General features: G+C 39.6%; 2 protein-coding genes across 3 annotated transcripts; one reads left to right on the top strand and one right to left on the bottom strand.

Moving 5' to 3' along the window:
* Positions 1-24,293: 24,293 nt before the first annotated feature.
* On the top strand, positions 24,294-52,274 carry SLC24A5 (solute carrier family 24 member 5). Of its 2 annotated transcripts, none has more exons than XM_075205208.1 (9): positions 24,294-24,602; positions 31,275-31,454; positions 33,347-33,430; positions 33,772-33,875; positions 37,149-37,249; positions 37,825-38,108; positions 39,703-39,909; positions 45,454-45,555; positions 51,930-52,274. In XM_075205208.1, exons 1-9 carry the CDS (start codon positions 24,392-24,394, stop codon positions 52,250-52,252), a joined length of 1,596 nt encoding a protein of 531 aa, XP_075061309.1. In that variant the 5' UTR covers positions 24,294-24,391; the 3' UTR covers positions 52,253-52,274. The 2 variants fall into 2 exon arrangements, with proteins under 2 accessions (XP_075061309.1, XP_075061310.1); XM_075205209.1 differs by lacking the exon at positions 51,930-52,274 and adding an exon at positions 50,422-50,604.
* A 1,534-nt stretch (positions 52,275-53,808) lies between these two features.
* Positions 53,809-65,944, bottom strand: MYEF2 (myelin expression factor 2). The gene is given in 17 exon segments (XM_075207981.1): positions 53,809-54,350; positions 55,238-55,289; positions 55,384-55,580; positions 55,661-55,729; positions 56,577-56,675; positions 56,758-56,865; positions 57,099-57,170; positions 57,285-57,506; positions 58,471-58,531; positions 58,630-58,679; positions 59,217-59,370; positions 60,083-60,274; positions 60,853-60,946; positions 61,025-61,032; positions 61,835-61,887; positions 62,920-63,125; positions 65,705-65,944. Coding segments are annotated over 17 exon segments (1,929 nt in total). The 5' UTR covers positions 65,833-65,944; the 3' UTR covers positions 53,809-54,186.
* Positions 65,945-72,089: the final 6,145 nt, after the last annotated feature.

Genomic DNA, 72,089 nt, shown 5'->3' with positions numbered 1-72,089 from the left:
TTCAAACCCGCAGTTTAGTAAAGATGCCCCAGAGTTTTAAGGGCCAGGCAAAAGTTGCAGAGATTTAAATTCTGGAGAATGCAGCAGGATTGTTTAACTTCTGCATTAATGAAATAACAGAAATCCAGCATACAGCAGCACCTCTGATTGGAGTACAATATTACACCTACCTGCAACACCACAATCAGCAGGGACTGGAGCTTTTGTTCCCCACATCCAATCTGTCTCAAAATCATATTATCAGTATCTTAGAAATATCTCCAAAATACTAAAAAAAATTAATTTGTGCACTCAAAATCTCTTACATTGTCTAGTGTGATTTCCTTCCTACTGGTCTTTCCCACAAACCATTTTGTATTCATAGCTCACCCTGGTGGCTGGTACTTTACTGAATCCAATATAATATACTTCTACTATCATTAAACACCATTATCAAAACTGTGCCAGCATAAATCTTTCACTTGTCTCAAAATATGTCTATCTGCTCAAGATATGTGCCTCTTATCCTCTCTCATGTGATCACATTCCCACTTACAGGATTATGTCCAGGCTTCACCAACTCTGTGGAATTCCCTCTTTTGTATAATACTTATTCATAACCTCCAAACCTTCAAGAGTTTGTTTCTCAAGTTACCGATCCCCTTTCTTAACCTCCCCATGCTCTTCTGCCAGATTACCGCCCCTCTACACATTTACTCTCTTTCTATACTTAAACAACCTACTGATCTCAAATGAAACTTGCTGTGTGACTAGATACTAAAGAGCCGCTAAACACTATTTTTCCATTGAAATCTGGATGGTCCAATATGCACACTGTGGCATTTAACCTTATGTATCCAAGTCCTATTTACTTTTAGATTTTAAGTTTGTGAGTTGGGCCTCTTTGTCCATTTGTATATACCCAGTATTTTTTCATTACTGTGTTGTTCTCAATTGTAAAGCACTCTGCAAAAAGCTGGAACTATATAAATTAATGTTAATAAATAAATAATAGTAATAATAATAATAATAATAATTAAGATTAGGAAGTTAGTAGTATTGATGAAACAGAAGAGGCCCCATCTGACTCAAACATTTACCCAGGTTCAGAATTAAGGGCCTGATTCATTAAGGATCTTAACCTGAGAAACTTCTTATTTCAGTCTCCCAGACAGAACCAAGTTACAATGCAAGGGGTGCAAATTAGTATTTTGTTTTGCACATAAGTTAAATACTGACTGTTTTTTTCATGTAGCACAAATATCAACTTTAAATTTCAGTGTACAAATAAGCTATTAAGTATTTGTGTGCTACATGAAAAAACAGCCAGTATTTAACTTATGTGCAAAACAGAATACTAATTTGCTCCCCTTGCATTGTAACATGGTTTTGTCCAGTAGACTGAGATAAGAAGTTTCTCAAGTTAAGATCCTTAATGAATCAGGCCATAACTCTCTGAAAATCTGAAGCTATCATCTCTCTAATGGTCGCTATCCATTCAACCTCAGGCATCCAATAGGCAAGTACATACTTCCCTTTGCATTAAATCATAATTGGTGGCTAACTCAGTGACACATGCCAGAATATTGCATACACTGCCTCTCCTAGCACCATTTTCCAGGATTGTATTGCAGTGAACTTTGGCGTTCTCATGTCTGATGATACAATACACAATCCAAACTTCCATTCCAACATTTTAACCTAAGCAGGCTCATATCCTTATCTACTTGATATGGATAAGTGCTGAGGAAGTGTAAGGTTGGGTACACACTACAGTGTTTTCAGCCAATTATCAGGCCAATCACCCGATAAATGACCGTTTAACCCAATATTGCATTAGTGTGTACACTTAGACGATGAACGATAGTCATTCCAAAGCACAGACCATTGTTTGCTTTGATTGTTCAGCAGAACTATAACACTCGTTCATCTATGGAACGACATCCATCCAATCCTGCAGAGAGTATGCACTCACGACCGGTATCTCCATAGTGTTTACAGTGTCATGATCTTTCCAGCCGACGTTATGACAGTTAAAGAGCACAGATCTGAAGGTAAATCTTTTAAAACATGTACTATGTGTACGCATGCCGATTGTGACTTTTTTTTCGAGTCGTTAGTAAGAACGTTATAGATAACACATAGATTGGAAAATTCTGTAGTGTGTACCCAGCCTTACTAGGAGAAGTGTACTTGTAGTATCAAAAGGATCACAATCAGGTCCTCAAGCATCAGTGCTGGGATACATTTGGATGCTAGTCCCAAACCACTCCCAGACCTCTTGCGAAAGTCATTCTGACGAAAAGCGTCAAGGTTATACCTATTGGACTTCTTCTTCCTCACAGCTTATATTGGGACTTTCTTTCTGGCCAGAAGTGTGTCCTATACCTGAACATCGTTGCTGATTGAGGAGTGCAGATAAGCTTCATTTTTATTGTCTTAATGTACGGGCATTTGGAGTTCTGAATTTTTACCATTTAATTATTATTAAAGCTTTTGTTTTAATTTATTGGCAGTCTTATTGACTTAATATAGTATGTCCAATATTCCAATCATATAAAGTCCCAATGTGACAATTCTCCTCCTGGTGTAATAGTAGCTCTTCTTTTAACCTCAATGTGACATGTGAAAAAAACAAAAAGTAAAAGACATCATAGTGCAGTCTGCATGGATACGTTTCTCTTTATCCATGCAGATTGCACTTATTAAACTTAGAAGCTTAGATGAAATACTGTTGAATTATTTCATTTTTGAATGCCACTCTTTATATCAAATACATTTCAATGATTCTACACAAAGATTTGAGTATAATTACTATTGCAATACCATGTCAACAGATTATCATGTGTATTATTGTGAAGACAACTTCTTTCTTAAAATCAAAGGAAAAATCCAGGTGCTCGATCTTAAAAAATATATAAGCAATTGGAACAGAGAAAGTTAAAGTATGTTTCCTTATTTGCCTTTTTGATCTTCAAAATAAAGCTTCCATTATAGATTCAAGGCTTAATAAATTCAAACTGTCTTAAAATATAAAGTCTTAGGGCCTGATTCATTAAGGGAAGTTAAGTAAAAAAAAATTGAGTAAGTAGTCTTCTGGACAAAACCATGTTACAATGCAAGGGGTGCAAACTAGTTTTCTATTTTGCACATAAGTTAAATACTCTTTTTTTTTTCATGTTGCACACACTAATACTTGATAGCTTATTTGTACACTGAAATTTAAAGTTGATATTTGTGTGCTACATGAAAAACAGACAGTATTTAACTTATGTGCAAAATAGAAAACTAATTTACACCCCTTGCATTGTAACATGGTTTTGTCCAGGAGACTACTTACTCAATTTTTTGCTTAACGTTCCTTAATGAATCAGGCCCATAATCTTTATTACCAGACGTAATCTGGATAAAATCACCAAAAAAGACTTGTATCCACTTTAACTTCAAAATATCGACACCTGTGTAGGTGGAGTCTTACCCCAGACAGATGGGATCAACCATATAGGAATAATCAGTTCTCTGCTGATGGATATTGCAAGGTGCGGGCAACAGCTCCACAGACGTCGGGTCCTCAGAGCGCTTTACACTGAATGTCGAGTCCCTACAGCCGACAACGCATTTCGATTAAGGCGTCCTTGGTCATATGGAGATAGGATCATATTGGAAATAAATAGGCAATGGTAAATTATGAAACAGTTGTCTGTCAGAGAACTCATTTTGAAAGACATTATGTATGGTTATCATTGATTGGGAAATAATATGTTATAACTCTTTTGATTAGCATTTTGCTCATGTCAATTAATATGCAGAATTTTAGGCATATTAGTCATGGGTGATACTCCATAACCTCTAATGTATATGTTCCTCCCAAAAAAATGTATGCACGTAGTCAATGTACAGGAAGGGCGTGCCAAGCTTGAGCGCACGCAGCAGCGTTTGATTCAAGCTTTGGGCATCTCAAAGGTAAGTGGTTGGCTGCACGCTATAACATGTGTTTATAATCAGGAGCAACTGTAAAAATGTATTTTATGTACAGTAGACATTAATAATACCCTAATAAATAGATTTTATAGAATAAAACACTTGATAATGTGTTGTCATTAATGACTAAATTATTAACAGGTGACATTAATTGAATAGGGTTTTTTTTCTAAGCATTCTTTTGTAACTTGATATCCCACATATGTATTGGACGTATGCTGTAATATCTTGTCTATTAGAGCAGAGCCGACCTAGACCCGTATTTATCAACAGACCTATCTTCAGATCCGCTCCTTGTTGAATACAGACATGTACATGCATTTTTAAAAAAACAGACATTACTTTCGTTTTGCATTTCTTGATGAATGAGGCCCAATGTTTCCTTTGGAACTCTTTCTCCACCACTATAGTCAATACCCTTAAAAAGAAAAATATCATTCTCCTCTATCCTCTGGTTCTCTAAATACCAGTGCCCCAAGCCACTACCACCTTCTCTCTATCACTCTCAATACATGATTGTTCTAACATTTTTTACTCTACCCACAGCAGTTTTTTTAGCAATATGACAAACCTTTCCCCCCATTCCTGACTTGCAAAAATTTTTTGTCATTTCACCAAATACTTCAACAAATATCTACATTGTTTTCACTCAGAGAAAACCAACATGGCCAATAGACCTCTCGCCACATTTAAAACTTTATGTCTTGGATGTGTCTACTCCAAGGGCCTGACAGTTTATATACAGCATGTTTATCTCCAAGCACTCCTAATTGGAGTCTGACATAGCTGAGACACTGGATTAGGAGAAATGGGCAGATATATGGGACAATATTGCCAGCAGCTTCATCTGTGTAAGAATGAAAGAAAACACATACAAACTTTTATACCACTGATATCATGCTCCATCTAGGTTGCACAAAATGTAACCTATGATCCAAGACGATTCCTGGAGAGGCTCTTTTTGCATATCTAATGGAATGTCCTTGGCTCTCCATGTTTTAGTCAGACCTTGTGCTCTCTATCACCCATATTGACATGCCTTTTTCCCAAAAACATTTCCTTCTGCCTTTCAATGCTCTGTACACTACACCAAAATAAACTTATAAGACACATTGGGGCATATTCAATTGTCGGCGGGTTCCACCGCGGAAAAACGAATACCGTTAATACGTTAATCTCTCGCTGGATTTCAGCTCGCAGCTCCCTGAGCTGCGAGCTGATATCCAGTGAGTAAATTACCGTAATAACGGTAATCGTGCGCAGACCGCGGGATTTGACAGTCAAAGGTACATGTGAGCTCACATTGCCTATTAACCATATACCTTCATTTTAGTAATCAGTTCTATATAACTATGAACACTTCAGATGCTATGTAATAATCTGTCTAACAATCCCTAGTGAGCAAGCCTAGGAAGTCGTAACTGCGGGGAGAACGTACAAACTCAACAGAGATAGGGATTCTCACGGGTCAGAATCAAACCCATGACTCCAGTACTGTGAAGCAGTATACTAACCATTGTGCTGCCCACATGAAGATCACCACTTAGGAGCACTAATTGAGAGAATGTCTACCAATCAATTCATACTACTACAAAGAGAAGAGAATTGATAATCGTACTTATCATTACCTGTTAAGTAATGTTAGCTGCAGTCAGACAAGGCATATGGTCAGCATAATATTCATTGAGGTTTCCCATCTATTTCATAAGTCTTATGTGGTCTCAATACATATCTTCACATACATCTCATTTAACTGCATTATATATCCAGTGTAGCTAGATAAGCTTAGCTATTTGCTTTGGCAACACAGTTGGTTTGCAGCTAAATATCTGTTCTAATACCGATATCCTACTGTATATGCATCAGAGATATATCAGTTTTGGAGGGAGATATGGGTTTCTCAAATATAAAAGTCATGACAAAATTAAACAAAACAGTAAAATGTTTCCATATGTAGTTATTTATAACATATTTAAAATGTGTTGGATTGAGCTGCTCTCCATCTACTTAGCCCTCCTCCTCGAGGGTCCTCCACCCCACGTCCACTCTCGCTCCCTCCTCCCCCCTGGGGATCTCCCTGTCTTCCGCACCCTTCTTCTTGGGCCCCGTCGCTTGCGGATCCTCCCTCCCCCTTCCCTGCCCTCTCTAGCTGTGCATTGAGCTTATTGAGTTACTGTGCTTACTGTTTACTGTACTGTGCTGTCTCCCATTGTATTGTAATTTGTTTGTCCCTGTATGGTGCTACAGGACACCTTGTGGCGCCTTATAAATAAAAATTAATAATAATAATAATAATAATAATAATTGAGATACTCTCTTACTAATGCAAATATGCCAATTTAGAAATTCAACGTTTAAACCGATATTAAAGGATATTTATACTCTTATTATTTATACTCTTTTATACCGAAACACTAATTATCTACAAAATCTAAAAAATATTCTAAACTCTAGTGTACTCTACTGGTTCACTAATGATAGCCGATGTTCTCTCACCATAGCGGCTGGCTTCTTCAAATACAGAACTGTCCCTGGTTGCCAGAGACAATCTTACACCTAGATCCTGGCAGTTTGAACATAATTTGTTATGAGGAAAATATGGAGGAAAGAGCTGTGTACTTCCACTCTCCTCCTCTTAGACATTTTGGGTGGTCGTCTATTGGGGACCGGGCAGAACAAGAACCGGCAGCGCATGGTAATGAGATTAAATATTATAGTGCAGTGTGTGCGTCAATCTCATTGATTGTGATCCGTGTGACCAAATCTTCATCTTTGCTCCATTTCCTGTATATGATAACTACATATTACACGTGATGCTGCTCTGTCCAAAAAGGGAGGACTTTAGATATATGTACATTAACACATAGGGCTCTATGTACAGGGCCGGACTGGGACTAAAAACCTGCTGTGGGGCTCCATGCAAAATATTGTTGCACGATGATGGGCCATTGCTGGTGCAGTGCCACATGAAACATCTCCATACACCATAGACATATGTTTCATGCTTGGCGTTCTGACAAACTAATCATTTCCCTTGTTGTGCAAAGCTCACAAGGATCTGTGTGATGGCACTTGGGGCACCAGGAAAATCCATAATATCATAATATTTATTAAAAAGGATATATGAAGCGAAGCTTACAAAACACTACATGACACTACACATGAAAACTGATATGATTTATTAAAGGACAAACTGATGTTTTTCATGTCTGCAAGTACAGTATGTATAACAACTAAATATTCTAATGTATCTGTAAGGAAATTATTTTTAAGACTAAAATCCCTGATGGCAGAGGCCTCTTTCAACAGGATAATGTGCCCTGCCCCACTGCAAATATTGTTCAGGAATGGTTTGAGGAACCTGACAAACAGGTGCTGGCTGGCAGACTTTAGCCCCGGGGGCAGGCACACAGCACTGACCATAAGTAGTGACCCATCTTTAAAGGCTTTCGCTACAATATATATTTATCGATATAAAAGGAGGTTATTTTAGTGTTGCTTAACCCAGCAATAATTTATTATTATTATAAATGATGAATCTTAAATATTGAAAATAAATAAAGCAATATAAAACAAACCTCACTTTATATTGCATTTTATTTTTTTTATATATTCTCCCTGCAGCACTTTTTTTTTTTACATGCCTGGCTCATTATAAAGGGGTGTATATATAACACTATATAGCTATAAGATCACAACAATAAGAGCAAGAGAATAGGATTTTTGTACTCACTGTAAAATCCCTTTCTCGTAGTCCATTGGGGGAAACTGCTATACATAGGGGACCTAAGGGAGGGACTGCTTTGACACGGCTGCACACAGAACCCTACAGCCAATGCTGCACCCTCTGAAGCAATGTAACCCATAGAATTTCACAAACGAGTGAACAGACGTCCACGTAGCCGTACGGCACAGCTGTTCAACAGAAGCTCCGAGACACGCCACCCAGGAAGCACCCATAGCCTTAGTGAAATGAGCTGACAAACCTCCTGGCAACTGTCTATCTAACCTCAAATAAGCCAGCTTGATGGCGGAGGTAATCCACCGAGCTAAAGAGACCTAAGAAACAGGCCAACCTCTCTTCTTCGCATCATAAAGCACAAAACAATCTGTGGTTTTGAGCAAACTAGCTGTGCGGTACACATAGCACCTAAGAGCACTGACTACATCCAAATACAACAAAGACTGATCCCGTGACTTAGTATTTTGAGGAAAAGGCAGGGACAACAATTTCCTGATTTAAATGAAAATGGGAAACAACCTTAGGGACAAAAGAGGGCTTGGTGCGAAGCACCACCCTTTCTTCATTAAAAATCAAAAAGGGGGGAGAACAAGATAAAGCCCTCAACTCACGAACTCGACATGCTGACGACATGGCCAAAAGAAAAGCCACCTTCCAAGTAAGGAAACGAAGTTCCACAAACTGTAAAGGGTCCTTAATCAAAGCCTGTAGAACCAAATTTAAGTCCCATGGCTCAACAGAATGAACAAATGAAGGCAAAATATGAAGCGTCCCCTGTAAGAAAGTATGAAATTTCGGGAAGGAGGCCAGTTTACGCTGGAAATAAATGGGCAACGCTGAAACCTGCGATTTCAACGAGGCTAAGCGCAACTTCTTGTCCAAACCCACTTGAAGAAAGGCCAGCAACCTAGAGAAGTTGAAACGGGAAGTGTGAAAATTATTTGATTCCATGATCTGTAATAATTAGCAGCTGATGAAGACTTCCTGGCCTTGATGTTAACCATTTTAGTAGAAAAACCCCAGGCCTTCAGAATCATGGTTTCAATAGCCACACCGTTAAAGTCAGCCAACCTAATGAGTGGCACTAAAGGGGACTCTGAGTCTGGCCTGAGAGGCAGTCTGAACGGAGGTTCTACTACCTAGCAAGTCTGAGTACCAGGCTCACCGCAGTCAGTCCAAGCCACTAAGATGGCCTTCACCCATTCCCTCTTCAGTTTCTTGAGAACCTTCAGAATCATAGGAATTGGAGGGAATAGGTAAACTAAGTGAAAATGCCAAGGGATCACTAGAGCATCCACAAATCCCACCACAAGGTCCCTGTTCTTTGAGCAAAAGAGAGGGACCTTGAAGTTCAACTGCGAGGACATCAGATCAATTTCTGGACAACCCCAGCGTTGAACCAGGAGATCAAAAACCTCCGGATGAAGGGACCATTCTCCCAGATGAACTCCGTTTCGGCTGAGATTATCAGCCTGCCAGTTGTCTACATCTGGAACGAATATTGCTGATATAATTGGAATGTGTTTCTCTGCCCACAGCATTATTCTGGACACTTCGCTCATGGCCCTGGCACTGCGCATACCTCCATGATGATTGGGATATGCTACTGCCGTTGCATTGTCTGACTGGACCCTGATTGGCTTTCCACACAGAAACACCTGAGCATGAACCAGCACCCTGTATATAGCTCGTAGTTCCAACACATTTATGGGAAGAGCTGACTTCAGCGGGTCCCACTGACCCTGGAATCTGAGGGTTGCAATGAGACCCCCCAACCAGACAGACTTGTGTCTGTTGTGACAATGGTCCAATTCCGGCAGAATACATAGCGAGTGATGATCACAGCAAATACCACTAAAGAGTGGAACATCTTATGCCGCGTTCAATGAAGCCTGAAGCCTACAGCAGACGATGAGTCACATCTATCAAAACCAGGCTGTGGAAGGAATTAGCAGAGGTCAGAGATGCAGGCAGAGTACATAATGAGAGATGAGCACAGCAGTTACCAGTAACGAGAGGACCAGATAAACAGAGATCAGTGGTATCCAGGTATGCAGCAAACGATGAGCCACAGCTTACCACAGGGATGTGGAACGAATCAGCAGTAGTCAGCGGTGCATGCAGAGTAAGTAACCGGCGTTGATCACAGTGATTACCACGAATGAGTGGAACAGATGAGCAGAGATCAGCGGTATCCAAGTATGCAGCAGATGATGAGCCACAGCTTACCACAGGGATGTGGAATGAATCAGCAGTAGTCAGCAGTGCATGCAGAGTAAGTAACCGGCGTTGATCACAGTGATTACCACGAATGAGTGGAACAGATGAGCAGAGATCAGCGGTATCCAAGTATGCAGCAGAGGATGAGCAACAGCTTACCACAGGGATGTGGAACAGATCAGTAGTAGTCAGCAGTGCGTGCAGAGTAAGTAGCGGACGTTGATCACAGTGATTACCACAAATGAGTGGAAAAGATGAGCAGAGATCAGCGGTATCCAAGTATGCAGCAAACGATGAGCCACAGCTTACCACAGGGATGTGGAATGAATTAGCAGTAGTCAGCGGTGTGTGCAGAGTAAGTAGAGGGCATTGATCACAGTGATTACCACAAATGAGTGGAACAGATGTGTTTAGATCAGCGTTGTCCAGGTATGCAGCAAACGATGAGCCACAGCTTACCACAAGGATGTGGAACGAATTAGTAGTAGTCAGCGGTGTATGCAGCATAGGTAGCGGCATAGATCATAACGGAGAGAGGAGGCTGAAACAGGCCAAGTAACTTGAAGAACCACCAATGAAAAGGTGAAAGGAGGAGCCTTATAAAGGAGGACTGACCAATGGCTCCACAGGCCAAACACAGGTGAAGTAAGCACAGGTGCAAACCATAGCTGACAACCTGCACAATGAAAGAAATTAAAGTGAGAGTCAGTGTCTTGAGGCTCGAGTGGAGATACCCGGAGAGCGGTGTGTGACAGTATGGAGGTCACGTTATGCCGAAGCCAACTCTGTCGGCTTAGGATGTCCCCTACATGAGGGACCTCAGCCCCTGTGGAATCCCCCCCTAGTGAGGGCATTTGACCGCCCCCTAGCAGGGGATCCTCTGGATCTCTGGATGGGCCGAAAGGACAGAACTTAGGCTGTCTAGGCCTGGTCTGAGAGACAGGCAAGAAAGGGCTCTTACCTCCCGTAGCCTCTGAAATGAGCTGGTGTAATCTAGTTCCAAAGAGAGAGGCACCATCAAAAGGAACCGCCTCCAAGGTGTGTTTGGAATCCGCGTCCACAGACCAAGAACGCAACCATAGAGAACGTCTTGCTGCTATAACTAATGCTGACAGCTTAGCAACGAGAGAATTGACATCCGATGAAGCCTGCCCTACAATAGGATCTACTAGGATCAGACAGCACCATTAATTCGTCACTAGGGGCTTCATACCGGAGACCATTTGACAACTGCTCTCCCCATGCTTGGATAACCTTATTGACCCAGGCCGTGGACATGGCCGGGCTAAAAACACTACCAGCTGCTTCATAAGCCCACCTGAGCAAAATAAAAAATCAAATTTTTTGTCTTTGAGGGAAATAACACCCTCAACTGGTAAAATGGTTGTTCTAGTCAACCTGGCTATGGGAGGGTCCACTCTTGGTAGTGCCTCCCATTTGTCACAATCTTCAGGTGGAAGAAGGAAGAGAGTTTTAAACTTCGCTGGCCTGGAAAAACGCCGATCAGGCTTTTTGCAGGCATCTGAAATAATTTCCCAATTGAGCCGAAGGAGGAAAGGAAAAAAGTTTTTTTATCTGTTTTTTAAACAGAGAAAAAACAGCTTCTCGGGATACCTCTGGGTTGGTGAAGCCTAAAGTCTGGCGCACACCCAACACCAGGTCCTCTACATCCTGCACAATGGATGAATCTTCTACACTGGCCAAATCCTCCTCCCCGAATCTCGGTGAACCTCACCTTCTTCCTCTGATGAAACCTCTGAAGTGGTCATAAAATCCCTAGCTTCTTGAGAGGCCTGACGCTTATGAGCCGCAATCAGTAAGCATTCAAGTGAGGAAGTAGCCACAACCAAACCCTGGGCTGAAACCGCAAGGGATTGAGCTAAAGATGATTCTACTTGGGACGCCCCAGAAGAAGACAGTCCTAACTGTGTATCTGACATGTGTGGTACCCCAAAGCCCTGTTGAACAGCACAGAGGAGTGCATAAACGCTTTTAAAACGCAGGGCTACAAGGGGTTAATTGTGCTCCTGAAAACTTGTGCCCAGGAGTGATTGACAGGAGGAGGATGAAGGCCCTGATTGGCTGTGGGAGTAACAGGACGAGGTTGTGCAGGAAGGAGGAGAGAGGGAGAGCATGGTAGAAGGAACAAGGGGGAGGATGTGCAGCCGAGCAGAGAGAAGATAAGCTGCTGCCAGAACTGTGACACTGCCAGCAAAGCGGACGGAGAACAGCTGGGGACACGCAGTAGAGCGCCAAAGACAGTATTCACTAACTACAGAACTCTTTTCAAGGTAAAACCTCAGCCTGCAGTGTACTGCACACACCCCAGTGTCAGAGGGAAGAGTGATGAGAGAATCTATACCAAACTGACATTGCATTCTTGTACAAGGAAGGATTGTGAGAGCTTTTCCCCCAGATCATACCTATACACAGGCTGCAGGGAACAATTAAGACGGTCGTTTCAGCTATATCCTGTGTGTGTGTGTGTGTGTGTGTGTGTGTGTGTGTGTGCTGATATCTGGACATTATACCCTGCTGCAGAGCACATGTGCTGATATTCATTGACTGTTGTGAGAACAGCGCCATCTTGTGGCTGAAATGAGCAACAGCCCTACTTTCTACTATAATACTTAACCCTTGATGGAAACCTCTGCAGGACATTGGAACACTACCCAAATTCCTGTGCACAGGTCAGCCCAGGACTGAGTGGAAAATATGGTAATGTTACCGGGGATAATATTGGTGCACCAAATGTTTTAGATGATGTTAATGTTATGTGATTTACCTAAGAATTGATTTATTAATATTGAAGGTGTGACATTCAGTGTTAGTGGTACCGCTGCAATTCAAGTTAACTCAGCAGTAGATGCTAAAAGTGGGGCGCCTGACCCATAGGGAATAGCACGGTACCCCAAACACCTGAATAAGAAGTAGCCCTCTAGTGGGCGCGGTAGTGACCGTAAGAGTCTTGATGGGTTATTATTGATGGTTATTGCATCATCACCAGTCAGATATTGTTAACGTGAAAGTAGTAACTGTGATTACCAGTGTGCCTTATTAGACAATGTGTATTGAAGATGTTATCGTTATTCTGGCTTATACTCACCAGGTGTATGTTATATGTTAAATGCTATTGTGCTCTATGCTGATCAGACACATTATTTTGTCATTACTATTGAGCTGAAGGGGTCAGTGGCACGGTGGCTTACCAAAACTATCCTTACCGCTTTCTCAATAAAATCAAGTTGTTTGACCAATCTTTGTCCCTTTCATTGAAGTATTTATCTCCTGACCACCGGATCTCCAAAAGAGAAAAGAACCTGACACGTATCTGGGAGACAAGGTGAGGGAAAGATTTCCCATCAGTACTCGACCACCACATAAACTTTGGCGTCAAACCGAACAGGATCCGAGTGCATCAGGAGAGTAATACCCTCAGTGAAAAATGGATCAGCAACCGGCAGGGCCACAAAACCCAGAACAGGCCGCCCCAGCAGCAACACCAAATATGCCCATAACCCTACCGTACTATTTCGGGGCCCCATGGCTTCCGAAGTACAGCGGAGACGACGACAAGCTACAGACGACTTCATTCACAGAATTCAAGAACAAACTGGAATCCATATTCCGGCTATACCCATTGAATGAACAGCAGAAAGTGGAGATCTTAATAGGGCAACTCACAGGGTCGGCGCTCAGAGAAGTAATCTCATGGCTGAGGGATGACAAGAAAGAAGCGGCACAAAATTTCCACATTGTTTGAGACAAGAACTCTTCCGGAGCTGAAGATGAAACTATATGCTCGCAAGCAACAACCAAACGGGACACTGCGGGACTATGCCCTGAGCCTACAAGAGATGCTAAGAGCCATTCAGGCAGTGGACAAAGAGGAAGTACGAAATGCGGACGAAGCCCTGACCGTACAGTTCGTAGAAGGAGTCGCCCAAGAAAGCGTTAAGATTCAGCTACGACTGATGAAGGCACAGATGCCAGGCAAAACCTTCCGAGAGTTTAAAGAGACCGCCATCGCCATTGTCGGTAACCAACGGAGAAGGGAGAAAGAATACCCAGAATTGGTGGGCTTCAGAGAAAGCGCAAGCTCGAGGGGAGCCATGGCAAGCAGCACAGAAAAATCAACACGGGCCCAAGAATCGGTAATACAGAGCGGTCAGTATTCCACCGGAGACCCAATGCAAACGCTCAAAGAGCAAATGGAGGAGCTGGCCGTCGGAATGGCAGAAATTCAGCGAGAGATGCGCCAAATGGCGAGGCCACCGGCACCCACCTACGGGGAACCAGAGTGGAGGCCCGAAAGACAAAGACCAGCCCGAGGCAGGTGGGAACCACCTCGGGAGTATGTACGGCGATCGCCCAACCAATTCGATAGTCAAGGGCGCCCGATATGGTGCCGGTGCCATGGGATAGGACACATAGAACGAAACTGCAACCAAAATGAACATTTAAACTCCGACACTCCGAGATTGAGGGCCGAATCTCGGGGCGAGCCCCGGGAATAGATCCGGATCCAGAAAACTGGAGGCCCCACTTCATCGGACAATGTCCCACGTTACCCGTTACAATTAATGGAGTGGAGACCCTGGCTATGCTTGACACGGGGTCGCAGATTACGACCATATGGCTACCTACATTCCACAAGTATTGGGGCAAAGAGCAGCTGTTATCACCACCCCCAACCTGGCTGCGGCTGACCGCCAGTAACGGCCTCGTGATTGCGTGTGAAGGGTATTGGGAAGCGGACATCCAGATCGGAGCGACCTTGTTGCCAAGACAAGGCTGTCTCGTCACCGCCCCCTGTGAAGGGAACATAGCCCCCATCATCCTGGGGATGAATGTGCTGCAAAGATGCTCGGATGAGCTAGTGGCGACTTTGAAGGGTAAATTAACCCAAGCGGCGTCCCCCGGTCATCAGGCCTTTCAACATACTGTTCGGCTCCTACAAGGTCATCAAAAGTCCGCTGGTCCCCATGTCAAGGTTTTGGGCACTGTCAAGTGGTTTAATGTGCGGAATGGATATGGCTTCATCAACAGAAATGACACCAAAGAAGATGTCTTTGTCCACCAGACAGCAATAAAGCGAAATAACCCACGGAAGTTTCTGCGCAGTGTTGGAGACGGGGAGACTGTGGAATTTGATGTTGTGGAGGGAGAGAAGGGTGCCGAGGCAGCAAACGTGACTGGCCCTGGTGGTGTACCAGTAAAAGGAGGCAGATTTGCACCCTACCAACGAAGGTTCCGCAGACGTTTCTACCGGCCAAGAGGAGAGAATGCTGCAGAATCTGGTGGAGAAGTAAGTGCAGAGCAAGTGAGCGAGGGAGTGAGAGCAGAGGAAGTGTCCCCTCAGCAGAGACCTGTTCAGCGCAGGCGCCCTCCTCCGTTCTTCTACAAACGGCAGAAGAAAGACTACGACCGGGATGCGCAGGCCTGTCGGCTGCCAGAAAGGAGCATCGTCCTCAAGAAGAATAATCGACCCCGGAGTAAACTGGATCCCAAGTGGAAGTTGAACCCGTATGTGATTACGGCCGAACCCATATCAAGCTCCGCCCCAGGCCAGACCAAGGGCCAAAAAAAACATCAAGGCATGACCTCATATTAAAAAAAATACTTGTTTGTTTTGTGTTTCTACTATAAGCATGTTTTAATTCGCACATGAATTCACACATCAATACTATTTTTGTATTTACATGATTGGTGTTTTAATCATACATGAAAACTTTTAAAATTTCACCCCCCACTATAAAATGCTGAAATTCACGGCATTGAATAGCAGGGGCTGGGCTTAATGATGCGATTAAGCCCCGCCCCCACCATTCAATGCCATGAATTTCAGCGAATGCGGGAGGTTTGCCTACTCTTTCGGGAGCCTCTCGAGAATGCCGGAAGAGTAGGCAAGTATGGCTTAGATGTAGTTTCCATGGAGGTAGAATCTATAGCCATATCACCCTGCTTTGTTATTCTAGGGCTTTCTGTTCTAACCATATGATCAGTTCTGGGACATCACTTCACTAACTATCTGGCTGTTTAATAATATGGCATATAGTGACTTACATCTGCGGACTCTCTGTGTTTGATCAGATGAATGACTGCCTGACATTATTGTACTGATTATTTGGTTTTCTAATAACAGCGCACACATTGAGTAATTTATACTGATCTGTGTAGGTATCCACAAGCTGTATTTAAATAAGACTTTCATGTCCAGTTATGTGGACTGTAGGGGGCGAGACTGTGCTTGATGGACAAAGATGACAGACTGCTTAATTCTTTTGCAGACTTTGAGGGGAGTATCAACTGGTTTAAAGTGAGTTATCTTAATTTTTTTCTTTGGAATCCAAACTGCAATTATTGTTGGTTGCCTCGACCTTGGTTTTTTTACATCATTCCTATTGGCCAGGGATAAAATGATGCATTTATAGTGGACCCTACGCCTGGATTACATTATACAGGCGTAGGGTCCTCTATTGCCGCTTTAAATGCATAGTTTTATCCCTGGCCAATAGGAATGACGTAACTCTTCATGTAACCTGCCGGACAGGCAGTGATAAAGAAATACTAAAGTAAAAGGACTTTTTTATTCCTTTTTTTTTTTTTTTTTCAATTTATCTTTTTTTTTTTTGTCAGACCCGGGTCTGCCAGGGTTCAGTGTGAACCCGGTCGACCCGGGATTTTGCCTGTCTGGGAGCCTGTCCCCTGGCAATATCCCGTGTTCATAAATTTATTTATTGCTGGGCCTGCAGTATGAAAGCAGTATAAATGTTCCTGCATGTTTGACTGACCTCTTATTGCCCTTGATATGTGATCTGTTAAAATTTGTGGGCTATTCTAATATTTAACTCTACTATTATACCTTTACATCTAAACACGTAAGATTATATATAACCTGTAGGTACACACATGTACATACACATTTTTTTTGTTTAGGTGTTTTTTTTGTCAGTAGTGCATAGGTGAATTCAATAAGTAACTGTGGCTTTATAAACTGGTCTGTGCTCACTATTTGTATGGCAGCCCTTGAGAAAGGTGCCTCACGAGCACCGAAATGGCCGTTGGGTAGTATATGACACACATTGTTATGAGCTAGGTTTCTGCAGTGCCTTTTCAAGATAAGTGCATTGTATTCTTGCTGCTAATTTGTCTGCTTTGGCTTGCTGCTATGGATGGCACAAAGAAACTGTTTTTCTGTGGATTTTCAATGCAATAAAACAAGCCTGTTCATGGAGTGCTGGTTTTCAGTCTAAGTTATATATATTATTTATATATACACACTGTATGCATGGTACAAATAACATATTATTTACATGACAAAAATAGTCATTTATTGACACGGAAAAATAGTTACAAATATGACAGTTCAAAATGAACATATAATAGCATCCATTATTTAAAGCGTATTATAATGTGGCAACATCACTAAAAAACAAAAAACAAACGTGCCCCCCCCAGAATAGCGTGCATAGCCTGGGTTGGTTGCGGCAATTGTGTGTGTGTGGGGGAAATGGGGGGGTCATAGCATAGGCTCCCACCCACAAAAGCAGCAACCAAGGCATCAGACTATGACAGGCTGTCCTGCTCATGCTATAACATAGGCAGAGCTGAACCCTGTCTGGAAAAAAACAGCCATATGCTGAAAGCACAGGGCATCCCCTAACATCTGGGGGTGTTGGAGTAAAATTATTAAATACTGAAAAAAATAGCAATTTGGTATGTGACACTACTGATCCCAGTGAGCTCTGCAGCCATGAACTGTTTGTGTATGCTGATGCTTAAGAACTACATGTACATGTTGTGCCAGAGTGGAGTGTCTGGATCAAAGCCCTCTCCACCCAAAAGACCATAAACCAAATTCCATACCTTCATTGACTGGAAGATAATAGGAGGATCATTTACAGCCAACCTACCCACCAAAAGTGCCAGCAGTGGAGTAGCCAAAGGCCCAAAAAGATTCTTTATTTAAATAAAGACTTCACCAATCCCTCATATCCCTGGCCTGCACTTCCTTACACCTGGAGAGGCGGAAAACTGGAGGGAAAGGTCTTCCAGACTTTCGCATCAAGACCTGCTCATAACCTTTGTATGTTATAGAGCTTGTACAGCTTCTTTTCATATGGTTTACCATAAGGCTTCAGCTGATTTTCTAAATAACAGACTTGGAGTAAATAAGATGACTGAAATATGCACACATGAGCTATGCAATAACACATTATTACTTGTACCACAATACATGTACATCTCCTATATACACTGAGTACATCTGAATGTGAGCCTCTCGCATTGGTAGACATGGCTACTTTGAGCAGTAAGGTGTTACAACATAGTACATGAGCAGAACTAATAGGAAGAGCAGCTAGTTAATGCACATGATGATGCTCAATACCTTCCAATCTGGGGGTAAATGTATGAAGCTCCGATTTTTTCAAGTCGCCGGAAATCGGCGACTTTACAGCTGAAATTTAAAGCGGCGATGGCTTCAAAGTTGTACAAAATAAAGCAGAATACCATACATTTATAAGACTCTCTGGCACGATTTTAGCCAGTGTAATTGGATCACTGGTGTATTTTAGCGTAGCCACTGGATGTAGAGCAATAAACATTTTTATTTTTTGGCCAGTTGTTCGCACCATACTGCCGCGTGTTAAGGAAACTCTGCCGCCGAGCAGAGCGCCAGGAGGTGCTGCTAATCAGGCGGGCCTGCGGACAGAGCTGGATTAAGGGGGGGCCCTTATGATCTAACACTAAAGGCATAGTGTCATCATTTGAGAAAAACTGTGTTAATGTTACCCTTATCCAAATCTCACCCATTGCCCCTTCTGTGTCTCTGTCATTGCAGCCCCTCCCTATAGTTATCATTACAACCACTTCCATATAGATATCAGTACAGCCCCCACCCTATAGATATCAGTACAGCTCCCACCCTATAGATATCAGTACAACCCTCACCCTATAGATATCAGTACAGCCCCCACCCTATAGATATCAGTACAACCCCCATCCTATAGATATCAGTACAGCCCCCACCCTATAGATATCAGTACAGCCCCCTCCCAATAATTATCATTAGTACACCCCTCTCCCTATAGTTATCATTACAGCCCCGTCCATATAGTTATCATTACTGTCTCTTCCATATAGATATCTGTACAGTCCCGTCCATATAGTTATCATTACAGCCAATTCCATATAGATATCAGTACAGTCCGCTCCATATAGTAATCGTTGCAGCCGCTTCCATATAGATATCAGTAAAGCCCCCTCCATATAGTAATCGTTACAGCCACTTCCATATAGATAGCAGTACAGCCCCCTCCATATAGTAATCGTTACAACCACTTCCATATAGATATCAGTACAGCCCCCACCCTATAGATATCAGTACAGCCCCCACCCTATAGATATCAGTACAACCCCCATCCTATAGATATCAGTACAGCCCCCACCCTATAGATATCAGTACAGCCCCCTCCCAATAATTATCATTAGTACACCCCTCTCCGTATAGTTATCATTACAGCCCCGTCCATATAGTTATCATTACTGTCTCTTCCATATAGATATCTGTACAGTCCCGTCCATATAGTTATCATTACAGCCAATTCCATATAGATATCAGTACAGTCCGCTCCATATAGTAATCGTTGCAGCCACTTCCATATAGATATCAGTACAGTCCGCTCCATATAGTAATCATTGCAGCCGCTTCCATATAGATATCAGTACAGCCCCCTCCATATAGTAATCGTTACAGCCACTTCCATATAGATATCAGTACAGCGCGCTTCATATAGTAATCGTTACAGCCACTTCCATATAGAGAGCAGTACAGCCCCCTCCATATAGTAATCGTTACAGCCACTTCCATATAGATAGCAGTACAGCCCTCTCCATATAGTAATCGTTACAGCCACTTCCATATAGATAGCAGTACAGCCCTCTCTATATAGTAATCGTTACAGCCACTTCCATATAGATAGCAGTACAGCCCCCTCCATATAGTAATCGTTACAGCCACTTCCATATAGATAGCAGTACAGCCCCCTCCATATAGTAATCATTACTGTCACTTCCATATAGATATCAGTACAGCCCCCTCCATATAGTAATCGTTACAGCCACTTCCATATAGATATCAGTACACCCCCCTCCATATAGTAATTGTTACAGCCACTTCCATATAGATAGCAGTACAGCCCCCTCCATATAGTAATCGTTACAGCCACTTCCATATAGATAGCAGTACAGCCCCCTCCATATAGTAATCGTTACAGCCACTTCCATATAGATATCAGTACAGCCCCCTCCATATAGTAATCGTTACAGCCACTTCCATATAGATATCAGTACAGCCCTCTCCATATAGTAATCGTTACAGCCACTTCCATATAGATATCAGTACAGCCCCCTCCATATAGTAATCGTTACAGCCACTTCCATATAGATAGCAGTACAGCCCCCTCTATATAGATGTCTCACATGTTACTTACCTTTAATTGTTGAGACGGCCGCCGCTGTTCTGTAGCTCCGCTCTTACTGCTGCTCAGACAGTAAGTGAATACACTTTCTAAGCACTGTAGTGTGGGACTGCCTAACGTCCCCTCAGAACGCTCACACAGCGCACTGAGACATCTGTGATTAGTTAACAATAACGGTGACTGGAGGCGGGGGCCCCCTGAGAGAGGGGTGCCCAGGGCATGCACCCCCTGTGCCCCCGGAACAGCCCATCTAGCCATAACCCCTTCTGCTATTTGCCAGAAGTGCCAGATGGCCAGTCCGGCCCTTTCTGTGTAGGTAGCTATTTACGATGCTTGAACTGAAGCCTTATCTGCTCTTAAATTGGTACACAAAATTGGTTAAAAAATCCAAAAGTTTGACATAATTTCTGAAAAGTTAATTTGATTAAAAAATTAAGTTAGAAATGTGCTCTTTCTGCCTTTTATTTTTTTTTTTTAAACATATTTTATTTTATTTAGGTTTTTCAAGTTATAACAGAATAAAGATTAGAACATAAATCGCTTTTTTTCTGCCTTTTTATTTAATTTCAATAACTTCTGCACCTAGGGCCTGATTAAGGAATAGATATGGCGAAACATGACGTATTTTGCGTAAAATTTCTCTGCTCATGCCCCGAAACAAACCATATACCAGAGAACGCAGCAACGTCCAATTCATCTTCGAGCACAAAAGACCCTTGCTACAGCCTACTATTTCATGAATGGAATGGTGAGGGTAATGGGTGTATGTGTTTTTCTGTTGTATCACTTGCACCAGCTACAGGTCTGTTGCAAGTGTTGAATGACAGTGATGTAGGATATTATTATTGTCTTCAGTACATAAAAATGCATTTTATGTACAGTAGATATTAACAATTAGCTATTAAATGGATTTGAATAGTTTTTCCATTTTCTTTTGGGATTTTATATTCCACATATACAATGGATATATATACTGCAGTGTATTGTCTGTTAGAGCAGAGTGGACCTAGACCCGTATTCATCAAAAGATGTATCTTTACATATGTTCCTTGTTGAACATGGACATGCATATGCACGATTTACGTGCATTTTTTAGAAAACACAATACGTTCGTTTTGCATGCCTTAATGAATCAGGTCCCTAGTGTGTACTATGCTAGGAATGACTATAAGGAACAGTGGAGGTCCAAATCTACTTCTGCACTGCGCAGAAGACAGTTTGCACTTTGGATAACCACTCTCTTCTCATACAGATGCTACAATCCCTAGGTCTTGAAGACACTGTCCTATCCTGTTTCTCATCCTACCTATCTAATCCCTCTTTCATTGTTAATTTATCTGGATCCACCTCTGCTCCGCTTCCTTTATCAGTTGTAGTACCACAAGGCTCAGTGCTAGGTCCTCTGCTATTCTCTATCTACACCACTTCTTTTGGAAAACTAATAAGCTCCTTTGGATTTCAGTATCATTTCTATGCGGATGATACACAAATTTATCTATCCTCTCCTGATCTCTCACCATTTGTGTTGTCTCGCGTTACTAAATGTCTTTCTGCCATTTCATCTTGGATGTCTTCTCGTCAACTTAAACTCAATGAATTAATAATATTCCAACAATAGAAACTTACTGCCTGACATTTCTATTTCTGTTGACAACATGATCATAAGCAAACCCCTACAATCTATTTTGCATGCAGATGCTTAATTGATTTTCCTTGTAAATCGTTTTTCGGCTGCTGAGTCACTCTGTTGGTCTCTACATTGGTTGCCTGTTTTTCAACGAATCCAATATAAAATACTTTTACTAACATACAAGGCCATCAACAAAATTGCACCGACATACATCTCCTTACTTGTCCCAAAATATCTCCCAACTCGACACCTCCGTTCTGAACAAGATCTGCATCTCTCTTCCACTCTCATCACATCCTCCCATTCTCGGTTACAAGACTTTTTTCAGGCTGCACCCACTTTGTGGAATTCACTCCCTCGCACAATAAGACTTTCGTCTAGTCTTCAAACCTTCAAGCGTTCTCTGAAAACCCACCTCTTCAGGCAAGCTTATAATATTCCTCTACCACCCTCTTAATCTCCCTAGGTTACCCTATTACTACCCTCTACACAGCTAACACATGACAACAACCCTCTGAACAACATTGTTGTGTGACTGAGCATACAGCTCACTGCAGGTTCTATTTAAGAAGCACCACATAATATGAAAGATACTTTTCTATCCTTATCGCATAGATAAGGATTGAAAGATCTTTCATATATATCAAATAACATCCACTAGAACAGCCGTTCCAAAAAACAGCTGTTCCTGTGAAGTGTAATACTTACTTTTCACAGGCTCCTCACTTGCAGTCCTTTTGCAATGTGGATTCCTGGTGCTTTAAATCCCTGTGCGCATGCGCCGAGAGGACAACTCGGGCATGCGCACAGAGAAACCTCCCATAGTGCAGTAAATGAAGTGGATTCATGTGACAGGGAGGGATCACATGATCCCTCCGCACATGCGCTGCCCAGCTCTGCTCTTCGGAGCAGAGCTGACAGCAGTGAAACTTTTAAATTATATTATGTCTGCAGCTGGCGTGCATTAACATGGGAAAAAAGCGATTTACTTTTATTGATAAATAGCGTTACTGAGCACTCCCCATACACTGTTATGGGGAATGCTCAGTAAAACGAAGAGAGATGCAAAGCAGCAGATAGCGATGCAATGATGGTAAATTACATTTTTGCAGTTAATCCCCAAAAAAAATCAGTTTTCCGGGATCTAACAGGGGGGTATTGTTTGATAAATAGGCCCCTAAATACTTGGTAACCTTTGCCTTCTAGCTGGGCAAATATTCAGTATGATGTAGCAGTTACCCTTGTGTATCAAACCATTGTACCATATATTGTAAGCTTGCGATCAGGTTCCCTCTTACCTCTCTGTCTATATGTATTACCCAGTATTGTTTTACTACTGTTTGTTCACAATTGTAAAGCGCTACGGAATCTGCTGGTGCTATATAATTGAATGTTGATGATGATGATGATGGATATTACCCCTAGTGAGTAGTAGGATATGGAACAAACTTTCAATGACACATGGTAGCATGTATTTAGCAAATTCTGGAATGTTTTCTGATAAACATGAGCTGTAATATTTTTGAAGGAAATGGTAGAGGGCAGTGTTCTCAATTGCCCTACAACTTTCAAAAAGATGTTGGGGAGGGGTCGGGTATAAAGCACCGCAAGTGTTTAATATCCCTTTTTTCCATTTGTATTGGAAGGTACAGAATGTTAGCCTGCTGTTTAAATAATTATTGAAAACTTCTCTGCCATTTGAAATGTGTATTTAAATTTCACCTATAAAGTATAATGTATTTTCCTGTACATACTTTACAGTTTATAATTTATTTTTGAGAACATAAACACATTAACCTTTAAAAGATGTCTGTATTGAGAAATATCACTTGTAAAACTAGTGTTTTGCTCATAAGAGGTGTAGATTTGCATTTCCCTCTGATTTATTTTTTTTTACAAAGCCAAAAGAAATATGAAAATCGTGTATTCAATATTAAAGCCTCAAACCTGTTTTGCTTTATAAATATTGCGTGTAAATAAATACAATATTCCCCATTACCCCAATAGTTACTTAGTTGATATTTCATGACATAGCTCATTGCACCGCACTGGGGAAACAATAGTACACATGTGCTTGCAGGACAGATGCATCTTGTCTTTGGTTTCATTCATAAAGCCCCTGGTAAAATATTTTGTGAGTTTAGAAAGTTATACACCCCTCGTGACTGAGCATCATCTGAGTTTAACTGTTGATTACTTTGTTCTCAAGGTTTCCCTCAGGGGTCCATTCGTGTCCAACATTGAGCTGGGTTTGGACTGAGGCTTGAAATATCCCATTGGGAGGGTTAATTGGTTCATGTGGACAGGACACCGTTCCTCACATGATGAGGATTAACGTGACCTCTCACTTAGTACATGGCACCGAGCATTGTGAGAGTGGAGTACTGGGATCAGACCATGGAGACAGCTGCACCTAACGCAGGACGTGTGGGGAGGAAGAGACGGGCGTCTGGGACCGCACTAGCGATCTTCGCCTTCTTCTTGCTGCTGTGGGGAGCGGTACAGCTGGTCTATCAGACAGCGTCTCATGGGGTATCTGTGAAACATCGGCTTCGTAGAGACGTCGGTCAGTGTTTGCTGTGGGCTGTACCTTGTGTAATTAGTTTCCCTATGTGTCACCTAATTGCATTACGTACAGTTTGCACTGGAAAGGAGCTTGTTAATGTATTACACATTCTATAGGGTTTATTCAGTGTATATGACAGACATATGAGTGTGAGTATATACTTTATAAGTGATAGGCGTCTGAAGGCATGGAAGTACTTTTTACTTCTTGCAAATGTGAATTTTGTGGCTTTTTTTTGTGCTCAGGTCCTGATATCAGTCAAATAATATGGCACACCCTGCAGACTGAGGAACATTGGAATCTCCTATCCTATTATATATTATTCAATAGGCTTTTGACATGGCCAACTTTACTGTTTTGTTATTATTAGTTTGCTTCAATGGTATTGTTTTGGGAGATGGACTAATGTGCATTTTGTCATGTAATGGTGACATTAAGTACACTTTATATACAAATTCACATCTTGTTTTAGTTTGATTTGCAGACAATGAAGTGTTTTCTCTAATGGAAAATAACAGTGTAGAAAATTCACATATCTGCATCAGTGGTACTAATGTACAAAGATGGACAATGGAACCTTTTAGTCTTTTCCTAGATATACAGAGAGAGAATACATATATTTGAATAAATGCTGAAACAAACTTTTTTTCTAAAACTGCACCAATGGTGAATACAGCACAAATAGAGCTTGAATATAACTTGCAGTAAGGATACATTATTTCTGTAGACAATGTACACAATATACATTCCTTCTTTTTTTTTTTTTGCTTTCTTTCCATAGTCATACATTCTCTATGACTGTGAATAAGCAGCGATACACAAACAATTATCCCTACAGCAAGTTCTATTGGAGCTCTGTTTATTGCTTGATGAATACAACATAGCACAAATGGGATGCAGTCACTCATATTTATATACTCTAAGGTGGAGATTCAGTTTGGCGCAAGGTATCTCCAAAACATCCACGGAAACACCTCGCACTGATGTTATGGCTGGAATCTCTGCTCATTTTTCCTCACACCAGAAAAATGCACAGAGATCCTTTCTATAATTGCCGGCAACGTGCACAGCCGGACAATTAATGTTTTATTGCCATTAATGGGTTTTGCCTAAAGGCTGTCACAAAGCTGATTTCTTGTCTGACGGCTGTTATGAAGTCCCCCAGCAAGCAGTGCCTAGGGCAGTGAGGGTCTTCATCTGCGGCTTGCAGCTCCTTCCTGCTCTATTGTCAGAGTTCTTTGTTTATAGCTTGTAACACTAGTTTACATTGCATGCTGATATGTTATTATAGATAGGTGTCTCTGATTAAATGCATTCTTTTAACTTAGATTAATGGTAATGTGTGGCCCTTTTGAAGGGCTGAAGTGTGTCTGATTGCCTATCACTGGATAGAAGGATGCTGTGTCTATACACCTGTCACTGATTAAACAGCTACTGAAAACCTGCTTGGATACTAAGTAGAACTTTAAAAGCAGCAATTTTTCATAAGGTGTTTTGTGATCACGCTCCAAGTTGCTTATTATGTCAGTACACCTGCAAGTTCACCAAATCAATGATTCCTTTGACTAATTACTTTGGGGTAATTTAATATCCATGCAAATGATCAGGGGAGGGCTGGCAAAATTTAGCCAGGGGTGGGGGCGAAGCTCGACTCAGCAGCCTATTGGGAACATTTTAAAGGGGGAAAAAATGCAGGTGACCCAGCCCTTGGAAACTCACTAAGGATCCGGGATGGGGGCAGATGCCACCCCAGCCCATCCTGACCCTGCAAATGAGCACCTTCCATTGTGTGCAGCCCAGGGTGATGAATAGAGTTCTATTTAGTGCTGAACTATATTTAAGGCTTATTAATACATGTGTGGGTTTTTTTCAGGAAATAGTTGTGTTCCTTCTGTGCATTGAAATGCTGCCTGTGCAGACATCACATGTGGCAAAGTATAGCGATCAATTAATCAGTAATCTGCTCTATTTTGAAATCTGATTTCTTGAGTGATGTTCCTTTTGAAGTCCATTATGTGTACTAACAAAGAGTTAATGGGTGGATGGGTACTCTTCTTCCCTTTTTGAGCAGAATAACCGTTTCCATGATCTGCCACATGCGTAGTTGTAAGATTTTGCATAATAATATGTAAAACTTTACCTATGCACATGGCAATTTTTATTTATATTTATTTTTATAACGCAGCACTGTGCAGAGACTGATTAATCGTTCACATCTGTCCTTGCCCCATTGGAGCTTACAATCTAAATTCCCTGACCAATTGCACAGGTCACCAAATTGGACTTTGATCTGGGTACTTGTGTCTAGCATGTAGGGCAGCCTGGGTATGGTTACCTTTGCATGTATGCATCTATTTACAATGCTCCAGCATGGAACGTTCAGTCAGCATTGTTCACAGATATGAGGAATTTTTAAAAACATTGCATGATACAAAGTAAAACATCAGGTTAATAACTTTGTCAATTGTCATTGTATAATTTGTAAATTTATATTCAGCAAATTGCATATGGATATTAAATGTTTCATAATAGTACTGATCAAATATATCATAATGTTAGATCCTGAAGTCCACAATATTTTGTTGGTAAGTTTGTTGTGTTTTTGAGCATTGAAAATTGTAGTTGTGATTTCTTTTCAGTTTGTGTTCATTGCAAAACCACTATTCAAAAGCATTAATCCCTTAACATTGTTCTAAAACCAAACCACCCACACACCTATTTAACACATTCTGCAAAATTACAGCATGGTGAGAGATAATACTTTAACTTCTGTATTTAAATATAACTTATGTACAATTACTTTCTCATATTCATTTATCTCATACTCGCCCACTTTTAAAACCACGACCCTGGAGGATGCCTACACTTCCGGGAGGACTCCATGAAATTCTGAGGGAGTAGGCAAGTATGATTTATCCATCTCATACTTGCCAACTCTCCCAGAAAGTCCGGGAGACTACCGAAATTCGGGTCGGTCTCCCGGGAGAACTGGCATTTCTCCCGCATCCCGCAATTCCCTTGCTAAAATGACGCGATTCACGAAGAATCGCATCATTTTAGCCGCACGACAAGTCATTTTACTTGTGGGGGCGGGGCCAAAATGATGCAATTCAAGGCACCTCGCCCCCTCCCACCCTCTAGTCACACCCCTCTCCTGAACGTCGCCTACTGAAAGTAGGCAAGTATGATCTATCTACCGATACATAGACTGGTAAGAATAGCAGTTGTGGAAATTGCACTTTGCTCTGGAAGGAAAGAACTTGTAATGACAATCACATTACAAATTCCTTTATTACAATCTTATTTAGCATGGCCTTACAAATGCAATGGTTATTATATGATATAAAATTGGTAATGCATAGACCGTGCTTGTACAGTGTGGTAAGAATCACTGTGTGGGTTTTTTCCACAGTCACAAATATACAGGTGATGGGATATTGGGGAAATTACAAAAAAAGCTCAGGAGAAAAATGGTAAATGAGATGCTGTGGTGAAAGGGTTAATTTTTACATGTAAAACTGTATATTTCACTGAAGGTGCTCAGAATTTTAGGTATTTTGGATAATAAGTTAAATCTCTGCATATGTAAAAGTTAAATGAATTTCTAGGAAATACACTTGTCTGATATAATGTGTTCATGATAGGAGAAGTGACTATTCTTATGCATATCAGACTTCCTGTCAGAGCACTAAATGGAATTGCAATTAGTCTCTCTCAAAATGACTCATAACAGAGGGCAATAAAACAGGATAGATCGCACATTTACATACATATAGGATATTTTGCATTTTTATCTGTATATTATATAGATATGAATGCATTGAAAGGATCAATAAACCCTTCATAAATAACTTTTATTTTCTTCCATAATATATCTACGTTCTCCCCACTATCCCTGAGAAGCCTGCTGTGGTAGCAACATGAAATCCCAGTGCTGCTCTGTTTGGTATGTTCACCACTTGGCTTTTTATTTCAGAAGTGAACAACAGGGAGTACAATCACTATTTCTCTGAACAAAACATTCAGTTTATCTCCGTACATACTCCTTTTCCTGCCCCCATTGTTACCCTTACTTTATGTGCTCTATTCCCTATTGTTACTGTTTTGTTTGAATCTTTATCATCATTTATTTATGTATATAGCGTCACTAACTCTGCAGCTTTGTACAGGGTATATTTGTTGTTCACACCAGTCCCTGCCCCATTGGAGCTTACGGTCTAAATTCCCTAACACACACACAGACAGACACATTAGGATCAATTTGATAGCAGCCAATTAACCTACTAGTATGTTTTTGGAGTGTGGGAGGAAACCCACACAAACACGGGGAAAACATACAAACTCTACACAGATAAGGCCATGGTCGGGAATCAAACTCATGACTTGAAAGGGAAATCAGACGACCCCCCTTGGGTCTGTGGCAGCATCCGAAAAAACCTTCCCCTATCTAGGGAGTGCTAATCCGGCGCATAACAATTTGGTCTGCTTCTGTTGTTGCTTTGTGATGCTAGACATCTCTGAGAAACACTCAGACAGCCCGTCAATTATGGTTTATTGCCTAGCCCACAGAAAAGATTGGGAAATCCCTTTGACTAAAAAGGACCATATTTGGGGTCACTCCAAGTGCATCATATTTTATTATAGGAAACAATTCATAAAATGTCTATTTTCTATAATCTGTTTGGGAAGACCTCTGTACAGATTGGTTGTCAGGGGAACCAGCCACATGAAATGGGTCACCAATAGATACCAGCACCATAAGCTACCTGTAGTGTGTATCCAGCCTTATTGTGAACACAGTATTAGCCAGAGCCCTGCATTTTGGAGGCCATCAGGACCCAGAGCAGAGGCAGACTTCGTGGAGGGAATGGCAGATAAAGTTTCTTCCTGAGTTATTGGGGAATTAAGAAATCTACTTTAACATCCTGTAAGATTCACAAAATGTCATGAGGCAATTAGTAATCAATCTTACTCTGTCCATCACTGGGAGGAACTACTGGCTTGGGTAAATTATAAAGCGTGCTATAGAAGATCAAATTTTTTTTGCAAAGGCCTAGGAGGTGTGATCACGTTATGTGTTCGCATTGGTTGGCCCTGCAAAAAATACCAAAAGTCCTAAGAGAATTTATAGAGCAACTAACCTGTGCGGAGCCCAGAACCCTTGAATTTGGGACTGGAAAGATTGGATCAGCTCATGTTCCTACTTTCGTTTAGATACTGGAATACTAATTAATTATCTCTAATGGTGGCTTTGTGAGCATCCCAAAAAGTGAAGAGAGATTTTATCAGTTGAGTTATTTGGTAAAATAATCGTTTAAGGATTCTGCAATCTCGGAGCAGATTTCTGGGCTCAGCAGTAGAGTATAATCAAGTCTTTATGAAGAGGGCCTGGGAGGTGAGAAGAAATCATCAAGGAATTTTAGAATAATTGTATATCGGCATTTTTAAATCTGGAAGTTTATTTTGAGTCAACACAAACATAGAGGACTCTATGTGGAGCACAATAAAACTATATTCTCTAGCCCAGAGGTGGGCAAACCAGTCCTCAAGGGCCATCAACAGTTCATGTTTTTAGGATTTCTTTAATCATGCACCGCTGAGTTAATATATTTGGCTGGGTCATTAATTATCCCAGCTGTTTATACAGACAGAAATCCTAAAAACATGAACTGTTGGTAGCTCTTGAGGACTGGTTTGCCCACCTCTGCTCTAGCCTCACCATTGGCAAGCCACCAGGTATTGACTAATGAGTGTCCCTTAAGAACTGAAGCAAATATTCCAAGGTTTAGGGATTGATCAAGAACAGGATCTAAAATTAAATTGAAATTTCTTCCAAGAACCAAATGCCCCATTTCATGAAGATCTATTTGTTTAAACAACAAGGAGAGGAATAAGAGCTAGCTGGTGTTTTGGGTGCAGCTGGAAATTAGAGAAAGTTGAAGATTCAGGAGGAATCCTACCACAATTAAAAATCTTCCGTCAGAGTTAGTGTGAGCAACAGTGAAGGGGACTTTACTCTGTATGAGAATTGCAACCCTTTTGTGCTTAGTGGTGCTAAGGGGAAAAAAAAAAGAATAAGTTTTGAGTATAATGTCATAGTGGCCCTGTTTTAGTGCATCCAACAGGACTAATGATTTTTTGGGGGAATTAAGTCTGTAGACATTTTATAGAAATAGGTTTCAGAGACCTTTAGAAGGAAATGGTTGAAAAGACCTATCTAACATTAGCAGTAGAAACCAGAGCTAGGCTAGAAGGTATGTTGCCCAAGATCAGGGAAGAGACATTAAGCAACATGTATAAGTTAGAAAGAAACAAAATAAAATAACAAACATCTAAAAACACCTGAAATGAAAGGAGGTTGTGGTTCGTGGGGGGATATACATGTTGCAGTTGAGTAAAAAGAAAATAGGGGTTACAGGGATTCAGCCACTGATGTGAGATTCAAAATGAAGTCTATAGCTAACAGGTTACTGGCAGCTATATAAGGAGTATTTAATGTGTTTAAAGTGATCAATGAAAAACACTGGAGGTAAAAAGACTTGTTGAAAACCTTCTTTTTCATTATAAAAATTGCTCTCTAAAGTTATCCTTACTGTATTAAAAGGAGTTTATCTGCAATAAAGCTATGCTGCTGTTAGTAAACTCCAACTAAGCCATGCTTGTCTCTTTCAGACAATGAAACACTCTGCATCTTTCCACCATCATCTGAGTTTCCAAAAGGATTTTTCACAGATCAGGAGAGAAGAGACGGAGTGATCGTCATTCATTTCATTGTCATACTGTACATGTTTCTAGCTGTGGCCATTATCTGTGATGACTATTTCATCCCTTCTCTGGAAGTCATTAGTGAATGTAAGTGCCAGAGACTGCAGTAAGACATTGCCATATAGAGGCAGTCACACCTGGAGAAATACATTCTAGCTGCGGCTTTTCATTACTGAAGGAAATATGTTCATTTGGTATAACTGATGTATAATGAAAGCATTATTAAAGCATTTTCTCCATGCAAAGACAAATGCAGTGTAAATAGTGTCAAAAAATGTTTACTAGTGACTCCTGAATCAAACCCCCAAACTGCCCTGATTTGAGGGCACTCTGGTGCCATCCTATCAGTCAGCACCATGGGGAAGGTGCCATGCTCACAAGAGGCATGTGCCTGTGGTGGTCATAGCAACTGAAGGGTGTTTTTAAGGGAGGGGTGTTGGGAGCAGCCCAGCACTTTGTAAGTGTACACTATGCCCCATTTCATGTCCGCTCCACATCAAAGCTAAATTTGTCCCTTAGGAAAAAGTTTGGGAGGTATGCCTTAAAAATCAAAGCTATTTCACAGCTTAAAGACTAGACCTATACTTGGATGTATATTTCTTTTATATAGGGCTCCAATTTTTTCCCCCAGACAATGGAAAACATCAATGACATTCGGCGGTCACCAGCGCCTGGACTGTGGTCGGAGAAGTGTGTGGGGTATGGGTGGAAAGGGGAGGTTTCAATGGCGGATACTTTATTGATCCCAGTGCATTAATTTGGAGTGAGCAAGACTGTTTATGGGGCAGGCAGTGTATAAAACATTCACCATGCCTGAAATGCTTCAAACAACTGCAAGTATGTATGGGGTCATTGGGTTCCACACCCATTTACATGCTTTTAAAAACACTGGTAATAGCATTTTTTTGCCATTGGGTAAGAGGTTGAACTCGCAATACTTATTTTCCCTTAACTCAGACTCCTGCTGCAGCAGCAGTGTAATTGGGGGTATGTTCCTACAACTGTTGTACATCATTTGGTGTCCCAGATGAAACCATTTTGCACAAAGGAATCCACAGCTTCACTGCTCCTAACATCTTCTACTCTCAACCAGTGTTTATTTATATGTCCTACAGCACGTTACATCACCTGGTTAGTCTACCTACTTTATTATTCAGCAGCTGCTTGAGTTAAGTATGGATCTCTCCTCTGCTGCGTTTACATAGGAATCACAACAAAGTAATCCTTTGCTAATTGAGTCCAGTGGTCCCAATCTCCAAATCCCTGACATGGTGCTATTTCCCTACGTGCACACACCTCTCTCCTGCATATTAGTGGAATATTGTTTTATATTTGACACTTTTTTTTTTTCTTGAGAGTCAAAGGAGACTGAAATGTTAAGCCCTTTTCCGTTTTAGTCTGTATTCTTCTATTGCTTTCATCATACTTATACATTGTAGAGAAATATATTATCTGTTAAGTTTGTGTTACTGTTTATGTTTGTCACATTAAATAATGTAGTAGTGTTTCCTAATAAACCCAAATCCCATAAGCAACCCAGTCCAGTTTTAGTTCGGGTGTTGAGACTTACCTACAATTAGCCGTCACCACCTACTATTATCATTCCAGATGTGTGAAGATGCCTCAGCTCCCCTATAATAAAACCCAAAGCACCATTAGGTACCCTGTGCACCTTCTCATACTTTCTTTTTTTTTTCTCTCTCTTGTACTATGTTCTTGTTTACTTCCACTTAGCAGCTGAACCACCTACACCGATTGTGTGATGATTTGGACTGGGGGTACACCTACCACAAACCCCAGTAAAGCAACCTGGTATTTATTGTAAATGAAGCGTTACATCTACTATCCCCTTTGCATGGTAATATCATGTGGTTTGCAGGGTTTTCACAAGTGCAATACATGGTAGGATATGAATACAACAGTCTGTTATTGCGCATTGAACATGTATCTAATTAGTGTGTGTCTTTTCATATTACAAGGTCTCGGTCTCTCCCAGGATATTGCAGGAGCTACTTTCATGGCAGTAGGGAGTTCAGCACCAGAACTTGTCACCACATTTTTAGGTAAAGTATTAAAAACAAAAAAAAGACAAAACGTAATATTACAACAATAATAATACATATACTGATTTTTGTTATAATAAATATACCTTAAATATGTGCAGTTGCAACTCTGTAGGGTATACACACACTCGCATACAAGTCTTCAAATGCTCCTTTTACCCTGCTGTTATCAGTGTGCTAGATGACCTTAGTATCAATTGATCCCTATTAGAGAGTTAGAATTTTCAGCTGTATTGTTTCAAAACACGTTAGAAGATGTATCCCCTCCATCCTCACCCTTCCTCCACTGGTGAGATGTATTTCAAGACTCCAGTAAATGCCTATTTGACATTGTTTTGCAGGTGTGTTTGTCACCAAGGGGGATATTGGAGTGAGCACTATTGTTGGATCTGCTGTATACAATCTCCTTGGGATATGTGCTGCTTGTTGCCTGTTATCATCCTCGGTATAGTACCCAATACAACTTGCTGCATATTGTATAGATAATGTAATGTATTCATATTGCACACATGTACGTAGTCTGTTATGACCTGAATGTAGAAAATATTCCAGTAAGTTAGTAATAAAACCTTTTAACTGTATGATTGTAAAGTGTGCTTAATTAACATGATTAATTATGAAATGATTTAAATGCATTTTCCTAAAGAACTGTGGAGGCAACAATAGCTATTAATACATAAAGGAGGAAAATCTATCCATGACCATTCCAGCTATTGCCCTATATCTCTCCTCCAACAATGATATTAAATGCTACAATCCTAGCAAATAAATTTAACACAATATTACCATGACTAATCCATTACAGTCAAGTTGCATTTTTTACCTGAACGGCGGGCCTGAGATGTAGGCCACTGCGGGCCAGAGTAGGCCATTGACCTGATTCATGTCGTTATGACAAGAACAGCCCTGCTATAATATTATCTACTGCTGCTGAAAAAAAACCATAGAATTTCCTGCCAATTCATGTTCAAAACTTCAACAGTTTGGCATGTCTGGAGACTTCCTAACAGACATACAAGCCTTATACACACAACCATCTGTTGGGGTCATGGCTAATGACACCCTTTGCTTTTCATTGGAATTGGGACCAGGCAAGGCTGCCCCTTAGTCACCTCTCATATTTGCACTGATTATAGAACCTTTAGCAGCAACTGTTAGAGCCTCTGTGTTATTAACCCTACTACAACCTAGAATATCCAAAAAGTTCTAAAACCATGGAGCATTATTGCACCGTCTCTTGATGTAAATCAATTTCACCAAATTCAGAGGCCATGCTGTTTAATGTAACCCTCAAGGATAAACAAAGCCTTGTTCCAAGTTAGATTTTTTTTTTTCATCTGCTATACATATTTAAGTATATGTATTACAGTATGTTATGATCTGCCTTACCAAGAAAACGTCTATGGCTTTATGACAAAAGTTAACACTGATCTTTGTTCATGGACCCCTTAATATTAGAGCTTGACAAGGCCAGGACTGTTAAGATGACTATTCTCTTACTACTTCCAAACATTACCTGTTAAAATATTCTATTCCGACTTACTAAATTACTTCTAGAATTCAATTATTCAAGTAACTATTCTTAAAAAACAAACAAACACAAAAATGACCACCTTAATGAGATTACACTCCTATTTGCTACCAGACTCTGGCATGGTTGGATGGAACTAAATATCTTAAGTAAATCTACATTCAAATTTTCAGCACAGATATGGAAAATATGTGACCCTAAAAGACCAATCTTATACTCTGATTACCTCAATTTGGCATAACCCTGACTTCCCGACTGGTTTATTTTTCCAGAGATCTCAACCCTGGACTTGAGGAAATACCATGTGCATCAGACATTAAGGATATAGGTTCTTGGCCCAGATATGACTATATTCGTCAGAAATATCCCACATTAAAAAACAGTTGTGGATTTTTTTTTAATTCAAATTAATAATGTCATAAAATCCTACATCTACTGATTCACTTTAAGACCATATGCCTTACAACACCTCTTTGTAAAGAAATGAAATCCTCCATATACAGCATTCTACTAGATTCTGTACGATGTCCTGCAGAAAGGAAATTAAAATAATACAAGTGGGGCCACAATACCAAACAAATGAATACAATATACATGAGACTGTACTTAAAAATGTCCAATCAGAAACAATTTATCTAACCGATTTTTTTTTTTTTTTTTTTTTTTTTTTTTTTTTTTAATAAAAAAAAAAAATTACAAAAAGGAAATTTAGTATGTATGATATATGCCCACATATCTGTCAATCATACAATGTATATATCAAAAATGTAAAAGAAAATATATAGATAATAAAAATTTCTTCAACATTGACAAACACAAAATGTCTTGTAGATTTAGATATCCATAGATTTACCACATAGGAAGTCAAAATGGAAAAAATACTTAAGCCAACCATTATTGGTGAGAAAAGGGGGGGAATAATGGCAAGCAGCTCAACTGTGAATAAAGGGGGCACTCAGCCCAAAATACTACCTTTATGGGAAAGGGCACATACACTGATGAGCTTAGTACTGTGTTCTCTGTACCTTGAGATCCTTGGTTTTATCTCTGGGGCTGTCCAACCCAAAATGTTGAATAATATGTTAAGTGCTATGCCAACATCATTTCACACTTGGTGGCTATCACAGAGCATGGGGGCTAAATCCTGGAAACACCCAACTGTTACCCCTCTCACAATTTTCATATGGTTTGTGGCACACATGGGGAAGATCACATACCTCCTACATAACCAAGAGGATATTATCCCTATAGTCTGGGCCCCATGGATATTTTCAGGAAGAATAAATGTGTAACCAAAACAACTGGAGGTGGGTCTGAGAGGCATAGTATAGCATAATGTTGTGCAAAATAATGTAATGCAACTTATATTCTAGACTATATAGCTAAAATATAGTGCACATAATTTTCACTCAAAATCACAAAACAATGTCAACCATATATTTTCATTTAACATTTCTTTACTGATTTAAACATTGGACAGAAGAGTGAATCGCGTCAAATTGCATCCACCTCTATTATACAGCAATACCCTCCATGATACGCCAAATATATTTCTAATGTCAAGTCTATGCAATTGTGGATGACGGCCAAATCGAACCATAAGTGGCGAAGATCAATATGTGGTGTGCATCAGGCAAACGCTTGGGGGTAGCTCTGTGTTTTTCTAACATAATTCAAATAACTCATGCATGTAATGCATAGCATATTATACCCAGTATACAATGCACAAGCAGTGACCACTATTATGGTCCATTTCTGCTCAGCCAGATGTATCCACAGTAGCCAAATAACTATTCTATTATACTTAACGGTTTGCTGGCTGGCTTTTCTGTCTGATACTCTGCACATAGTGTTAGACTCCTACAGATACTTCTTAAACTTTATGTTTCTGACCAAACAACCTACTGTTGACATACTCCTGGCATTGCATAAAACCCAAGCAATGTTGCTGTTCCTGATGCAATCTAGGGGGTGACGACCACTCACTGTTATCTTGTCTTGCACATTCCCTGTAGTTTGTTGGTGCTTACTTTAAATAGCATTGTGTGTACATATGATCATTTCATAGATTAAGCCATCAATCACATGGGATGGGCAGGTTGGCACTCTGTGTACATGATATCACATTGTGGTTCAAACAAACATTTGACGTTTCATTTACTTTTTCTTTTCTCTTTTTTTGTACAGATACTAAGGCTGTCTTGTTGGCCCTTATTTCGTGATTGTGTTGCTTATACAGTCAGCGTAGGAGCAGTAATTGCCATAACATTTGACAATAGAATTTACTGGTAGGTATCTTTTTATAGGTTTTATAAGATGGAACACAATTATTTCTATCTACCTGTGATTTTTAGTCACTGGGATATGTTAATGATAAGATATGCATATTTTGTGTTTGGGGACAATTTATACTAAAATACCACTTCAGATACAAAGCTGTATCTGTTTTGGAGCATATTCTTGGGGCAGCTACATCAGTCAAAACTAGTGAAGAGATGCTGAAGCAGCTACATCTTCTATTTCAGGCCTGGCCAACCTGTGGCTCTCCAGGTGTTGTGAAACTACAACACCTGGAGAGCCACAGGTTGGCCAGGCCTATTCTATTTAAATTAATTTAAGAGTACTTTTGGTGAAATGTGGTGAATTTGGCTGACAATATTTGTGGCTGATTTGGCCACACATGAGATAGTCAAACTGGTCATATTCAGTGGTTAGACTAAATTTCCAGGGGCCGCCATATAGTCTAGCTGGTTGAAGTTGCCATGAGTTCATTACTGGACCAGAATTTTTCATAAGTAAAATTGATGTTATTTACAGTATATTCTTTCTATTTTATTTGATTTTTTTTATCTCTCTATTGTAGGTATGAATCTGCTTCACTAATCTTGGTATACGGGCTCTACATTGGAATGCTGTGCTTTGACATTAAAATTAATGAGTACATGGTGAGGAAGCTAAGTCCTTGCTGTACATGTCTTGCTGAAGCTTTGGAAGAAAACAGTGAGCAGCAGCTTTTGCTTGGATGGAAAGAAGAGGATATGCGTGTAGTTCGACAGCACTCCCGAGCAGATAGTGGCATTTTTCAGGAAGGCTCTGATTATTCTCAGCTGTCGTTGAGCTTGCATGGGCTAAATGAAATTTCTGAAGGTCTGTAATGGTCCCCAAAGAGTGTGTGTGTGTGTGTGTGTGTGTGTGTGTGTGTGTGTGTGTGTGTGTGTATATATATCTATATCTATATATCTATATCTATATCTGTTTAAGGTTGGCAGTAAAAGGGTCCAGAAGATTAACACACAGGGGATTGCTGGTACTGGAAATACCTGAAGTGTAAAACCAAATCACTAATGTAGAGTTTGCTATGATCAAATTTAACCTGACTCTCCTTAAATCTTGTCATTCCACAATCATTCATGGTGGGGATACATGTCTATATAGACCCAAGTACAAAAAAAGGGCACAGTCTCAAGAAACACAGTACTTAGAAAAATTAGTACTATTTTCTATACAGTGATGGAAAAACTAGAGTAGGAGGGAAGTCCTGGCATATTTTTTTTTTTTTTTTTTTTTTTAATATAGCAATATAAAAAAAAACATCATTCATGTGATTATAGCTATCCCAATGACTGCTTAAGAATATTTGCTCTATTGTGCGTGTGTTCATCTTTACCACACACAGAATTTATAATATTTGTTTTAGAACAGGTAGAGAAGGCTGGCGGAGGAGACGCATGCACTGATGCTTGACCCTGCCAACTTCCTGTTCGTAGTCTCTTTCAAGCTGTTGAGCTGCAATGAGGAGGTTGTTGTAGTACATATAAGAGGCTGACGATTGCTATACAATGACAGCATGGCATAATTCTCTGAAATACACAGAACACAGAAATTTCTTATTATGTACAATGCTGCTAGCAACCTTCAGCAGTTGGCATCTTGACTTTTTGATTGAAATCGGGATTGCTGAAGGCCTAACATATTACAATTGGGATCAGGGTTATAACATCCATGAATAACATAAGCCTGAATGTAAGCCACTATTAATTTAACCAACCTGAACAGAAATATTGAACAAAAATATTGTTCTCTAAAGTGATTTTCTCTGTTAGTTCTCATGAACATCTTAACGGAATTATCATTTTCTGCTAGAGCCATGTCTATAAGCTGCACAATTTTAGTATAATGTCCCTTTTAAATAGTGGTACTGCTGTGTCTCAGAAGTGCACATATGTCTATTTTAATCGGCAGGAAAAGCTATACGTAACCATGTTATCAAAATACTGCAACAGTTACACTAGCCATGTATAGATGATCTTACCATCAAACCACAGTAAACTGGTATTGCTGCCATGTTTTAACAAAATGTGACACTTTTACACTGTATCTTCCAACATATAACAGATTAGCCCAGTGGATCCCAATTTTTCTCAGTTCAAGGCACCCTTGGGGTCTCCATAATTTTTTCAAGGCACCTCTAAGCCAAAATAATTACCAAGTAGTCCCCCGCCTTGCTTACTACCGGCCTTGACCGCAGCACCCCTGTGAGAACGCTGCGGCACCCCAGGGAGCCAGTTTGTGAACCACTGGGTTAGGCACTAAATTTCTGTCCTGTGGAGATACTCTCTTAATTCTGCCAAAAACATTAGAGGACTTTACGTGCTTGTTTTGACAAATGTGGCTTCTAATATATACATTTCAATATTGTCTTTTGTCTTGTTATACATGTTTCTTTTTGGTTTTCTATCAGATCCTCCAAGTGTTTTCACAATGCCGGATAATGATTTGAAACGAATTGTGTGGGTTCTGTCACTGCCAATCATTACGCTGTTCTTCCTGACCGTACCTGACTGCAGAAGAAAATCTTGGAAGAAGTGGTTCGTTTTGACCTTTGTTATGTCAGCCGTATGGATTTCTGGAGTTACGTACATTCTTGTATGGATGGTGACAATAGTGGGTAGGTGAATTTATTTGTGCCAAACACCATTTGTGAGAGATGGACAGGAGTAGGAAGAGTGAACCAGGAATCTGCACACAATCAATGCTCCCTCCTGTAACAGTTTTTTATGATGAGCCTGTTTCTCTCTTTCCCTACTTCCTTCTCAGTTTACCCACCTCCCTCACTATTGGTATTAATATCTAATAATGTGTTATAACAATATCAATTAAATATACCTAATTGAACCCTTCTGCCAGAAAAATATTGAATGTTTTCTAATAATTGTGAATCCCCAGAAAAGTTATAAATAATGCCAGAATTGTCAAAATCATCACATAACTGGAATACTTTATAAAATACCATTAGAGACTCCTTATCCCTGCTTTAGACACATGTTATTTAGTTCAGAAAGTGTTTCAAGATAACACAAATGTATTCATTTGTTAACAGAGGGGAAAAACTTGAGGAAAACATTTCCTAAATGCATGCTGGGATCTGTTTCACGCCTCAAAATCTTTTATTTTATATACAAATGTCTTTCAATTCTGGTGATGGTTAAACTGTACTTGTCACCAGGGGAGGGCAGGCAAATTTTATCTGGGGGTAAGACTCGACTCGGTAGCCTATTAGGAACATTTTAAAGGGAAAAAAAAAATGCAGGTTATCCAGTGACCCAGCCATAGGTAGCCACTATGGCACCAGCTCGGGGGTGGGGCAGATGGAGTATGATCACTGCCCTCACCCTCTGACAGAGGAGCAAAGCCCAAGGGAAAAAGCATGGTACACATAAGGCCACATGTAGTCTTAGAATACCACCCAAGCTCGCTTTTCTGCTTGAGTGAGTGTTTTTGCAGTTTTTTTATTAGTTATTGCATATGCATTAAGTCCAGTTTCTACTAGGGTCTTCACTGATTGCTATTTCTTCAGAAGAAGCAGAGTACAGTTTGTGGCAATGCATGCTGGTCAAAATGTGAAACCGGTGACCATTCACAACCAGCCTACATTTTTGCTATGCGTTTCAGAGCTCTACTGTGTACACCCACTCCATTTGTTTGGAAGTTTTAAGGTGATCAAGGTGAAAGCAGCATGTGGTAGGGTGTTTTGTTTTTTTGTCCCAATTTGGCATTGTAGAAAATCTTAGCGGAAGTAACATATACCACCGCCAGTGTTACTTGTATACTGCTAAAGAGCTCAACAAGAGCCAAGGCATTATGGGACTTGAAGATTTAAAAACTGCACTCTAAGCACTTGATTGCCATAACTGATTTCTCTGTATAGTGCTGCGGAATTAGCGGTGCTATATAAATAGCTGATGATGATGACATTACTGCTTCCATCCCACCTACAAAGTACCATTTGATATCCATTAGGAAACCATTCATTTTTTTCAATTGCTGATATACTTATGTTTCATATTTAATGTTTGTTTTTTTGTTTGTTTGTTTTTGAGTGGACTTGCTATTTTGGCTACTTATGTACTCTTTTTATCTGAGAAATTGCTTACCTAATATAGAAACATACTGGTGTGCGGTTATGCATGTAAAAACTTTGCACAATGTGTGCAGAAAATGTTAAGGCATTCAGATTTACTCCATTACTATTTAGATGCATCAATATTGTATCAGGGGACCAGCCGGACTGCCTTCCTGTGTGTACCATATGACTAGGGTATCTTTAGAAATGCAGCATGTATGTACAGGGGATAAAAAGATGACCTCTACTTCCCAAAGGAAGACTAGGCAGAGAAAGAGCAGAATATATTCTTTTCTGTCAGAATAGATAGTGATTCTTATTTAAGGTTATGATCACAGCAGACATACATCAGAGGATACTGCAGTCTGTTTGATTGCCCTGGTAAGACACACATGGCATATTAATGGTTATGGGGAGGATTGAAACATAAGAGTCTTAATTCAGACGTGTGTCTCATCCTTTTATTGCTTGTACAATAACTGATGGGTTCCCCCCCCCCCCCCCCTTTTGTCCTTTGGTGTAGGCGGGAACCCCCCACCTTTTTATGTGGACAACTATCACAATTAACATTGAACACTGCCAAAAATTACTGAGCAATTCTAATACCCTGTCTTACATTCATGGCCTAGGGATTATGGTCACATGCCCTTACTTTAAGAAGTTAATGATCAAAAGATGGTTGTCACATGACTGCAAACTTGAAATAGCCTGTCAGCCTAGAGCCAGAATATGATGATGATACTCCTCTCACAGCTGATATTCACATGGAAACCTTTTGGTTTTATGATAAAACCTTTTGGCATTGAAACTAAACAAAAGAAGAATAAAGAGGAATGAAAGATGAATGTGGCTTTCCTACCATTGAGAAATTGGTTTATTGATGATGTAATTCTTATTTATCTCTAAGCCCCTTACTCTGGCAATCTGTGGGATTTTTTTATGTGTAATTTGTTTTATTTAAAGAAGAGGTGAATATATACAGCAGATGAGACCTAATGCAAATCGCAGTCCAACAACTAATAGTAAATGAGTCAAATAGGACGTGTCAAAGCCTCTCTGCTCACTTGATGTGACTGTAACACTTTACAAACTATACATTGTTAATAGCAGCTTGAAGCTACAAGGAAGGAATAAAGGAAGATTATAATGTGCCTCTTACAGATAGCCAGTGTTTTATGTAAAAACAAAGTAAAACACCATGGTATTACATCTTTAAATAGTCATTAGGGCCACTGTTACTTTATCATCTGTAGCTGATATTTATTTTTACACCAGCTGAGAGAGCAGTACTGGAACCGTGTAGTGCAATAGGGTACCAGTGCATATATTATAATAAACCACATTTACAGGGCATATTTTTCCTTACATCTGTTATGTCAAAAATTAATGTATAATTTGCAGTTCATATTGCATATCAAGATGTCGAATTAGCATTCCCTGGCCTGTTGAGATCCAGGCTTAATAAACAGGCTTTATACATTCTATTATGAAACTGTTTAGTTATCCATTTAGTAATTGAAAACAGCTCCCTTAAACATAGCTGCTGATAGATTCATACACCTCTGTGTATGAATCTATCAATCCAGGGCTGTTAGTCATTCCGTGTCTGCTCTGTTATAAAAGCACATTCCTCATTATTATTTATTATTATTATTATTATTACCATTTATTTATATAGCGCCACTAATTCCGCAGCGCTGTACAGAGACCTCGCTCACATCAGTCCCTGCCCCATTGGGGCATAGTCTAAATTGCCTGACACACAGCCACACACAGACACGGGTCAATTTGTTAGCAGGCAATTTACCTACCAGTATGTTTTTTTTGGAGTGTGGGAGGAAACCGGAGGACTCGGAGGAAACCCACGCAAACACTGGGAGAACATACAAACTCCACACAGATAAGGCCATGGTCGGGAATTGAACTCATGACCCCAGTGCTGTAAAGCAGAAGTGCTAACCACTTAGCCATCGTACTTCCCACAGTGCTGCCCTCTTAGCACTGTAAACTGTTGCAGATGAGGGGGGGAAACATGGTTTATTCTTCAGCTTGATAATACACAGCTTTTTAATTAATATCAAATAGTGCTTCATTTGTACTTAATTTGTACTTTTTAACCTCTGCCTTTATATAGAGATGAATGATCCCCATATGCCAAGCTTCATTTTTAATCCCGGTGTTGTTTGAGCCAAAGTCCTGATGTTCATGTGCTTTAGGGTGCTTACTTATAGGCGTTAGATAAACTCGTCCTACGTTGTCATGTGCTATGTTTACATAAATGAACGCAGCGTGAATGTTCCTCATAATAATGGGTGTGCCAAAAATTCAGCAATCTGCATTCAGGATCCATCAAGAGTTTGATATCTGTACAGTTAGTATTAACCGTGTAGTCCTCATTGTGATCTACTGGTTACTTCTTTGAGGACTGTCAATGCTAGCAGTACAAAATGGCATGGGTATGGATATACAACTGCCCAATAATATGATTATCTCTTAGGCGATTTATACAAAGGTGGTGAACTTGGTAATGGCGCAGTTATGTATGTAAAAATAATAGTTTTTATTTCTGGTCTCCATTGTGCAATACTACATTAAACCTAAAAGAAAAATAAATGGAATGTTCACCTAGTACCGTGAAGGTATTGTTCAGCTATGAATCTAAAAGACTCTCCTGTAAAAAAAAAACAAAAAAACAAAACCATAAATATAAACCACAATATATGAAACTAATGATTTACAACACAAACGGCTTCTAATAAGTTATGTCCATAATATTCACTATATACAGAAATACCAAATAACAATGTCTATTCGAGAGACTTTTCTGATGACCAGCGAAGTGTCTTGCAGCAATCAGTGTGTAGAAATATATTAACGTGAAAGGAAAGAAAAGTTACTGTTAAAAATCTTTGCTCACCAAATGTGTATCAACAGGAATCGTTCATGAAAATATGTATACAAGAATAGAGAGAGAAAAGAATAGGAAGTGAACGTTAAGTGGTTATTAGACACATGATCACTAGAAGGGGCATGCACACAACAGTTCCTATTTAGGAGATCCACAGCCTTCACACGTTCTGTAGATATTCCAGTGTATTATGGCAGACGCTGTTACATTGGAAAGTTGCCTTGGAGCATGCTGGAAAAAGTAAGGATTGGTCATATTCATAGTAATGTTATTCTCATATTTTGCTTTGTAAATGTTTTCATTTTTTAATAAGTTTAAATATCTTAAGCAAAGTCAAGTGGTGTATACCAAGTTGTTTTGCACTACAGATTATTCCTCCCAATGGTAACAACATTTTAGCATTACAATGGAATATTTGAAACATTGACCGCTAACATCTGTATTTCTTCTAAGTGGGACCCACTGTGTACATGCCCCCTTAGGAGAGCTAATGACCACAATTTCCTTATCATAAACTGCCGGAGAAAATGAGTGAGACTGCTGTCATTCTTGGATGTATGTTGTTATTATTAATGTTCGCTTTTGACATACATTTGGTGAGTGAAATTTTTTTCTTTTACAGTGACTTTACTTTAAATAGGCTGCTAATATAAAGGTGCACAATGATTGATGTAAGGCCAGCGGTGGAAGCGTGCCGGTATACTGTGATATGTCACACTGCCATGTCTCCTACTGCCTTCATTGTATTGTAATACTATCAAATTCCATTCACTTACATTTTCCATACCGGCACATCTAATATTCCACTGCCACCACCATCCTTCATCTAACTGTAATGTGTTCTTGCAGTGACCAGAGTTGCCCTGTTTTAGACTACCAAGGCACTATGATAATTTAACTTTTCTATGGCATTTTAGCTTCCATAAATGTCTACTCTATTCCTAAAAGCTAATACTGTAATTAAGATAAAATAAAGTTGTTTTTTTTAACCATTTGTACAAAATTGCTAAAGCACTTTTAGTGATTTGTGTACCGTTAAAGAAAATAATACATGCTAACATAATATCTTAAAAGTACATTTTGGAGGATAAAAATTCTTCCTTTTTTAAATGTAATAGTTATCTATCTATTTTTTTTTTTTTTTTTTTCCCTGAAAACTGTCACACAATGAATAATTGCAGGTGAAACGTTGAACATCCCAGACACAGTGATGGGTCTTACATTGTTAGCTGTGGGAACCAGCATACCAGACACTGTTGCAAGTGTTCTTGTGGCAAGAGAAGGTAAGGAACAGTATTTTATACTTCATCTATTACCATAATTTACAGTTCTATGTAACAGCAAAGAACGCTTTATAAAGAGTCGCTGGATATGAAAAATGTCCTGCCCAGATTAACTCTAGTCTAATCCTTCTTGCATTGTTAGTAACTAGAACTGAAATTCACCTTGCTTGAGTATATGGAACAGTGGTAACAATGGTAAATATAGTTTAGTTAGAGTTGCACTTAGCAGCCTATTATGACATCTGGCTTATCTGTGCCTGTATAAGAACTTTCACCACTTCCCATATAAATTGATAATCTGTTTCCTGTAAGATGCTTAGGTACATAACATTTACAGGAATGGGAGCAGGCTTTTTTATGGTCTGTACACCCAATGCTATGACCATTTTTATATGAATATAACTTTCCATATGTGTAAGGACACTGTCCGGAAGGGATAAACAGCATTATCTTATCCAGTATACAGTATAACTTCATCATGCCCAGCATATAGTACAAGCCCATAACCGTACGTGATGTGCTCAGAAGCCCAACCTTCACTCTCCCCAGCATCTAATGATCGGACCATGGCTGCTTTCATAGTAACTAATAGGAAGCTGCCTATACTGTTTACCACTCACAATGCAGGCTGCTTCATATTGTCATGGCAGAAACCAAGATACCCATAACACTGTAAGTTTAAATTGAGATGTAATTGAGAATTTTTAGTAATTTGAATATAAGATTTTGATTTGAGGACAATTCCAGGGTTTGCTATACAAATGGTAACCTTGGCTCTTGTACCCTAATAGTGCTAGCCCCAGCCTCTCCAGCTTGGCTTACATGCAGTTATGCAACGGGGAGAGATTATAAAAATATTAGGCACTCCCTTCCTGTTAGACAATTGGCTTATCATGGTCTCTTCAAATATGCAAATATGCTCATATGTGGCAAATAAAGTTGTCTTGCCTGATTAGCCCCCTCAGCTAACTAATCAGGAAAGAAAACTTTGTTTGCCCCATATGAGCATATTTGCTTCAGGGGAATACATTACTGAAGCATGAATTGACCAGAACACACCAAGTTGGGTGGTTTTGGGCTACAATGCTCAGGTACAGTTGTAGAACGCAATGCTTACACCTCAGTATATGACTCAAGATTATTATAAATGTTCTTGCACGCACTTCATAATCCAAACATTTATTTAGTCAGAATAAATTATTTAATTAAAAGGCTATGCATGACCATTTATAATGGCCTGGAAATACTCCAGGATTACTGGAGACCTAGAGGCTTTTCCAGGGATCGACACCCTTTTCGCTTATTCATCACAAACGGGAATCTTATGAACTTGAGGTCTATTTTCTACAGTCCCAGACTATCCTTTAAGCATGTATGAAGCTGTTTAGACTCATGGCTGCATCTTTAGATGCCTCACCTTGATCTAGGGAGCACATGAGTGTGCCAATACAACATTCTCTTGCTAGGCTCACAATCCTCATGTCAGAACAAGACAGGAGCTCGAATGGCTAACAGTTTGCCAGGATGAGTGATCAAGGAACATGAAAGCCATCAGTAACCATTTTAATGATCAGCGTGACTGTTCTAATATACAACTTCATATGAGCTGGTTATATCAAAAGCAAAGTAGTTATGTCTTTTGGTGACTTTATATCCCTGGAACCCAGAACTCTACAACAAACTTCTTGGTTCAGAATCTATTTCTCAGAGATTCTGTGTGTTTCTAGTGTGCCATACCTCCTAAATCTACCAATGCATCCCACACATCTTTGCCATCTCTAACAGACAATATCTCCTTATACATAAACATCATCCAACCAGGCTCACTTAGAAACCTGTGAAATGCAGATATTTCACAGAGCTCTCTTGCCAGTGACCTTCTATATTACATGTCCTGCCTGTTGTCTTCTGATTTAGAGAAGTCAATACACAATATAACTCTCCAATCTACCCATGACCATCTGACTACTGCTACATTTTGCAACAGAAGACACAATTGTGCACAGTCATGGCAGAGGGAGAGAACAGAGACCATGAGCACCTTTGACTTGTATAACAATCTGACCCGGACTTTCTAGGTTACAAGCTTGCTCTCCACAAGCACTCTGTGTAGTTAAACAATACAACTGTAGATGTTCTGCTAAGTCATTCTCCATTAAGACACAACACCTCTATTTCTCTTTCTTTATCTCTCAACAACAGCCATACCTGGACAGCTAAATATTTGCAAATCGCTCCAAAACAGTTTTTCAAATACAAATGCATCTCAGAATAAGGAAATTGTCCTTGTGGCCTCCTTTACCTCACTAGTATAAACTCTTAACTTATATGTTTAATTGGTCTCTTTACTCTGGCACATTCCACACTTTCCTAAAATCTGTACTTATAACCCAATACTACTTTATTATACTACTGCCTGTTCTAGTAAGATCACCTATCTCACTTGCCCTGTTAAATACTAGGCAGGAATGTTATATATTACTCAAACATGTTGTTGGTAGTTTTTAACAGTTTATCCAATCTTTCCATGAAAATACTCTTTATAAGCCTGTACTATATATGGATTATGCCCACAAGGCTCTTTGAAACTGTTACTGACTCGCAAGTCCGGTAGTTTTCACACATTTGACCATCCTTTTCTTCAGGTAAGGGATGGGATCATAATATCATAAAAAAAAATTCAAATCTCCTCCCAACTGCAAATGCTCTCAGCAATTGATTATTATCCGCTTCATTCTCTTACAAGTCACTGTAGAAATTCTCTAGACTTGCTCCTCTTCCCTCTGCTCCATGCTTAGATTCCCCCACCAATTTCTGAGCCTACAAGCTGATCTTTTCAGAGAAGCTTAACCTGACTCCCATCTACATAAACGACATTCTTTAAAATTTATGTTTTTCTGGTGCCTATTATCTACTACACTACTTGGCGCATCCCTACGCTTGCTCCCTATATCCTCCCGAATCCAATTCACCATGAAGCCACCAAGTCCACCCATTCATACGTTCAGATCTGCGCCTCACCACTCGCTCTCGTCTAGAAGACTGTGCCGCCACTCATTTATGGAATCCCCTACCATGCCTAATCTGCCAGAACCTTCCAATCTTTAAACTATCACTGAAAAAAATCCACCTCTTACTAAAATCTACTTTACTTCCTACTTCTGTCTGATACTATTGGATACTGCTTTGCTGCTGTCACAATTTCCATACTTCCTCCCTTTGTTTCAGCTCTACCCTTTTTCCACTAGACTAAACTCTTACAAGCAGACTGACTCGCTTATTTTATCTAGTATGTACCTATTTTATGTATGCTGTTTCTGCATTGCTTTTTTTGGTGGCTTAAAAATAGTGTTAATAAAATAAAAATTCCTTTCAAACCATCTAAGCTGTGTAACTATACTCTTCTCTTCAAATTGTCCACTTTCATAAGCAGAGCTGCTTTGTATTTATAGCTAGGGTGTGGTGAATGTCTATTGTAGCCGTGGGTCTATTATGCTGTACAGGGTCCCATGTCAGCTAATTGTCTCTGTTCTATCTTCTTTGAAATATTCAACTTAATTTATTAGACACCTTCCGCTATTCAAGGGGTGTATACTACTCTGTAGGGATGAGGGAAATTCCTATGAAACTTTGTGAAACGGCCTGTTCTGGCATTTAAAATTTTTATCTAGGGCTTATGGTGAGCACAATGTATCTGTACTAAATATGACGTTTGCAAGCAAACTGTATTAGAGCTTGCTCCTGCTCCAAACATTTGTTTAGGCTTCCCAATTTAGCCCATTATCTACAGAAAACACTGGGTCTTCTAGTGTACATTTTTTGCTTCTTTAATTGGTCTGTGCTGACCAATTAAACAAATAAGCAGTATAGTTTCTGCTGGTATCTGTTTTAGAGGCTATGAAATCAGTGCAGCAAAAGCATCATTTTTTTTTTTTTTTGCTGGTATATTTAACTTTGTGTAATGTTCCTACTGTATGTATATAGACTTAGATAGATAGTATACAAGAACTATTTTCATGTGAATCTATGTATTATTCATTTGAGGAAAATGTATCTGATGGTAAAGAACGGCAAAAGAAAGAGAAACATAGTACATGTAATCCCAAAATGGTGTATGCACTGATTTAGACCTAAAAATAAGACTGTGAATACAGGTTCTGTCATGCTCTGCTACTTTACAGGATGCCTTGTCTTGGAGATGAGCAGCACACATGTAGAGTGTTTTATAATACATTGAGTAAGTAGAGAGCTTCTGGCTAAGGAATGGGATCAATTGGAGAAGTGGCAATACAATTTTAAAGAAACAAAATGGGTGCTTGGATGCTTTTGAATGCCATTGGCTCCCCATTCAATCCAAAAAACTCAAGCTGCTTGCCCCATCTATAAAACATCCCCCTTCTACATCTCCAAGCTTGTCAAGAAATACTTCCCAGCATGCCCAATCTGTTCTGCCAATGACCTTTGCCTCACATTCCTACCTTTGGAACGCTCTGCCCCATTTGACCAGATTCACCCCAACCTCTAATCTTTCAACTATGCCCTCAGAACTTACCTCTTCACACTTGCCTACCCCATTCCATTCCATCCTAAGACCATTTCCTCCTCATGTTCCACTTGTTTCTCATCACCCCCTTTGTTTGTTCCCTTGCCTATCTAAAGTGTTAGATTACCCCCTCTGCCTACTATCCTCTTGAAAAAGTTTCTTTATGTTCTAAGTTGTTTCTCCTGCTTTTTCTTTTGTTCTCTTGATCCAATATTTGTTTGTATTAAGTTGTTTGTGTATTGCTGACTGTGTTCTTATCGTACATGTAATGAACATCAAGTAAGACAGGAGAAGTAATAGTTCTTCCATTCTGGCCTCACCAGTCACAATTGGCAGGAGCATGGACGATGTTCCTAGACCAATCTTAGCCTGAACCACTTTGACCAGGTTTTCTGCAGCAGGGGCCTATTCTTCACCCAAATCCAGGGACTCTCCTTGATGGTGTCAAGATTGCCGTTGCTCAAGAGAGTAAAGGGATCTGACAAGGTGATTGAGGTATTATTGCAAGCAAGAGAAATGAATCCATAGTGTATTAAAAAGTTTGGAAAACATTCATATTTAGGTGTAAAGCCATGAGCAGCTAACATATTGATTAGTGGCAATCGCATCCACCAGAAGTCAGAATGTTAGGCTTTATGGTGCAAGGAACCATTTTTAAACATGTACATAAAGTAGTGCTAAGACCAAATCCTGCCTAATGTAGTTTCCACATTTCTAGCTAATCAAGACATTGTACTTCTGTCCCTTTGTCCCGTGTGTGTCTTCTGAGAACAAGGGACTTAAGAAAGACAGAGCATCTTTGTACTTCCTGAAGATCCACAGTAAGGGTAAACTCCATCAAAACACACTCTTGTAAGATGAATTTGAAGTAATTTCCTAGTTTATAAGTGAAATAGACATAAGGTGCATAGCACCTGGGCACACAGGGATCAGGCTTGAGCAACTGATCTATACAAAGCAGCAGGCTGGTTCTTGTTTTATACTTTTTCTAGACCTTACCTTCTGGAAGTTGTAGGTGTGACAGACACTCAGGACCTAAGTCATTAAGGAGAGCAAGGCATAAAAAGTAACTTTTCACCTGGACAAAACCATGTTGCATTGGAGGGAGGTAAATTTAAAACATGGGGACAGATTTATAGTTGATCTAGGACATGCCATATCCCAACTTTAAATTTCAGTAGAAAGCTATGAAATGAGTAATATATAATTTGCTTATATATTAATTGATGCCAGCTGGTGTGATTTCCTTGACATACCACTATTAATGCTCTTTACCTTTTGAATATATATATTTCTGATTACATGTCATTGAATATTCTACCATCAATGTATAGTAGTAAAATACACCCACATCTGAAGATCACTTACCATCAAGTTTGTGGGTGGGGTGTGTGGTGTGTGTTTTTTTTTTCCCCATATGGACCTATTTCTGGTTTATATTATATTTACAGGCAAAGTTCTACAACTAATACAATTTTGTGACCTTAATTTTAGGTGTTTAACTTTTTACTAACTAGGCAATACATGTTTTTTGGAGAACTGCAAATGTTTAATAAAGTATTACCAAAGGCAAGCAGTCCTAACAATCAATGAATGTGAGATAATGGGAGGGAGCTACCCATGTATATTAAATAGAATCCACATTTGTCCTGTGATCAGGGAAGCAGCACTGGGTGATATTGCATACAGCAGGTATTCTAATGAATGTGATAGGGAAATTAGTAACTAGAGCTGTCATTTATGCTAACTTATTTTGGGTACTTTTTTTTTCATGAGGCACCAGTGTTTGTATAAATACCAGTGTTAATTGAAGAATAATTTTTCTTTACAGGAAAGGGAGACATGGCTATGTCAAACATTGTGGGATCAAATGTATTCGACATGCTTTGTTTGGGAATTCCTTGGTTCATCAAGACAGCCTTTGTAGACTGGTCAGCTCCTGTGGAAGTGAACAGCAGTGGTTTAACCTACACCACCCTCTCTCTTCTGTTCTCTGTCCTCTTTATATTTACAGCAGTTCATGTAAATGGTTGGAAACTTGATAAGAAGCTGGGTGTAATATGTCTAATAATGTATCTTGTTTTTGCCACACTATCTATTTTGTATGAGCTTGGTATTATAGGAAATATGACTGTACACTTCTGTGGAGTGTAATAAAATGTGACTTTTGAACAAGCGCTTTTTGCACTGTACTCCATGTCTCTTAACATAAGGAATTTGCTAGCTTTGTTAACAGTACTAATGTCAATATAATTTGCTTATATTTACACAAATACTTAACTGGGCCATCAAAAGATGCAGTGTTAAGAGTAGATTCTCTTTGTAGAGTGAAAAACAAACACCAAAAAACCCCTTTAAAGTGGACAGACAACCTACACCCCACAGTGCTGCCGGTCTACCCCATGGAGCACTACCGCCTCGTTCGTAAGTTAGGTGACACTTTCATGCATTAGTTCAGTCCACAAAATGTTTGCCTGTTAAGGCAACTATGGAAAAGATTTACAGCCCCAATTCCTAAAACTGGTTGCATACAACCACGATTACCATTCAATAGCCCAAATTACTAAACTGCTTGTGTGCATGCATCTTCAAAGTTGTTTCTAAACTTTTGTAAATTGTGGCATAGGACTTGAGCTTTCTGTAGCACACTTAACTACAGGAGTTTAATGCAGTGCTTTAATGAAGCTTATAACACATTTTTGCATTTACTGTATGAAGCTTCTCAAATCAGCAGTATGTCCAGCCATTTAGGTTTCATGTATACTAGAGATGAAAGATGGAACCTTGCAGGTATACTTATCCTAATCACACATTAATAAACCCATGGTTGAAATTAGTTTGCATTGATGCCAAAAGAGGCAGCATAGCCATTTACATACAATGGTTTCCTGTTCTCACAGTAAAAACGTGTATCCTTCTCCCAAGCATGCACCAGAGTAGAGAGCCTGACTGCTTTGATAAGCTTATAATTTTGTAGAAATTTTTTCAGATGTTAGTCCAACACCTAAACGGTGTGTTCACTAGAACTACATTGTGCAACTCTTAGAGGTTACAAGTTTAGAAAGGCAGTGGGTACAACTATACATTTAATTCTGTGCTCAATCTGTTCCCAATACATTTTGGTTCATGCTGTGGTCCAGCCACTGCATGACAATATATTGAACATACAGAGACCTAATCTCTAAGCACAGTACAGTGACCAGACAGACACCAACAGTAGTCACACCCAATGTCTTTGAAATAGACTCCCATCCCCCACCAGATATACTGGCCACTGTGGCCATGCATGAAAACACTTGCTTTATTAGAGGTGTGTGCTTTTATTACATTTCTTGCCTGATAAAAGTATCATATGGGAAATTAGAATTGCCCATATGATACTAGTCACTTGAGCAAAATGTATGGGTAGAATCACATTCCCTCAACAAGTTACATTTTCAGACTTTCCCTAAACTTGCAGAAGTGAATTAAGCTGAAAGTAGATGAGAATTACAAACCCAGAAGGAAGTTTTCAAAACAATACTTGTTGGGGGCACTGGCCCACAGTTGAACACTTAAATAGTAGCTCCACTTAAAGAATTTCTAACAGCTTTTCCTGTTTGCCATTTCAGGAAAATAGCTGGATGGTGTAGCCAGAGAGTAGTCCCATTTCAACTAACCCTAATGAAATGACAAATTTAAAAAAACAAAAACCACTAAACAGACCAGCATTTACCAGTTTCACTCAACCGTTTAGACCAGTTTATTTTGTTACTTTGGGGATTTAAACTGTGCTGCATAAGTCAAAATTAATATTTTCCAGAACAAAAATACAGCATTAAAACCCCACAATGCAGACTTTCAAAGTAGCTGTGAGAAATTGGTTTTATTAAAAACAGTATGTCAATTCATTTAAACTGAATGACTAGAGACATGGTGTTTAAAAACCAAACTTAATATAACCAAAGAAAAAAAAAAAAAATACATTAAACACCACACTATTAAAGGCCTGCAACTAAAAGCCAGCCTTTAGAACAATTCACTGTTACTAAAATGTATTTACCAAAAGACTGAACAAATGTGGGAATGTGACTAGACAAAATAAGGAATTACGCATTGCGATCTAAGCGCACGTCAATTTCTCTGCCATTGATTTTTATTCCATTCATTAATCTGCATGCCTTCTCCGCTGTCTCTGGGGAGTCAAATCTTACAGTTCCACAGCCTTTAGATTTGCCATTCTCCATTTTTATCTCAGCAAACATTACACGACCTGTAGAAAAATTAAACCGTTAGATACATCAATACAAATTGCTGTCAAAACAGATTTCAGGGAATTAGTCTAGAAATTTAAAGCAAGGACCTACAAGAAAGCATTTTCTTAACTACAACTTGGGCCATCTACTGAACCGGAAAGAAGGTGAGCTTATGGAGTTAAAGAATTTTATTTATTTATTTTGTAATTTAGAACTGGCCCAATTTGTCTGTGTTAAAGGCCAGTGATGAACAGGCAGCCATCCAAGCCATCACCTGTGGCCCTCCAGGTCCTTCCTGCTTTTATGTCACAGTTGTTTAAAATGTCTGCCAACATGTTATTACAGATAAGTGTCTGATTAAATGTATTGTTTTAACTTGTTACTGAAATTAAGGGAAATGTGAGGCACTTTTGAAGGTTAGAGGGCAGCACTCTGTCCCCACCTACCCAAAGTGCATCAGGTTTCCTGTAATTGGTATAGGCATCTGCACTGGAGAAGAAAAATAAGAAAAGATTTTAAGTTAGGGACACGCAGGCTGATAAAAATAAAAGCTGTGCAGACAAGGGCTTAGTCAAGGAAAATTGGGAAGGGAGTAGATAAAAGGAGTGTTTAGTTTGTAATAAAAATATCAACTGTGAAAATATAAAAAAATTCTATGAACCTAGGAGTTATTTACTGTAACTCTGGTTAAGTTATGGGATGCTTTACTAATTCACTAAATTTAAAAACAGGTTGGATGCCTTTATTATAAGAAATGGTAGCATTATGGAAGTTAGATTGCACACTAACATGCAATATTCTATACTAGTCTGAAACTTCATCAAAACAAAGTGATTAACGTGAACTAAGCCAATGATAGTATTAAAATGCAGATGCTTCACACCACTGAACGAATTTAACTTACCACACTGACTAAATTTCTCTTTCAGTTTTTGCCAGGTTAAGTCAAATGGGAGCTAAAACGGGAGAAAAAAAAAAAAAGTATAACAATTAGAAATTGAATGTAACCTTGTAAATCATACCAAATTATGTAGAAGATGGAATGCTTACATTTCTAGCAAATATTTGACATCCTTTATTTCCCCGTTCTCGTAAGCCGCTTCCTAACTGGGTTGAACCAAAACCTCCAAATCCTCTGTCCATGTCCATTGTTCTGTCTAAGCCACCTCCAATGCGATCAAAGCTGGAGCTCATTCTGTCCATTCCAAGGCCCATACTCATGCTATTTACAGCACTCATTCCACTGCCTAAGACAAAAGAAAAAGAAGCTGTAAAGGATTGAAGCATTGGTCTCATTATTTTACTAAACACAACACATAAAACTTACTCATGCCAGATCCTAACGGACCAAGTGAAGAAGAGCCCATGCCGCCAAAACTTCCAACCATGGCACTACCTAGAGAGGAATGGTGGGGGGATTACAATATGAGTAACCAAGCTGACAACTCAAACCACAACTGGTGCCTGAATTCGTCCCTAATTAGTAGCATAGTAACATGCATTTACAAGCATTCGCAGTTCAAACTTCACAAGGAAAGTGCAGACACTGATCAATGTGTCAATTTTGGGGTGAGAACATTTAAACTATAAAGGGAGTAGTTTGAATTGCCTGATTACATGGGTTATTCTAAGTTGCCTAGAACTTCAACCAAGATCTACAACTGACCATTTCATAGTCATACACAACAGGTCAGCGGTTTATAAAAAAAAAAAAAAAAAAAAATGATAACCACATGCTAAGACAGCCAAATCTTAACTAATAAATGGACTGGATGTGTTACAATAAGAATGAAGAGGGGAGGACATGCCCAATCACCTGGGCTCCAGCAGGTACCCAACTCCACATGCAGGACATTACTACACAAGCCATATCATCAGAGCAGTAAGGGGATAACTGTTGATCTCCTTTCTGATTTCTCAGTGAGAAAAGCAAAAAAGTGAATAGGCAAGGTATAAGGGAGGAGTAAGACTTAGTCACTCAAGAGTGCAAGTGGTGACACCCTCTACAGTCCAACAAATCTGTACCAAAACATGAATTTGCTTCATTTAAATGTGCCATAATGAAACATGTGTTGCTGTATTTTGGGGCTGAATATGGATAAGTTCACTTCTACTACCCAATTTACTTTGGGAATTCACACAAAGGTTAATTGGCGTTTGACTAAACTGGGCATAACGTGTTGTGTTTGTGTCTGCAGCAGTGAATGGAACCTTTAGCCAAAACAATTACAGTATCAACTTACTCATTCCTCCAAATGAATCTCCAAAGCCACGGCTTAAGCCAATATCACTGCGAGCAAAGTCTCTGTCCATGCTGCTTCCCATTCCTCCTCTGTACATGTCTAAATGGAAGGACAGTCTGCATTAGAGGAAAGGGACTGTGAGCACATAAGTACGAGTAGTCTAGGTCTTTGGCCAGCTTACCTCCCATGCTGCTTGCCATGCTTCCCATGCCTGCCATGCTGCTTGACATGCCTCCTCCACTCATGCCAGAGCCTAAACTGCCTCTGAAGTCATCCACACCACCCATTCCTACGTAAAGGGAAACATTTAGCAAAGGGGAAAAACAAAATAAACACAGAAATGTGGGGTCTATGTATGAACTTAAATCTGCACTTCTAGGCATAATACTTGTGCAAGCATTTGTAGAAAAAGTAACTGGTCATTTTAACAAAGCTTCATTTATTGTCTCATAAGGTTGCAGTTTATTGCAATTTGAAATTAGTAGGATTACTTTACAGCTTTATACATAGACCCTGCCATACCTGACATTCGGCTAACGCCACTAAATCCTGACATGTTACTTATTCCATCCATGCCACCAAATCCACTTGCGGCTGTAAAAAAAAAACAACAACAAATACAGAACATAATTGTACCTTTACTTCCCACCACAAAAAAAAAAAAAAAAAAAAACCTCGAAAAGATAAGTTACAAAAATAATTCCTTACCACCCATTCTACTCATTCCACCAAAGCCAGGACCATCCATACCTTGAATGGAAAAACACATTGTTTACTATTTATTGTCAGATGCCAACAACCTGATCTGTGATGTTTGTCTATACTTGCCTGATGGACCCATGTTGCCCATTCCACTACCCATTCCTATTTGTGTCGCATTGATTGGCTGTCCTCCTGGTCCAAGCCCCATTCCAATACCACCAAGGCCACCTAAAATTATAAAGATCCATAGAGCCATAATTAGTTGATGTCCACCCAAACACTTTGTTAACCCAAAACACAGAAGCAATATTCGCAACCCAATGGCCTTCCCACTGCCTCTTCAAGTGCTTGTTTAGATAAGCATTTTGCCAGAATGTGCTCATGCCACATTCTGGGCAGATTACTTAAGTAAACTGCGCTGTAAAATACATAGGCACCAGGATTCAAAGATTCAAGTGCCTGTTCACACTTGCAGCAATACAAACCACAGGTCAGTATTTAAAAACATTGGTTTATACTCAATCTTGCGTAAAAGAGTATGAGTATTAACCAGAGTAGATGTGCAGGTACTGGGACCAATGAGGCCGATGCCTACGTGATTTTCAGAGATGTTTGCTGACACCATGTTGAACGCAGCATCCACCCTAACAGCTAATTATCTTGTGGTTGCCAATTGCATGTGAAATGTTAAGTTGGTACCCGTAAGAAGCACCAAGTTTGTTATGTGAAAGAAATGAGTGCATTTTCAAAAAAAAAAAAAAAAGTTAAAAAGTTTAGCCTAGCCTGAGACAGACTTACAAGTTATTTTAACACTACATATTCAATTAACATGAGAACTGTGACAATGTCTGACTAGCTACATCTTCAATGAAACACTTCGTGCTATTTGTACCCATTACGCTAAAACACAGTTCTCAAATATGGGTTTCCTATTGGTCAATAAAATGTGGTGCATTATCTTCATTCCAAACATGAGACAAATATTAATTTTTATATTTAATTTTGATACATCTCATTTAACATAACTGACTACTTTCTAAATGATAGCATTCTCAAACTGGCTGGAAATAATCCTTTAGTCTGCCAACAGGTACAAATACTGCTGCACCTGCCTATCTGGCCATCAAAAACATATGAAGCAACAAACCACATCTTCTAGCCACCGTATTACATCTAAACCTCTTGTACTTACGAGGTAATTGAGGTGCTTTTTCCATGGCATGGAAGTCATCTGGAGGGATAGATTTATCATCCTGGCACAAAGAAAATACAACACAACTAGTCAAGTACTAAAAGCAATTATAAACGTTTCACACTCCACGTAGGAAGCCAGTTTACATAGTTCACTTACCATTTTTACATGCATAGGACGATCAAACAAAAATTGCCCATTGAACATAGCTAGAAGAACACTTAAGGAAAACCAACGTAACAATGTGAATTAAGCTAGTTTTATAGGACATTCAAAAGGACAATAGCGGCCAAACAAAATTAAGCTACATACATTGAAACATTATATGTATCTTAATTATATTCACTGCTGAAAAGGTTATGTCCACCCTTGTAGAAATAATCAGACCAAGTGTGACTCATCTGTCTTCCATAAACATTTCAAGGTAAAAAAACACTTAAATGGCCCGTTTTCCACTTTCAGATACCCAAGAAAATGTTAAACATAAATCCTAGCACCCATTTCCTATAACTGGACTTTCACCTTACAATTTGCAGTATCCAACATAAACATAGACCACCAAAAAGAGGTTTGGAAACTCAAAATAGCTCTACATCATACGCACAAAACAATAAAATGTCTAGTCACAGCAATGCCTTTACTCCTCTACAGCAATACCCACTTAAAGGATTTAAAGTCAGCCCATCACTCCACTTTCACACCTAAACACTCCTGTTATTTTCCAAAGCTTCTCGACAAAAGGATACAGATTGCTTGTACTGATTCAATAGCTTGTTCAAATGTGACTGTGCCCATTCCACGACTTTTGCCATCTTTGTCTTCCTTAATATCGGCTCTCTTTACATTACCAGCCATGCTGAAAACTTCCTTCAGTTTTTTCCATCCGACTTTAAAGTCAAGCTGTAAAAAGAAACATTCAATTATCCTTAGTGCTGCTGCTTTATCTCCCGTGCAGCCAAAGAAACGTAAATATATAGGAAGCATAGTGTAGTCGGCCAATATCTCATCAGCTTATTAAAATTTAGTCATCAATCATTATGATCATTTAATAGCATGTGGCCCACAGCCATATAAAACATAAGGATGAGTAAACATTAACAAACATAATAGCAAAACATGGGAGTGGCACTGCAAACACAAGTCAAAAGATACAAGCAAAAGTTAACAGAGAATTCATACCAAACAATATATGGAAGAGAGTGGCTTGTTTCTGAGCATAATTAATGCAGACTGGGTTTGATGTCATTTAGACCATATTGGCCCTAAATTAGCCATCCATTTGCTGCATATATAGGCATTAGTTCAAGATCTGAATTTCTAGTTCTTTTGCCTATACAAACATAAATGGACATCATAAAATATCTAATGAGAAGGGATCATGGGCATCCAACAAATATTCAGTGGTCAGCTGAAGTAAATGAATCTAAATAATTTGTAGCCGTTAGAAAGCAGCCATCATCACATTTGTGGGGGCTGGACATATACTACCAATAGCAGGAGTACAATGAACATTAAGTTTGCTGCTTCAAAAATCTTTACAAAAAAAAAGTTGAAAACTGGCACACAGGTACTTTCAACTTTATAAAACACAGCTTAACTGTTTAAAACCTACATTAGCAACAAAGACTGTTGTCCCAAGTCGTCCAGCTCTCAATGCGCTGATTATTTCAGGGGGGATGTTAGGATTGTTAACGATTGAAGGTGGGAGATTCATGATTCCAGGACCCATTTCAGTGTTATGACCCCCAGGAAAGGGGCCTCCAGTACGTTGCAGAACTCTTCGTGCATGCTCTCCCTCTGGATCCTACAAAATAAATTGCATCTGGTTTATTTCTGGAACACATTAGATACTTTACAAATCTAATTTATTGAATAACTATTATATATGGCTTTGGCAATAGCAGCACCCTTTCTGAGCTCAATGCAGGATTATGCAAGGAACTCTAAATAAGATTGATGTATTATCCTTGTTTCATATAGAGGTTAGGTCAACACTGGTCTTATTGAACATACACTGCGATTTACTCAGTCTTACAGCCTGCGGCTTTATCTTTCCCTTCAATTTCATCATGACACTGCCCGTCTCATGAAGCCTGGTCCTCACTTAAACAATCACAAGTGGAACAGGCCACCACCTGCAACAAGACCACCACTTCTCTCTTGCGTATTGCAATGAGCACTAAAATGATTTGAATGGCTACAGTTTGTTATATTCCTAAACACCTCAAAACCAGGGACATCCTCATCAAGCAGAAGTTGAACATCAAATACAAATGACAGATATAACATCAGCTGCTGATCGATTTGTTCTAACTGGGAACATTACATTAGAAAATGTCACTTTATCTTGTTCAGTTAAAAAGCAGCCATGAAAGTGCTTACCGCTTTGATGTTAAGGGGTCTTCCATTTAAATCGTGCTTATTCATAACATCTAAAGCCTTTGTTACAAATTCCATATCTTTAAACTCCACAACACTGTAAGATAGTTAACAGTTAGATATGCAAAATAAAAAATGGACAGTATACAAAAAAAATATTTAACAAAACACTTACCCACAGCCCTACATCCATGAGGTCACATGAAAAAATATAAAATAAAAAAATGAAATAACACAATTAGTATATGTAATATAGAAGTTACTATATTAGAGTCTTGGCCATTCACATTTACAAAAATTTAGACATTCTGTTTTAGATTTATGCAAACATTAAACTTAATTACATTTTTTAAATCTGAATTAAAAATACAGACTGTGTAAGAACAACTTACAGTATTTACCACCACAAATACGTGGATAAAATAGTAAAAGTTCCAAAAGTAACAGATGAACCTGGGATACAGATTACAGTCTTCCTTCACCGTGCCTTAGGACTCATTTTTCTCATTAGAAAAATGTAAGCCATAACCAATTTATTCAGTTTCAATTTAAAAGTCTAGCTCAAGGATTCAAAACGTTCACAGCACTGACAGTTACGCAGCCCTGCAAGCCACAACAGTTATTTCAAAATAATATTCGACAAATTCAGGACCATCCCAGTAATACTGTCAGATTTGCCAGTGAATTTTAGCAAAGAACAAGTTAAAAAGGACCAGTATTCAGAACCTTACAGACGTCTGCATTGAGTTTTTAGCAGCAAACTTACAAGAATTGAGCAAGCAAATGTTTGGTAACAATGGAAATGCAGTTAGTCACTTTCAACCTCATGTAATTTGGATGAAGAGTAGCAGGCTGAGCCTTGGAACATTCATACTGCAGTACAGTATAAGAAAATGAAACTTACTTTCCAAAATACTTGTACAGTTTTACGGAAAACTGCTGAGGGACTTTACACCTCAAGCAGCTGGTTGCCCACGGCACTTACCCTTGATTTTCCTTCAGCATCCTTAAAGAGCTCCACGTATGTAACCTCACCAACTACATAAGACATACAAAGGGAAAATACCAAGAGACAAAGCATTTAACACCGGTAACTTTCTTAACTGTGCCCTGTGCACAGCTCTACAAAACAAATGGCCTATTATTCACCAACAATCAAACACAGAACCAACATACCAATGGCTACATCATTTAGCTAGTTTTCAGAATTGTAAAGCAGCAAGAGCGATACAAACTACCAGATTTTACACCTCGTTACTGGATGTAATATTTTGATATGATATAGTTGGTGAACAAATGCAGAGGTGGAACTAGTCCCTTAAGACAACTAGTTATAAAAATAAATAAAATCATCATTATAACGTTAAAATAAAGTGTCATCCAACTCACAACAGCTGTTTTAAGGTGACTTTCTACCTGAATGTCTTCAAAGGTAAAATTGTCTTAAGATACAAATTAACAATTCAATGGTTTCACAGCAAGCTACAAGCAAGGAAATACAGTAAATAAAACCAATCAAATAGTCATGTCACCTTACAACAGAGACACCAAAGACAATTACAAATATTAAAATGTTTAACAAGCTACCATGACACCAAGTTTTATATTTTAGGCTTTAGCAATTGCCAGAGAAAACCTTGTATTGCCGAATAAATTCCCCAGCCCAATTTTGTAATATTGGATATTAAGCCAATTTCACAACTGCAACAGGCACTAAACAAAAACTGCAAGACAACAGTCTTTGGCATTAGAAACAATATCACCAAAATTACCAGTTGCAATATCACTGTAGTGCAAAGAGTGTAGTGCTATTTTGCTTTAAAATAGCAGTTATGTATCCATTCATTTCACTGTTATGTTATTGGCCTGTTCTCTCAAAAGTAACTGCAATACATAACATAAGTTAGCATGCAAATACCTTTTTTGGTTAATTGGCATCTTGACTAATGACAGGGTACCAATGAAATACTTTACCTGTGTCAACCTAAAAATACTGCATTAAGACACTGGAAGCAGTAATGTAAAAGTGATGGCTAAGGAATGTGCATTTATAAAAGTGCCAATGTTTACCTTTCTCTCTCATGAGGTCTTTGATGGCCTGCCACTTCATATCATATGGAATATTGCTGATGAACACCCTATTCCGACTCTGACCCTTCTTTTCCCCAGAGGGCAATTTCTCTTTTCCATATGGGTGGAATCGGTTTCCCTTCCTGTTCCCAGCAGATTTTTCTTTAAATGAGGATTTGTCATCTTTATTGGACTCTTCATTCTCTCTATAGAAGAAAAGGTAAAAAATACATTGGCAATAAGTATACAGTATTGGGGAGAGGGGGCAGGTGGCATAATGTGTCACACGCCTAGGACCTATTAAGTGAATAACCCCTGGCGCTGCAATGAAGTCACTAATAGAAACAACCTGCATTATAACGAATACATTTGCTCTAGTAGTAAATACTATAACGGGCAACACCTTATAGACAAAGCAAGATCCTGGATATTTATACAGTAAGCACTATACACTCCAGACATTAGTAACATTGAACAGGTTACCCGTACACATTTGACGACATCTCAAAACTACTAACACATCTAATTTTGTTATTTTAGCACACACGCGCTATATATATATATATATATATATATATATATATATATATATATATATATATATATATATATATTACACACACACCTGGCAATACTTTTTATTAAAGCACATTTTCCAATCCTATATTTCAACTCCGATAGTTAAAGTGAACTGTGTAGCTAATGTTTCCCAACTAATTACACCTCTACATCACCAGTATATTTGTGTAAGTTTAATTTCACATAAAGCTACTACTACAAGGCCATGGTCAATTAATTAATGAAGTCCATACACAAGTTTTAGTCAACTATTTATATACCACAGTAGATCAAGTAAATGTACCACCTGATATACCTTAAAGGACAATTCTACCTTCAATAAAGCTTTCAGTTCATTAAATAACCACCCCCATGGACTGCTTACAGTGTGCTCACTTTGCCCTTAGCAACAAGAGCAATTCGACTCCCTGCTAAAAACTCCACTAAAACACATTATAGAAAACGCACATCTCTCATTCATGGACACTGAAAAAAACTTTAATTCATGCACTTATGTCCCACATTGACTATTACAATATCATCCTTACTGGTCTTCTCAGACTCACACCTACAATCTATTTGCACACAGCAGCTAGATCCCTTTTCCTTGTAAATCACTCTTCTGCTGCTGATCTGTTAGGTCTACAATGTTTGTCTGTTGTTCACCGGATCCAACCCAAAATACTACTGACAAAAAAGGCCATCAACAAAACTGCACAAACTTTCATCTCTACACCTCAGTCCTTCACAAGATCTGCGTCTCATCCACACTCATTAAATGGTCCCAATCCCGGTAACAGGACTTGTCGGACAGAACCAACTTTGTAATTCCCTCCCTCAAGACTTTCGACTAGTCTTCAAGTGTTCTAAGAAAACTTGAGGCTAGCTTATCAAATCCCTCAACCACTATCTTAACCTCCTAGGGTACTCCTGTTACCACCCTTTACATCATGTACAGCTGAGTTAATCTATTTGGCTGGGTCAGTAATTATCCCACCTGTTTCTACAGACAGAAATCCTAAAAACATGAACTGGATATGGCCCTTGAGGACAGGTTTGCCCACCCCTGGTGTATACATAAGACTTGTATGTGTTTTTTCTATACTCAATCAACCCTTTGACCCCTGGACCACACTGAGCACTTTCCAACTTTGCGGGACCAAGACGCAATTTTTTTTGCACTTAACCTCATGTGTAGAACCACTATGGTCCAATAGATTTAAAGCAGGGCCCTATTTCTGCTCTGTCAGTAATACCCAGTCTAGACATTCACATTTTGATTTAACCCATTTTCCATATGCATATAGCAATCAAGACTACTGTATGATCACCATAGCGAGGAACTTAAACAAAATGAACCTTTGATGCTGTAGAATAAGCCTTTGAACACAATATATAAATTGTATTGATCAATTAAAAAGGCTTCCACACTCAAACTTACAGGGTAGAAAAGCTGCATTGGACACATGCAGTTTATCAGCTTCCGGACAACCCTGCAAAGAGGTCATTTTACTTGAATTCATACAGACTGCAAGCCCAGAGACAGTGGTATCAGTAAGAGAGCCAGTCATGGCACCTGTATCATCAATGGAATGAGAAACTTCATTTTCATTTTTCTCAAGAAAAGAATGAAAAAGTTTATTCTCTTGTCCTCAAACTTGCACTTACAATATACCCAGATTAAATGTATAGATTGGTCACAAATGAATTAAACAGATATCCATTGCGGTTTACAACTAATAAAAAAATGCAAAATAAATAGACACTAACAGCTACCATAGTGTGTAATCATAGAGGAACGCAGATGGACCCTGGGGTAAGTGAGATTACCCCCACACTCCTCAGAGCACACATGTAGGGTGATCACTATTGCTAAACAAAGGAAAGAAGCAGCGCGTTGGTAATTAGACTATGAGCAGGACCTGGGAGCGGTGTAATACAGAGATAGGTGTAATACAACAGTGTAAGACCGGCATCCGGGCACTCACTGATCCGGGGCATAAAGGCTAATTACAATAACGGCTAATGGCGCCCAGTCAGTCGGGCCTACACGATGAGCGCAGGCCCAGGCGGCCCGCGGGACCACGTTACTGCCGGCTGAGGGGTGCGGATGGGGAGCTAGACAAGGCGTGTGCACCCTCCATAACGCCGAGCCACCATGGAAACCTCGTTCTTCCTCCCCCTCCTCCCACCGGCGGCCATTTCCTGCGCTGCTATCGGCACTTACTTCTTCACGCCGTTGGAGTTACTCTCCTCGGCCATACTGGCGTCGCACTGGTCGTCGCACACACTGTTGTTATCGCTGCCATTGTTGTTCAGAGCGTCCTGGGAGTCTTGCTGGTCAAGGTCCGCCATCCTTGGTACTACAGAGCTTCCTCACACCACAACCGACCACGAAGGGAAATTTCAAAAGGCCGCAACGCCTCTTCTTCACCAAGTGCGTAATCAAAGCCAGTTCTCGCGAGAAGACACGCCCCGCCCACGTTGTTTGCGCCTCACGCAACTTTATTGTCCACTAACGGAGCGCACACTGTAGGAGACAATACATGTGAATAGGTTTCTGAGGGAACCTTTGTTCTCTATGAGGAACGCGGCACACCTTGTTTTGTAATGGAGGTAGTTCAACAGCACTTCTCAGTTCTTCTCCCCCCACACACTGCCTGTTGTGGAGAAAAGGAGGCAGCCTGCAATGGGCAGGGCAAATAGATAACACTTTTGGTTACATTATTTAATGGTGGTTTCAAATAAGCATTTAAGAATGAGGAGAGTTGAGCTCTCTCAACTGAACCAATACCAAACTGGAATATGTTTTATTAACTAAAAGCCATTATTTATGACCAGTGTATTTGTTGCAAGGCTGAAATTGGTTTGTGATTGCTTATTCATATATATATATATATATATATATATGTGTGTAACCCCCTGTCACTGTGTGTAGTGTGGGGTGCAAAGGGTACACAGTGCACCTCCTTCTCAAGCCCTGGCTAGCTGATGGGCATGGGTGTAAATGATCAGGGGGTCCCTGCACATGCAGGTGTTTCTTTGTAGTTAGTGGGACACAGGTAATGTCACTTTGGTGCAGTGTAATAGAAGTCACAATAATTTGGGCGCCAGACCATCTCTATAACAAACTCAACTCTTTATTTACACTCTTCCTCCAGCACGATAATCATAATGGTTGCAGCAATAAAGAAATATATGTACAGCTCCTTACTCTCTCCAGCACAGTTCTTAATGAGCAATACGAATATGGTTGCAAATATATCTCATTACTCCTCCTGCACAGTTCTTAATGTTATCCAGATGTTATGTAACATAAATCATTGGTCTCTCTTACACTCCATACTCACTGCAGATACCCTTTCTGCAGGGGCACATGCATGGATGCTAATAGGCAGGCAGCCTCTCCTCTATGCAGCTCTGACACACTCTGTGTACCTCTCAACTGCAGCTCACCCCTCCTCTGCGGGGATGATGTCTCCTGTGCTCTGACACGTCACTCTGTGTACTCTCAGCCTCAGGATCTGACACTACAGCTACCAGGCCTCTTGTAGCAGCCCTCACTCCAGGGCCTCTTCCATGCAAAGTGTCCCCCTCTCTCTTGGGTTCTCTATAGTGGCATGGAGTTCTCCCCCTCATCCAGGGCACACATTCCTTGCCCTGGCTCAGTCACCATGCTCAGACTTCCAGGGAATGCTGGGGGAGCCTGGGAGCTTCCACCCCAGGTCCCCAGCTACAACTCTCCTCTTGTCTCTCCCTTCTCAGTTCCTATCCCCCCTTAATCACAGCCCCTCCTTCATCTCACTTAGTCTCACAGGCTGGGCTGGGTTATCACCATGGTAACCAGTTTATGTAACTTTTCAGAAACTTCTATCTTACCCTCTAGGTGACCCCTCCTCTATTCACTGAGGTAAAGGTTTAACTAAAACACCACTAGGGGGGTGTTACATATATATATATATATATATATATATATATATCATCATCATCATCATCATCAGTTATTTATATAGCGCCAACATATTCCGTAGCGCTTTACAATTGGGGACAAACGTAATAAACTAATAAACAAACTGGGTAAAACAGACAAAGAGGTGAGAAGGCCCTGCTCGCAAGCTTACAATATATATCTATTACTGATGCTCCAGCTTTAGGCCAGAATTGTAACAATGGAAACCCTTAATTAAAACCCAGGTGTATTCATCTTTACTCAGCAAGGTTTAGGGCAGTGATGGCTAACCTGTGACACTCCAGGTGTTGTGAAACTACAAGCCCCAGCATGCTTTGCCAGCAATCCGCTAGTTATCTACTGGCAAAGCATGCTGGGACTTGTAGTTTCACACCTGGCGTGTCACAAGTTAGCCATCACTGGTTTAGGGCATCGGATTAGGTGGAGAAGTTGGCACACAATTTTTGCCTATTTAATAATTGGACCTTTTCAAAAGTTGAACCATTCTGGCTCAGCAATTTGAAAAAATCATAGATGGAGACCCTTATATTAAATAAACCTTGGCCATTACTACAGGTGGGTACAAGAGTCATTTTACTAATTCAAGTAGTTGTAACTTACAAGGGTTAAATGGTTCTGGGAAAGCAGTTAACTTCTGAAGAAAATCAACTTTTGCTATATCTCCCCTTTGTCTTTGTTTACTCCTCTTCTAACGGATGTTTTCTACATTGGTTTTGTCTGCAAAAGTTAAATGAATGATAATATGCATTCTTTTCTCTCAATTCCAAAATTCATATAGTTAGGTAGATTGATGCAATTTTCTACATCGCTCTTCACCACTGAAAATACAGAAGGCTCTAAAACTAAAGTGTTTCTTTATTTTCATCCACCCATCTCTTTGCATTAATATACATTCTAAAACATCTATAAAGTTAAACTAAACTTACTAGCTTTATTTATTACATTAAGATAGCATGGTGGCGTAGTGGTTAGCACTTCTGCCTCACAGCGCTGGGGTCATGAGTTCAATTCCCAACCATGTCCTTATCTGTGTGGAGTTTGTATGTTCTCCCCGTGTTTGTGTTGGTTTACTCCGGGTGCTCCGGTTCCCTCCCACACTCCAAAAACATACTGGTAGGTTAATTGTCTGCTATCAAAAATTGACACTAGTCTTTCTGTATGTGTATGTTAGGGGATTTAGACTAAGCTCCAATGGGGCAGGGACTGATGTGAGTGAGTTCTCTGTACAGCGCTGCGGAATCAGTGGAGCTATATCAATAAATGGTGAAGATGATGATGATGATAGCATGTTAATATATTCCACATCAAATCAACACAATTTTAGAAAAAATTCTACCCTACATTCTCTAATTTCAATTAAATTTGGTATAATAAATGTTGCCATGGGTGTAAAGAAACCCCCCCCCCCAAATCTTAGGCTGATATGTGCACTGTTTTTTAAAGTTACACCCCTTTAAAGTTGCACTTTTTCACGAAAAACTTGCTTTTAATGTTTTTTTTCTTAAATTGCATTTGTAGCTCACCTGATTGCGATAAAGAGCTGGGCAAGGTCTCATTTTAAACCTTTTTATAGGCTTTCATATGATATATAACACAGCATCATTTTTCAATAAAAATTAAAAATAACATTTTCAAAATCAAAATTTAGATTTTCTCAAAAAGCCATATTTTTACATTTTTGAAAAACATCTAAAAAATGTTCATACTGTTGTTAATAAATCCCCAAAGTTTGATTTTGGGATAATCTGCTACAAGAGCTTTCAGTTTTGAGTGATTCATGAAAAATGTATTTATTGAGGCACAACACATCTGTGAAAATCAGCAAAACAATATTTTTCCCAGTTCACTTCATTAGAGGAATGGACGTTCAGGTGTGTTTGGGTACAAGATTTTACAGACAGCGCCTGCTCCCACTTCTGCGCCGGCATGTAAACTTAAGTTGGATGATACTCTACAAGGAAAGACACTTCAATTGTGTTGAATAGGCCCGCCATTTACAGGAACAGGTTAGGTTTGGGTGGGCTTTACTTAGTGAAGAAAAGCCCCTTGGTCACTAATTTAAGCGCATCCAAATCTAACCTGACCATGGACCATTTGTGTCACATTTGAAAAAGTGGAGTGTTTAATTACAGTGGAGTATCAGACTGGGAGAATGTGTGCTGGGAGCAGGGAGGAACAGCAACTTGGAGAAGGGGTGCTGGGAGGAAGAGAAGCAGCAGATTGGGAGCAACACTACTCACAATAAGCCTCAGTCACCCGGCTAGGCAGAGAAGAGAAGGCACAGTCCATGAGGCTGCTATTGATCAGGGCTGCCAACTCTGAAATGCAAAACAAGCCCAAACAATCCTAAAAAGAGCCCAAAAAAAGCCAAAAATTCATTATTTTTTTTTTATGATACAAATATCAAGATAACATTATTAGTAATGTGATCTGCAGCAGTTTCTGCAGTTATAGTAACTAAAGATGAAGACTCAGAAGTTATAGCTGCACTATAGGGGGTTTGTTTTCCCTGTACACTACAATATATCCCTAGCTTTACACTATAATTACACACATCATGTTCTGTCTGGTCATATATATACTCTCCATATCTACTGTATATAACACAGGCTCCCCCAAGAGGAGCCAACACTGAAGTTTACCTACCAACACCTGAGGTCACGCAAACGTAAGAGACCAGCAGCGTCCTTACACTGACTAAAGAGTTATTATACACAAGGCAATAAAGTTTTTTTGAAAAAAAAAAAAATGACTTCTTATAAGCGGAATTAGCACACAGGTCAGAAGAGCATGTGATGGGCTCCTCCAATCAGAGCTCAGCACATGCTCCTCTCACTCCTCAGCAGAGTCTCATGGGAATTATTTGTCAGACACTGTATTAGCCAAGTCTGAGCCTGCTGTGGTGTTTAAATTGGTTTATAGAAGTAAAGAAGAATAAAGATGGAGGAAAGTGACAGGTACCTTATTGTTTCAACCCATTTAAAAAGGCAACTCATACTTATAATAAGAAGGGGTTGAGAACTTTTGGAATGTATGCGTAAATTATTTTCTAGTACAAAAGTTTCTGCCAGCTGCAGAAATCAACTGTGGACACTTTGAAAGAGCAATAGGGTCATTGTTCAGTTCCTCAAGATAATGTAGTATCCGCTCCCACTTGCTGACATCAGAGGGTATGTAACTGCTGTCTATGACAAGAAAGGGTGACTCGCATTTATTCCCGAAAAACATAAAAACATTGATGAAGTGAAAGCTACATTCCTACATCCAGCTGGTCCATTACCATCTTTATCATACCCAAGGAGGCCGGATGTTTTATGGATTACTATGGTACAGAGGCGGATCTAGAAAATGATTGTACCCCGGGTGATCTAGGGGGGGCGATTTAGGCCCCGTCCCCTTTCTGACTTCTGAGGCTGAGCCCCCCCCTGGATCCGCCACTGCTATGGTAGATGTTCTGTGTAAGGTGAATCTGCTAACTCCAACAGGTCGAATGTACACCATTTCTGAAATGAAAATACTAATAACAAAAGAAGCCTTCAGCTAGTTCCAAGCCATCAAGTAGCATCATCCATTCAGAGCAGCAGTACCATATGGTAGTGATATGTAATAAGCTTTCTTATACTATGTGAAAGGCATAAAATTATCACAAATGTTTTAAATAGTATTTAACATAATGTGTTATTGTACATAATATACATCAAAAAGATTGCTTAAGGAGATACATTAAAAGTAATGAACAGGCCTAGAGAGTTCCCATTTTTATTATTTTAACAAATAGTCCAAACTGAAAGCTCTTGTAGCAGATGATCCCCAAATTAAACTTTGGGAATCACCATCAATTTATATAGCGCCACTAATTCCGCAGCGCTGTACAGAAAACTCATTTGCATCAGTCCCTGCCCCATTGGAGCTTACAATCTAAATCCCCTAACATACACAGACTGAGAGAGACTAAGGGCAATTTAATAGCAGCCAATTAACCTACCAGTATGTTTTTGGAGTGTGGGAGGAAACCGGAGCACCCAGAGAAAATCCACAAAAACACGGGAAGAACATACAAACTCCACACAGATAAGGCCATGGTCGGGAATCAAACTCATGACCCCGTGGTTTTATTAACAGTATGAAACATTTTTTAGATTTTTTCAACAATTTAAAAATATGACATTTTGAGAAAACCAAAATTTTGATTTTGCAAATGTTACATTTTTAATTTTTTTTGAAACATGATGCTGTGTTATGTGGAAGTCCATAAAAAGAGGTTTAAAATCAGACCTTGCCCAACTCTCTAGCTTAATCAGATGAGCTACAAATGCAATTTAAAAAATGTTAAAAGCAAGTTTTTCGTTAAAAAAGTGCAAAAGGCTTATAACTTCAAAACCAGTGTATATATCAGCCTAAGATTTGGGGGTTTTACATATATATCAGCACACACATACTGTAAGAAGGGATCTGTCCAAATTTAACGCCCGGAACTTTGCAAGTAACTTCCTGGATAGCAAATTTTCTTACACAATGTAGGTCACTGCTACTGACCTATACTTCTGTTGGGAACGTAAATCATTGCTTTTACAACAGTTTTTCATCATTTAATGCCATTTACATAGTAAACTTTCCTTACCTCCCATTTATTGTGAAGGGG

Source organism: Mixophyes fleayi, chromosome 4, assembly GCF_038048845.1.
Source record: "Mixophyes fleayi isolate aMixFle1 chromosome 4, aMixFle1.hap1, whole genome shotgun sequence".
Classification (NCBI taxonomy): Eukaryota; Metazoa; Chordata; class Amphibia; order Anura; family Limnodynastidae; genus Mixophyes; species Mixophyes fleayi.
The sequence above is the reverse complement of the archived record's forward strand: the minus strand, read 5'-3'. Positions and strand labels throughout refer to the sequence as shown.

Excerpts from the sequence above, each read along its gene's own strand:
- SLC24A5 (XM_075205208.1), top strand. The coding sequence starts at position 24,392 with ATGGCACCGAGCATTGTGAGAGTGGAGTACTGGGATCAGACCATGGAG. Across the intron at positions 31,455-33,346 it reads TCTGGAAGTCATTAGTGAAT|GTCTCGGTCTCTCCCAGGAT; the intron begins GTAAGTGCCAGA and ends TCATATTACAAG. Across the intron at positions 33,876-37,148 it reads GTTGCCTGTTATCATCCTCG|ATACTAAGGCTGTCTTGTTG; the intron begins GTATAGTACCCA and ends TTTTTTGTACAG.